Here is a 58,075-nt window from a genome sequence, read left to right on the forward strand (position 1 = left end):
TCTGCTCTAGATCACCTGTGTTCATAGGACACTTATTTTTGATGGAAAATAACTGCAGCAATTACAGAAAAATAAGTCATGAATAAAAAAAATCAATCCCAATTTCAGTTTCACTCACGAAAATATTTTTAAAGTGCGTTATACCCATCTTTTAAAAACGTCACACGACAGAGAAAAATACATTTATTCCACCGCGCTGTAGCTGCAGCTCGAGTGAAGGCTGTCACTTGAAATGACGTGTGTCGTGTCAAAGTATAGTGTGACGTGAAATGAATTACAACTGTACAGGAGATTCAGATCATCTGATGCATTATATCATCAGCGGCCAGTCATTCACGCGCAAGGAGAAGAGGAGTGCTCTTTTTGATGGGAATGGTTTCCCTTGTGCTCAACCGTATGACTCTGATTTGTCTCAGCATAGCCAATAAGCATCCACACTGTGCACATGTTATTCATTAGGATAATTGTAATTGAATGAGGAGGGACCGTGCACAACCCGAGGACATGCACGTGTACAATTAAGAGTGCATGTGACTTGTGTAAAGGTGGTGCTGATGAAGCCAGTTAGAGTGTTTATGTAACACTGACACTTTGGTGAGAGCTTAACTCAGCGGCGTCAAGGTGCGAGTACATGTCGCGCGAGCTTGTGTGTCTAACCTCGGCCTGTTTTAGGAGGTTACACCACAACTTATTAGAGAGACAGCGAGATCCTTCTTGTGGCACTGGCACCTCTGCGTCACTCAGCGTCAGTCTGTGGCACGCAGCGTCACACAGCGTCCCTCTCTGTCTCTCAGCGTCCCTCTCTGTCACTCAGCGTCCCTCTCTGTCACTCAGCGTCCCTCTCTGTCAGTTCAGCGGAAAGATTCAGCTGTGGCACGCGAGCATAGTTCGGCAATTGTCAAGAAGCTGCGGAGCTGAGGGGGCGGAGCCACATTTCCTGAGACATTTCCTGAGAACACCCGTTGTTGTTACGACAGATCAGCTTCCATAAATCATTTTTATGATTTTAGTTGAGTCACAGGAGCCCCCTGTTCTCTGTATGCATCCTTAGAGTAAGTACGTTGTACTTTTTTGTTTCTCATTCATTTTATTTCAGTATGATTTAGCTGGTTTTGCAACAAAATGGAACATAATACACTTTCTAAATTATTACTTTTATAGTCACTTACAACAATCGGCTACAATAATGAAAATAAATCATCCGTTTTAGAATCATTTAAAAGTATATATTAAAATTAAGACATAAAATGTCCAATCCAAAAATACAGGTTTGAAAATATCTTCACTCTTCCTCTGCTTATATGTATATGTATGTCAGTAGGACATATGTTAACTGTTAACAGTTTACAGCATACTTAAATAAATATAAATAAATACAAAACACACGCACACTTTGTACACACACTGCAGCAATTCTTTTGCAGGAATATGAGCATATTTTCCCCCTCTGGCAAAATACAACACGTCTCATGCCTTATTTTATTTTACCAGTTGGTGGCGGTAATGCGCCAATGTTTATCTGCTTTTTATATGTTGTGCTATATATTGTGATGACTTCCATAACAGTTCAACTACGTTTATTTAACACAAGTAGGAAATGGCATTTAACACATGTAGCGTCCAAATCTTTAGCTGTAAGTAAACCTTTAGTTGACGCGTGTTTCTTGTCTTTTGCACATATCTCACACCGACGCCGCTCGTAGATGAAAAGCAATACGTGTTTTATTGATCCATTTCCTTCGTACAAGTCAGTCAATCAACTTCCTTTCTCCTAAAAGTATGCTGATTACTTCGACCTACTATACGTATCCACAGGTTATCCACGTAGATCGTTCCCTTTAACACGTTTTATAACACGATCCCAAACACGTATTGCTTTTCATCTACGAGCGGCGTGATTCAGTTCCGAGAAAGAAAAGAAAATTACGTTCAATATAGGATCACAAAATATTAAAAACGTGGCAGGAAATTGCTGATATTATGAATGTATAACACGTTAATCTCATCACTGCACTCTATTATTAAACAGCCTCCAGTAGACCTTGCTTCAGTTACCATAGTAACACAATCAGTGATACATTTTCAAAATAGTAAGACTTCTGACAGTCTGCCTCCACCTACAGCTCCAGAGATCAATCTTAGCAGTCACAAGACAGTTAACATGACAGCAACGAAGAAAGGAGAACACATTCATCTTGTTTTTGCTCTTGTCTTGTGAGATTCGGAATTGTTTGAATATTCTAGAGTCAAACTTTCTATATCTCAATGCCAATACAACTGAATAAATTGAATTTGGACCACAGTATTTGACCAACATTATATCTTCTCATCTTGGCCTTTAACTTCTTCTGTTTCACCAGTCAATTCAGGATTTAAGTGTGACAATTAAATCAATGACTCAGGTAAATTAGGCTTAGTGTTTGAAAAGAATGAACCAAACATCTCTCTATATTTTTCAATTGTCATTATTTATTGCTTCATGAAGTACACATGCTCACTTTTCTATTACATACAAATAACAAGTAAATACATGATGTATACAACTTGGTTGCAAATTAACCATCAACATCAAATATCTGTCACCCTGAGTCACGCTCGGTCACCCTGCGTCCCGCTCGGTCACCCTGCGTCCCGCTCGGTCACCCTGCGTCCCGCTCGGTCACCCTGCGTCCCGCTCGGTCACCCTGCGTCCCGCTCGGTCACCCTGCGTCCCGCTCGGTCACCCAGCGTCCCGCTCCGTCACCTTGCTTCAAGCTCCGTCACACTGCTTCACGCTCTGTTACTCTGCGTAACCCTCTGTCTTCCTGTGCAGATTGAAATACTTTTTTTACACTACCCTGATGACTCCGTCCTGGCAGCAGGACTGGGTCCTCCGCTCCTCACTCATAGTATTATTACAACGGGGTACGTAGCGCTGTCGCTCATGAGCACAACAACACAGGCACGGGAAAGCTTCTTCTTCTCCTCCCTTTTGGTGTACTGGCGGTTGGCAAACGAATTGGCGCATTACCGCCACCAACTGGTAAAATAAAATAAGGCATGAGACGTGTTGTATTTTGCCAGAGGGGGAAAATATGCTCATATTCCTGCAAAAGAATTGCTGCAGTGTGTGTACAAAGTGTGCGTGTGTTTTGTATTTATTTATATTTATTTAAGTATGCTGTAAACTGTTAACAGTTAACATATGTCCTACTGACATACATATACATATAAGCAGAGGAAGAGTGAAGATATTTTCAAACCTGTATTTTTGGATTGGACATTTTATGTCTTAATTTTAATATATACTTTTAAATGATTCTAAAACGGATGATTTATTTTCATTATTGTAGCCGATTGTTGTAAGTGACTATAAAAGTAATAATTTAGAAAGTGTATTATGTTCCATTTTGTTGCAAAACCAGCTAAATCATACTGAAATAAAATGAATGAGAAACAAAAAAGTACAACGTACTTACTCTAAGGATGCATACAGAGAACAGGGGGCTCCTGTGACTCAACTAAAATCATAAAAATGATTTATGGAAGCTGATCTGTCGTAACAACAACGGGTGTTCTCAGGAAATGTCTCAGGAAATGTGGCTCCGCCCCCTCAGCTCCGCAGCTTCTTGACAATTGCCGAACTATGCTCGCGTGCCACAGCTGAATCTTTCCGCTGAACTGACAGAGAGGGACGCTGAGTGACAGAGAGGGACGCTGAGTGACAGAGAGGGACGCTGAGAGACAGAGAGGGACGCTGTGTGACGCTGCGTGCCACAGACTGACGCGTGCCACAAGAAGGATCTCGGCCCTGCTGACTTATTATCGTACACTCAATTTTGCACAGCCCCCGTTTTACTCAGCAACAGATCTGAAACCAGTGTTTTCCGTGAGGCCGGCACAAGACGCAAGACTAAACGTCTCTGTGGGTCCTGGTGTGAGGAGCTACATTTAAAGAGATCTCTTTGCGGAGCTCGTCTCTAGTCCTGTTCATTTTAATTCTGCAATCCTCTTTGTGACAATGACGTTGTGCCACCGATATAAAGCAGGATTAACCCATACATAGAGAGGGGAGCAAGATGTACAGAGTTTCATGGAGCACTCAGCAGGACAGCGGCACTCACTCCATTCAACTTGGGAGAGGAACGCTCGGGGCAATGGCTGCTTTATCCCACATGCATGCACAGTACAGGGCTCGTCTGTACTCTCCATTCCCCTCTGCCCCTGTGACAGAAACTCTCCTCTAAGATTTCGAGGACATCAGCACAACAGCCTCTGCACAACAACGGCCTGGTGCTGGCATCATTTCCACGGTGACACCCTCTCAGTGGGAGAATCTCCTAGGTGACGCCCTCTATTGACACGCCTTCGAGGTGGCTGGGTGCCTTTTTGTAGGCAGGTGCGTCCTGTGCAGGGGCAGACGGGGGAGCCTGGCACAGGTCTTTTTCTTTTTTTTGGTTCGTGTTTTCTCTCTGTGGGAACATCTATGCAGCTCCGTATCTGGTCTGGAAGGCAGAGTAAAAAAGGGGAGACGCTGGAATCCAGATAAGAATAATGTAGAAACAACTTGGTTGAGTTTCCATTTGTTTTGCAAATTGTCATTTCATCCAAACTTGGGTTATGAAGTGCATATGATATCCGGGTTTCGAGAGGTCTTCTGTTTTGACACAAATGTAACCTTCAACTGTTTGGATATTTTTTCACTGACTGATCTGTGTTAAAAGCAAGCAAGCTGCACAGCAGGGCGAAAAGGCCGCTGGATTCAGAGACTGGCCTTGGACGGACGATGGAGGGGTACGGATATGAGCACTTTGGTGCAGACGGAGCGAGGGCGAGCCAGGAGGTGGATTATCGGAGAATTGTAGGAGACACTCAGCCCCAACGTACCGACATATCGCCCGGGGAAGGCGAACATTACGTCAGGCAAACCTCACATGGCCACGGACATGAAACTGCAGCCCAGCGATACAGCGCCACACGCATCCAGGCCGGTCTAGGCCCAGAGAGGTGAGTTGCTGAGGAAATATACCGGAGAATTAGTGGTGTCACGGATCACCCCTCACGGTTCGGTTTTTTTTTTTTACAGTGTAATCATCATAGTGTGTAATGAAGTTCTACTGCTGCTGTTCCTTTTCAAGTAACAAGTCCCCGAATATCAATGCAGAGTGTCAGTGAACAGATATAAAGCAGGAGTGTGTTCACGTGAACGGAGCAGCTTAGAAGCATTTAACGGTGACGTCATGGCGAGCGGAGGAACGTCAGAAGCCGCGGCGTCATTTAAGTCGCAAGTTTGGGAACATTTTGTCTTCCCTGTAACGTATAATGACGGATGAGGGTGGTGGACAAAGCGTTACGGTATGTTCCCGTTATTTAAAGAGAAAGACACACGACAACGGCAAAACCATCGGCATGTCCACACATATGAAGAGACACCATCCCGTCTGTCAGCGACGGGGACACTCCGGTGTAGAAAACAAAGGATTTCTAAATCTGGTTAAAATGCTTGAGCCACGCTACGACGTCCACTTACGCACCCACTTCAGTGTGAAGCTGTTCCAGGTGTCTATGAGAAGGAAAAGAGAGACTGCTTTCACCACGGCGGAGTGATTCTTAGTCCGGTGCTGCAGACACGCCCCCTCTGTGAGAGTCACACACACACACACCTGGGGCAGGTGCTGTAGACACGCCCCCTCTGTGAGAGTCTCACACACACACACACACACACACCTGGTTCAGGTGCTGACAGAAGCATCAGAGTGAAGCTAGACGGGCCCAATAATATTCCAGTCACCACAGAAAGGTCGACCCTCTCCCCAGACAATGGAGATATTCTCATCTTTTTGAAAATAATGTCACAGTAATGTAACATTATTGTGTGTTTGAATGACCTGACAGGAAGTAAACAGACCCAAGTTGTTGCTGAGCAGTTCAGTTCAGTGTAAACGGTGGAAGCTAGCCCACTGGCTGTTTCTTTCTTTCAGTATTGATCAAAGGACGAGGATATCAACATCACTCATGTTGCACTTAAACTTAACAGAATTCTTGAATGTATTATTTTTATTTATTTATTTCATTTTGTTTCAAATTGGACATCTTCAATATTTTTGTTTTCATGTAAGACTATCGCCCAAAGTTCTTTGCTTTAAGTGCTCTTGAGGTTCTTTAATTAATAAATGGAAAGCAAAGTTATATTTGTCTCCTCCCCTTTTTCTTTGTTGATCCGAAAAATTATCCGAACCGTGACTCCTGAACCGTGATCCGAACCGAACCGTGAGGTTTGTGATGCGTGACACCCCTAGGGAGAATGAGCCGCCTTTAGGTAAAACACATTCATTCTATTATTGACACAGAAGTAGCTGTTTTGAACTGCAAATATTCCTGCTGCTGAATTCAATTGCTACCAGGGAGAGTGAGAGTTCTGCAAAAACATGTTTTTAACGCCGTAACAACAAAGAAAAGCGGCTTATCTTAAAATATCAGGCGCTATTGTGAACGTGTGTCCTTTGCGCACACGGACAATTCTGTGACGCAACAGCAAGGCAGGAGTGAGCAGCATGCCGCAGGGAGGATAAACAAGGCTGAATCAACTGCTCAGAATAGCGACAGTGCATAAAGGAACCGTTGACCCATATCTGCAATGACCCACATTGACAGACCAATGTAGCAGCCCTCCTTTAAGATTAATATAGAACAAGAGAGGACTGTCTGGCATATTGGGTTGCAGGGAAGACCACATGCTTCTCAATTGGATTCAATGTCTGAAATGCAATCAGTGAAACACCTCTGCAGGAAATGATCAATATACCGGAAGTGCCACCCAAGAATAGTGCTGATGTTCCTTAATATAGCCTGTGATTCAAAACGTCCTCCTTGGCAGCAAATATGACAAAACCTTTACCGGACGTGAACCTCTGTACTGTCAGCATTTCTGCAGCTGGCAGCTCGATGACATGAGCAGCGTACCGACAGACTGTCAAGTCATGTGAACGTGTGTGCGGTTTTACATTCACTTTCTTTGCCATAAAGTAAGTGACTGTGTCCAACTCCAATCTCCTGTAAACATAATGAGGAGAGCAGGGTCAATGTATCAACCTTTCACTCATTAGATTTCACATAAATGTATGAAATGAGCTTTAAAAAAACGTGTTGTCATTCCCCTCAGTGACCCCATGTATTCATGACAGCCCAAAATAGAACGGCTTTCTCTTATAGGGGCTGAGCTTTCTTTTGTTTCCTCAACAAACAGCACACCATTGAAAGCGGCTTCAAAACTTGGCAGTTAACTGTTATATCTACTTTTGTACTGTGTGTAAATATATATACACACACACACACGTTATTCGGGGGAAAAAAGACAGTGAATTTGATCCACATCAAGAATTTGTGTTCCTCTAAAAGGAACACATCCCGCAATTGTCGTCATGTGAACATTTTCGTGCACCTAATCCAGTTTAGATGAGTTACATGTGACCAGGACTCAGACAGTGCTGCTTTCATATTAGTGTTAACAAGTCATGCTCAAACACTGTTGACAATTATACCAAGAGGAATACAAGAAATATGACTCTTGACTTGGTGAAAGAAAAAGTAAAACTGCAAAATCACAATGGTAAAATATGTAAATTAGCAATACAAAAATGTGAAAGTACTCTATTGCAATTAAAAAGCCCTGCATTCAAAAATGCAACTTAAGTATAAGAATGCATCATCATGTTACATGTTAGCAGCATATTAATATCGCCACATGGTCTGGATTTGTTGTATACACACACGTTGGAAAGTTTAATACATGACAACAATTCAACAACAAAAAAAGCATCATGGAAGCAATCAAGTAAAGTACTTTAAAACTGCACTTAAAATATGCATAGTGCCATCTTTAACCTAAGCAGCTGAAAACAACCAACGCTAAAATGACAAAGTAGAGCCTATCTTCACTCTAAACAGCGCGCCTAGAATGGCCCTTTGGAATGAACCGACAGCTCTGATAAACCAGTGTGCCAGCATGTTAGCAGCGACACGTCCACGTGAACAACTCCAGTTAACCCGTTTTTTAGTTCACCCCTCGCCACTGACTCCACAGCAGCAGAACTATGCAGAGGGTTAAACACGCCTCTGTAAGGAGGAGAGGGGATGTGACGCTGCTGCCAGCACATAGCCCCGACACGCACTGTCTGCTGCAGCGACAGGCAATCACTTCTGACTCGCTTCACTGCTAACCTGCACTTTTTACATCTTGGAGCACCGATCCACCGTGCTTTTTTTTCCCTCATCGATTTTGTTTTTCGCGGTAGAAGGAAATACCGTGTCTATTGTCGTTTTTTAAAGCCTGATTGCTGTAGCTTCACAGCTGGAAAGTTGCTTCTGTTTTGGTTCAACGTGGGCATCAGCTCCAAAAAAAGGTTAGCTAGCCGAACGTAACTCGGTGTAGGGGACATATTGTGAGAGTGTACGCTAGTTTCAGACGCTACATAGTCCAAACCACTTTATTTCATATTGAGCGTAAGGGCGGAGAAGCGTGCTTTAAGGTCTCGTGAGCGTTTTACACATGTCAAGCCAAAAATAACCAGCCTGCTAACGTTCATGCTAACTGCTAACGGCTGCTCCCACATGTCTGCAAGTACAACCTAGTCTGCACTCGGCTCGTGTCTGGTCTGCCAAAAGTTCGGTTGCATGCACATACGTGGATTATTAACACCTCTGCACCAGTTGGGATAGTTTGTTTTTGGAGCACAAATGGGGTTTAAGTTCATCTACTTGTTTTTAAATGAGGAACTGTGCGTACGGTGATCTGCACCCAGTGGCGGGTTGAATAAGCTACCGTTAAACTGGGTAACGTGACATGTATTTGTGTCAAATATCGATGATTTACACGAGGCCTTACTTACCTTTTCATAGTTAATTTGTCATTTAAATACCAGCTGGTTGAAGTAACCACCGGTGTATCCAGCATTATTACACCAGTTGTGTTCACGAGCCAACGTTATTCGGTGCGAGGGCTATGTACACAAATAACGTAGCGTTAAGTAACATGCGTGTTTATTTCGTTGAACCTTACTGGTACTAATGCTAGTTAATTGACATTAACTGAAAGTCGCTCACCTGTGCTGAGCATTTATGAAAATGTGATATAACGCCATATTAGAATTAACTCAACCTACACCTGAACGCAACACCAAACTCGCATCAAAACTCTGCCAAATTAGTTTTGCCTCTGTTATTTAATTGGCATTATATGTGGGTAGAGAAAGATCTCGGTTCCTCTAGTAAATACAAAGAGCCCCTCTTCAATTCGGCATGCATTGTGTCGGTTTACACAGTGATCTGTTTCACCTGTATGGACGTTTGAGGTGGGAGGCTAGCATGAGGACTAGCATGGATAATAATATTGTGACGTGGAGGATGAAGAGCAAGGATGTTGCGATATTTTTTAAACAGTGACGTATTTGTGATACATGGTGGGATCTAATGTTATATAACATTATGTAGCCGGAGCAGTCATAAAAGACAATCAATTAAACGTGTATGACATTGTTTATTACCGGATTATTATAGGCTTATTTTTGCAAGCGGATGAAGCTGTCGCATTTTGAGCCGCTGCGCAGGCGCACTGACCAGCAGCTGGCTGGGGAGGGGGGGGATGTTGATGTTGCTATGGTTATGTCTTCCCTGTGAGAAGGTCACTAAACCTCTGCCTGCAAAGTGGATGTCTAGTGTTCCTGCAGAGCATCCTAGATGCACATCTTGATCTGAGTCGGCACAGTTGATTGAAGTTGCTCGTCCTTGTCATTTGGCAGCATGGCGGATTACTTAATCAGCGGTGGCACAGGATACGTCCCCGAAGATGGACTCTCGGCTCAGCAGCTTTTCTCAGTTGGCGATGGCCTCACGTACAAGTAAGTTTCCCTGCATCACAAACTTTAATTGAGATATTTCGGAAAAAAAAATCTCTTTATTTAAATTCATTCAAAGTAAGGTCTCCTTATTTTAAAGCCTCACCTGCGCGCAATGGTGGGTGACGTGTACGCAGCAGTGCTTTGTAATGGCCAACGCATTTTGAACCAGCAGATCTGACCAACAGTGCGTTGTCTCCGATGGTCATACGGCTGAAGAGCTATGCTCTAAAGGAGATGGGTTGACTTACAAGTGAGTAAAACAGTCATCTTCAAACTGTTTTGAAACTGTGCTGTTCTCCTTTGTCTCTCCAAAAAGTGAATTCATAAAGGGGAAGCAAATGACAGTCCTTCCAAAGCAACTTTACTTTGACTGAAAAATGAAGGAAAAAACTCCATGGCAAAATCTCAATCTGGTGTCGTGAAAGTGCATGAATGCAGAAGATAAAAGGAGGGCTTTTGTTGGAATGCTCAGTATGATCTTGGTCATGGGGGATCAAATTTGCTTCCAGTGGACACAACTGCATGAATAACTTCCAACTAAGCACTCAAAGGGCATGATCTGTCCTGTGAATGCACCATGCATGTCAGAGCAGCTCATGCCCTTTCTTGAAAATGAAATCACAACACTTTCTCTCTTTGATAAAAGCACTCATTTCTCTCATCTTTCTTAACCTCACTCAGCTCTGGGATGCATTCTGGTGATTCTTTGTATTTGAACTCATGTATTTTGTCTGAAATTTTCCCTCAATAATCCTTGAAATCACCCTTTTTCTCATTTTCTTAATTCTAAATAACAAGAAGCAAAGCATCGTGTGACTCAGTTGTAGTGCCTTGGACTTTCTCCGAAATCAATCTCTGCTTTACCTCTTGAACAGGCACTAACAACCACTACAATCAATGCTTAAGATGCCCACTCGGCGTTCCCTGAAAGACCATTAGTCAATATATAATTCTCCGTATGGCCTAATCGTCTGCACAACAAAACTCCAGTTATCTACACTGATCATGCTGCTCCTGCTTTAGGGAAGCTAATTGAATAGAAAACCTAACCGCGTGTGATTGAAGAACCTCTCCACGCTGTAATGAAGTGCATCACGACCAAAGGAAGGTTTGCACACATGATGGCCTGAATTGACATCATGTGGATTGCAGGAGGAACTGGGGTCGGATGGGGTTGCTTCAACTTCTATTGCTCGATTTCTTTGAAGTATGTTTCAAAACACTTTTCCTGTAATCTTTGACAGATATATCTTAAATGGCCTCAATTCCTTGATCGACACGTAGACTGTTATCACAGGTTCTGACTTTAAGACGACAATTACACAGGATGTTTTTTTTTTTATTTTAGAGGAAAAGGAAGTAAGCCACTCAGAGAAAGTGAGACACAGGAAGACAGAAACAGCATTTTCACCTTTTAAACTATTGTTCTTTTAATCAAAGCTACTTCTGAACTCCATTTGTCTGTCAGCACTATTGGAATGGCCTAGAAAGTGTTAGAGACGGCCGACTTTAAGAGTTCCTATCTGTTAGCTTTCCATTATGGGGCGAGGTGATGAACTGTAGTTTATACACGCAGACACTGTAAACTACATGTACTAAAGATACAAAAGTGAAAGTACCTCTTACGCGACAGGCTGGTGGTTAAATACTGGGTCACTGCCAGTCCCATTCACACGAGGCCACTTCAACATAACCCTATACTTTGAACTGTGCACTGTATTCTACACAACTACATGCTGTGGGCCAACGCCTTACCTGGAAAAACAAATCTTCCACAGTTGAACACCTCAGACGTTGGACTGGCATAAGAGCACATAGTTCTCATCGTCGTTTCGCTTCTTACAGAGCTGTAGCATATAAATCACCGCAGCTAACTGCAGTGTCATAATAGTCTTTCGTCAGCGTCTTCGAGTGTGACTCAGACATACAGATGTTACACATTGAGATTCACCCTGTTACATTTACAAAAACACCGGGCGCCATGCTCTCAGCTGCTTTTGGATGTTGTTTTTGGTGGGGTGTTGTTGTTGTTGTTGTTGTTGTTGTTTTTTTTCTAATGCCCAGCCAACAACGGGCATCTGCACAGACAGTGGAAGATCAATTATGGCCTCTGGTTGTGCTTAGAAACGCTCCCCGCTTAGCGTCATGCATTTGTCTACATTTAACATTCAAACGAGAACCACAATCAGGCATCGCCAAGCCAGTGTTGTCTTTTACAATTCAAATCCAACGCAATGAGCGCCGGACTCCGAGTCGGTAGGTGCGGCCTGTGAGCCGCAGCTGAGGTTTGTGGGCTGCTGCTGCTAAATACTAGCAGATGTGTGCTGGACTTCCTGCCTGTCCCCACGCTGATGTGTGTGTGTGTGGGTGAGAAGAAACCAACCAACAAACAGGACTCCTCCCTCATTAGTGTACCATGTGCGACTATTTCAGACCTTCCTTTTCTCCCACCCACGCGGAGATCTGTTGCGTCTGCTCGTACTGCGCCTCCCCGTCTACCTGTTTCTCATACCCGCGCTCTGTATTCCCCCGTCAAGCTTCCTCCAGCGTCCACATGGCACACAAAGCCTCCCTTGTTCCTCCATCTTTCCGTCCGTCCCCTGCCCGGTTTTCACACCCAGCTGCAAAGAGCTACTTAGAAATATTCTGGGAACATGAGAGTATCCAACAATAGGTTGCAGGCTTTAAACTGTAGCGTTGTTCTAGTTGACATTGGTACACAGAAGGAAATGAGTAGAAAGAGATCAGGCTGATTAAATGTATAACAAATATTGAATTTTAATGTTCTTTTAAAGCTAAATCAGTTATTATTTTACCTGTCTTACAGTTTTCTTTTCTTAAGCAGCCTACTCGTAATGTAGGAATAAGAAAACATCTTCAATTCTCTGTTTGTCCTGGAGATATTGGGCAGAATATATCACAAATATTCATGTTGTTTTAAACGTGAACTCTTCTCTTCTTCTTTTCAAAGGATGCTTTCAGCCGGCCATGCAAAGTCGCGCCGGTCCCTTACTCTACATTTTGTTTATGTCTTTCAGTGACTTCCTGATATTACCCGGCTTCATCGACTTCACCTCAGACGAAGTGGTGAGTACACCTCCGTGTGACGGACGTAATGTGAGAATACAAAAGGCCGCTGGTGAAGGTCGCTGGTAAAGGTCGCTGGTTGTTTCTGAAGATTGTTGCGAGTGTCTGTCTCATCTGAGGAGAGACTCTCCCGGGTGTTTTGAAAGACGAGTCAAATCACTTCTTCGGTTTCTTCCGCGCCCCCTCCATGATAATTAATGTGGCAGCGTCGGCAGACAGACCATCCTTGGCCCGAGCCGCGTCCTGAACAATCGGCCTTATTGCAGTGGACTCTCTTCTCCATTTGACTATAAACAAGCCTCTCCACCCCCAGACCTCAACCTCATTTCCTAATGGCAGCTCTTACAAAAGCAGTCTTGTTTTTGTCTATTTATAAACCCGTCTGCATCATTTCTTCTCCCCCTGCTGCTATTTCTGCCCGATGTGGTCACCCACTGGCTGCTGTGTTTACGTTCGTCTGGTCGGCTGCTCATCCACGTCTCTCGGCAGATGACGGGAGAGTTAATCTCTGGGCTTCAGATGAAATCCCTCTCTTCTGCGTCATCCATCCTGCAGACTTTAATTTAATCTCCCCCCCCCCCCCCCCTCTTCAGTTACAGAGAGCTCTCGCTGCTGTGCGAGATGCTTGTCTGCCTCGCCATGTTGTCATGGGCTGGTTGTCTCTACAGTCGTTGCCTTGCCCTAGTTTTTCCACAGGATAGTGAGTCTATTCGAGCTCCAATACCTCGAATGCTTCCACAGTTGTCCTCTGTCGCAACTTTGAATCGCCTCGTTCGTATTCACACAGCGACTCAGAAATCTGTAAAATACCTCAGAGCTTTTGCGCACCGTGTCAGGTGACATGAGGCCGCATGTGCGTGGAGGTGTTGTGGGAAATTCTTCGGCTTTGCGATGTTCTTGACCCGCTGTCCTAACGTTAGCAGGTCAGTGCGCAGCTGTGCTCTCTCTAAATGGAGACGTGGTGTTTGGTGATTTTATTTTTTTTTGTCCTGACTTGGCCGTGAACCCCTTGAGAAAAGCCTCCGTAGTTTATGTCTGGCTCCGATAAGGAGGGAAAGCTTGGACACCACAGAACTCGATTTGCTGGTTTCCCATGTGCAAAGAATGTCATTATTTTCACACGCACACAGTTGGAGATAACAATGGATGGCGGTTGTGGGAATCAGTAAGATGTTAAATTCTGAGATACGGTGGTATGGCTCATTTTATTTTTTCCCAAACACTGTCCGCTGTCTGTCCCTGAGAGGAAGGACTCTTTTTGATGGACCATGCATCTGATTATTATATTGAATCTGCCAAGTTTAGTCTGCCCCCTGGTGGTCCATGTGCACACCTACAGAAACAAACTTTTCTGCACAACCTCTCTTTGTGCCTTTAGGACCTGACGTCGGCTCTGACCAGGAAGATCACACTGAAGACCCCTCTCATCTCCTCCCCCATGGACACGGTCACAGAGTCTGCGATGGCTATTGCTATGGCGGTAAGACACCGCTGTGCCAAAACTGCTATTAACAAAGAGCGCAGATTTTTCGTTTATTGCCTAATTTTAAATCTGAAATTCAAATTGTTTTTATTCGGTAGCTTATGGGAGGCATCGGCATCATTCACCACAACTGCACACCAGAATTCCAAGCCAATGAGGTCCGCAAGGTTAAGGTAAATAATAATGATGATGAATTCTTCTTCTTCTTCATATGTACAGATAACTATACTCCACATGTTCTTCACTAAAGTACAAACCTTAACCAACGTAACTTGACTCTCGCATGAACCTTGACCTCTCGTTATTTTGTGCTGTCCCTATATAGGTTATGGTAATCATCTTCCGTGTGTGTTTTGTTTAGTTTTTTTTTTGTATTTGCTGATTAACATCTACTTGTTGTTGTGTGTCTTGGTGTGATGTTTTGCGCTGCTTTGCACAAATAAAGAGGAGAGAAATAAATAACACTGGTAATAATTGGGTTTTGGTTTCTCTTTGTCTCCAGAGGTTTGAGCAGGGTTTTATCACGGACCCAGTTGTGATGAGTCCGCGCCACACAGTCGGGGACGTGTTCGAGGCCAAAGTAAGACACGGCTTCTCTGGTATTCCTGTCACAGAGACGGGCAAAATGGGCAGCAAGCTGGTGGGCATCGTCACCTCCCGAGACATTGACTTCCTGTCTGAGAAAGACCGCGGCAAACCTCTGGAAGAGGTGCGTGTGTTTTTATGTTCTTTTGAAGGGAACTGGTTCCGTTAAAGTGTTTGCGTTGGCGTCACTCATTCGATTTGCTTCTTGCTTGTCGTCTCCAAGGCCATGACAAAGAGGGAGGAGCTGGTAGTGGCTCCAGCCGGTGTTACCCTGAAAGAAGCCAATGACATTCTGCAGCGCAGTAAAAAAGGTGAATAGAAGGTCATGTGTGACGGCAGCTTTTTTCCCAGTCAGATTTTGGTCACGCTCGTGCAATTTAATAACGTCGACTTTAACTTTCTCCGCCACCAGGCAAGCTTCCCATTGTAAATAATAACGACGAGCTGGTGGCCATTATTGCCAGGACGGATCTGAAGAAGAACCGGGACTACCCGCTGGCCTCCAAAGACTCACGCAAACAGCTGCTGTGTGGCGCCGCCATCGGCACCAGGGACGACGACAAATACAGACTGGACCTGTTGGTGCAGGCCGGCGTGGATGTCGTTGTGCTGGTGGGTGATTCGATAGTTAAGGCGGCTCGGACCAACGTTAGGTCCTTGTAGATTACTAGGGTGGAAATTCCATGACTCGGCATACTATAACTTAGTGGGAACTTCCTGTTAGGTGTTATGTTGTTAGGTGTTATGTTAAGTAGGAAGAACAGAGTTTTGCCTGCATGTGAAATATGCCTGTATGATACGCACACTGCGTGCATTCCTTATCCTCGGGTCCATGTCAGTCTACTTAACTCATGAATGTTTTCCTACATCCCCAGGACTCTTCCCAAGGCAACTCGGTGTATCAAATCAACATGATCAATTATATTAAGCAGAAGTATCAAGAATTGCAAGTGGTGGGAGGAAACGGTGAGTTGTTTGTTGTTGCCCTTTTTTTTGTTTTTTGCCCGCCTCCTTTTATAATGCCAACAAAATCTAATAGTTTGCACACATTTCTTCTTCTTCTTCTTCTTCTTTCACCGACAGTGGTCACAGCAGCTCAGGCCAAGAACCTGATCGACGCTGGTATCGATGCTCTAAGAGTCGGCATGGGCTGCGGCTCCATCTGCATCACACAGGAAGGTACGCACCGCACCCTTCTTTGCTCAATGCCTCATCTCATGAACACCGTTACAACACGAGTACCGGAAATTTAATTCATCTCAATTTTCGTGAACGCGAAGGCGAGATGAGAATTGAGTCCTGAGCTGTGTAGCTCATCAGTACCAGCTGCACCCTTAAGAAAAGGCCATCCGTTGATGATGGTAAAAATAAATACCCAGAGACCCTCCTTGTTGTCATGGTGATCTGCCAAGGCCTCATCCTGGGTAACCATGGGGACCGGCCTCTCGTGCTCAGACTGGGTCACGTTCGGAGGAGACGCGTTGAACCTAAAATAACTCTGTTAGTCCTCACTTAAGTAGATGCTGCTCTAGCAGGTCTGATCTGGCTTTGTTTGTTTTTTAACTGATCTGTTTCCATGGCGGCCATGTTGGATGTGTTTTCCATCTCCTAGTCATGGCGTGTGGAAGGCCCCAGGGGACCTCGGTGTACAAGGTAGCCGAGTACGCCAGGCGCTTCGGCGTGCCAGTCATCGCCGACGGCGGCATTCAGACCGTGGGCCACGTGGTGAAGGCTCTGTCTCTCGGAGCATCGACCGGTGAGGCTTCAAAGATCACGACACGGAGAAGAAGGCCTTGTCTGATAGTCTTCCCAGCAGCGATGCTGTTAGATCGGGTAATAAAAGACCGCTGATAATTCTCTCCCACTCCAGTGATGATGGGCTCGTTGCTTGCGGCAACCACCGAGGCTCCGGGGGAGTACTTCTTCTCAGACGGTGTGCGGCTGAAAAAGTACCGCGGCATGGGCTCCCTGGACGCCATGGAGAAGAGCACCAGCAGCCAGAAACGCTATTTTAGGTACGTGAGAGACTCGAGGCGGTGAAAAGCCAAATTCCAAGAGATTTTAAATACTGTGATTCCACTGGAGGAATATTGATTCATGTCTTTCCACAGTGAGGGCGACAACGTGAAGGTAGCCCAGGGTGTATCGGGCTCGGTCCAGGACAAGGGCTCCATCCACAAGTTTGTACCTTACCTGATCGCTGGTATCCAGCATGGCTGCCAGGACATCGGGGCAAAGAGTCTTTCTGTCCTTCGGTGAGTAAAGCGCGTGAGCCACTGGTTGTAAAAGCAGCTGTTCACTTTTTAATGTGCATTATGTTTTATCAGCTTTCTATCTTCCGCAGTTCCATGATGTACTCTGGAGAGCTGAAGTTTGAAAAGAGGACCATGTCGGCGCAGGTGGAGGGAGGTGTTCATGGACTCCACTCGTAAGTACAACAAAAAGAGAGAGAACACTTTATTCTGGGACAAAGTCTTTACTTTGTGTCCTCTGTAGGGATCATGCACAAAGAAACAACAACAAACCCTCCTTTTGAAAAAGAAGTTGGGACTGAATTGTTGTGGGAGAAACAAAATGTCTGTTGGTGCAGTGAGAGGAGCTCATGCCTTCTGTCAGTTCCAGAAGCAGGAATGGAAACTCTCTGACTCTCTGAAATAGTGGATTTCATCATTACGTTGCTAAGAAACAGTGTGGCTCCAATATTACTGTTCTTCCTGATGCGTTGGCAAATGCTCCAATGGGAAATAAACCTGCTCTATCGTTGAGAGAAAGAAGGGACAATGCAGCAAATCAGAAAGGACAAATGCTAGTTTCTCTTCTGCTAAATGCATGCAGAAAACCAGTAACCAGTGCATGTAAGCTACTAACATCAAGTGAATCTCAGTTAACGTACTTGTTGCAGCAATACTTTCGATTTACGTTCAAGCAGGCGCTGATTTCTCTCCCGATTTTTGTCTGCCTCCACAGTTACGAGAAGCGGCTTTACTGAGGCGGCGGGGGGGGGGGTAATGAAGTGTAGCTCATCGGTGCACGTCTAACAGTGACCAAAATGATAAAATTGCCACTTCTGCCAAAATCCGCACCACCCACCACACCCTCTCTGCCCTCTCCTCCGTCGTATCCGCCGTTCCTCCCTCTCTCTGATCCCAGACGGCTGCTCTTTGGGAGGAACGAGGCACCGTAGCCAAGTGAGAATCCTCAAAACCGACGGCGCATTCAGGGTTTTTTTTCGGAGTGACACACCTGTATCTCGAGTACGCAGCCGGCCCCAATTTAGTGTGCGTGTGTGTGTGTGTGCGCGTGTGTGTGTGCGCGTGTGTGTGTGCGCGTGTGTGTGTGTGCGTGCGTGTGTGTGTGTGTGTGTATGTGTATGTGTGTGTGGTGAATCAAGGGTAGCGTGTGCCTGGCTGAGTGATCGAGTTAAAGACGTGTCTTGGGACAACAAAGGTGAAGGCGCACTGTGTTTACTTGTTGATGTTGGAGGGTGTAAAACGGCCATGGTGCAGATCACATCAGCATCTTATCTGGCTTTTTTTTGGGGGGGGGGATCCATGTTTACCAGCACGTCTGAAGCCTCTCACATCCCAGCTCTTAAACACACCAGTACGTACAGAAAAACCAGACAAAACACTTGTCTCTCTATGTGACGTGTATTGGTGTTTCATGGCAATCTTCATATTGTTTTTGTTTCATTTTTAAGTCATTCAAGGTATAAGCTACTTAATGGACAGTAGCTGTTTATATTTCAGTGCATATTGGTTACTCCCCCCCCCCGTCTTGTGGATGCCGAGGTACGAGATATTGGCCGTGCCGATTTATCCCGTTGACTTTGTATCCGTCAGTGTCTCCCTACAATCAATAGACCGAACCCAGACCCACTTAACCTTTGTGGCCGTTCATTTTCCCTTCAACGACATCTTGACAAGTAATCAGTGTCCCGTTTCAGTGCGTAGTGTTCATATCTTGAGCATGGAAGGGACCAGATCAGGTATGTTGGAAGAAAAAAACACAACTAAAATGTATTGCATCAATCAAGAACAGTTTGAAATGAGGACTCTTTCTCCGCCTGTAATTTGAATACTTTTAGATAAATCAAACTTTATATTAAACCTGTATAGTCTTGGGGGGGCTTTGAATTGCGCATGAAGTGTTTTGATATGCATGTTAGTTTTTTCACGAAGCCAAACACGGCTGTATTTATATTCTGCGTTATTGTAATTGCATACATACTGCCAAGTGTCTTTGCGCTTCCTCTTGACCCTTTTTTCTTTTGTAATTTCGAAAACCAAAATTGGCGCAAGAAGTTCTCTTGTTACCGAGTCACTTCATTCCTGGCTCTCTGTTATCGGTTTTGTTTTCTTTAAGGTAATGCGTTTCTTTTTGCCAGAGGTATGCCTTGAAATGATGGATGAGTGCTACACTCCCTCTCGACCCTTTTTCTTCCTTTTTAAAAAGGCATCGCTTGTATTTAACATCCAGCATATGTAGGAGTCGACTTTTCTATTATTTTCATACTGGATGTCCTTTTGGCCAGATGTAATTTCTTTTATTTCTTTTTTTTTTTTTTTTTTTAATAAAATTTCCCAGATTGTAAGAGATGAGTTGATTCCTATAACATGCTATTGTATTTACCCTGCACAGGGTTCAGATGACTTTAAAAAAAAAATTGGACGAAATTGCAAAATAAATGTACATGAAAATATATGGAGAACTATATACCTATATCCAGTTTGAAATGACTGCTGCTTGTTTTCAGTTTCCCCATCTAAAGAGACAATTCAGGTTTTTATTTTAAATGTCTTATTTGTAAAGTACTGGGTTCTGTTCGTCCATCTAAAAAGCACAAATATGGTCATAAAGTGAGATGTTAGGTTTACGTTTGTTTTTATTTTCTTGTGCTGCAGTTTTGTATGTTTTCAGCTTCGGGATATTGTGAAGCCGCTACAGTTGCCAGAACAATAAGCGAAGGGCTTTTTAGATGGACAGAAAAGACTCTGTATTCATGAAAACCAACTGGGATGTTTTTGAGGAATATCACTTCAGCACATGTTTACAGTAAAAACACTCAACAGAGGTGTGTTGCTTTTGCTTTAAATATGGTGAAACAAGAATAAATAAATCAAAACATGTATGGACTTATGTCTTATTGAATATGAGCTGCAAAGTCACTTTGTAACCTTAAGTAAAATAAGCCACTTTTTTTTAAAATAAAAAACACTTTATTAAATGTGTTTTAGCATGTTTGAACATAAATAAATTAGGAAGCAAGTCGTATAGAAGATGCTGCCAGTGTATGTAGAAGCACAGTCCAGTGGTAATAATTGCAGGATAAGGTAACGTGTGTTCTCCAGTAGAGGGCACTGCTGCATCAGAACTGCAAGTAAGATGTGTGGCATAGTGGTATATGGACAGTTCACAGTTTGACAAACTGAATAGCAATCCCACTTATCCAACATGAGATTCGATGATGTTATGCTGAGATTGAAAACCTAAGACGTCAGTAGTATTTAATAAGTGCTTAATTTTAGTCACAGTACAGAACTATTATTTGGAATGTTTGAATGCAATAAAAACATTTGTACAAATAAGTTCTTGTTATCACCACTCAGTAAAATGTCACTATTCTTTTGACTGTATCAAACTTCACCAGCCTTTAATCAAACATGTAAAAGTTAGAAATGACCTTTTGGCTTTTGGCATTCTTGGCACTTAGACCCTCGTAGACATTCACTAATTACCACATAAGAAAGCTTATCACACCTCCCAAAACTGTATCTTGGCAGCTATAGATTTTATGGTGCAAGCAAAAGCTACCATGCACTACCAAATAGGCTGTAAAAAACCTTGACAGTCCCCCTTCTGACATCCTTAACAAGTCTTCTATGCAACTGTTTGACTAGACTGTCCTTTTTATAAATCAATAGTCTCGCTGCAGATGCTCAAAGCATCGATTTGTCTGCAAACACCGATGAACTCCTCCTGCGCGGAGCGGTCTGCCTCAGACGACATGCCCAGGTCCAGGCTCTCTTGTGAGGCCGCACCCAGTGTATGATAGTGCCTCTGTGGGTCAGCATGGCCATGGCGGCCAGAGGACGCCATATGGCCCATGCCCCCTTGCTGGAGAAGCTGCTGAGCGCGTCTCTCTGGGCTCGGACAGAGGACCAGTGAGGAGCCTCCGAAGGATTCTCGGAAGAGGGAACAGGAGGAAGAGCTGCCCCTCCAACGTTCAGGAGATGAGCAGCTGGAGGATGAGGACAGGGAGGGAGATGGTGGAGCACCTACAATTGTGTCTCCGTGAGATTGGGCGCATGAGGGCTGGGGTTGCGAGGCCATCTCCACGCAGGAAGAGGTTCGATAAAGTCCAGGGTCGGCTGAGAGAGGATCACAGAGGCCGTTGCATTGAAGTGCACAGTGGTTGTTTATGGATAGATCACTGCAGCGGATGGGCCTGGCAGGGCTAAAGAGGCTCATGGGAAATAGGGCCTCACCGAAGAGTGCCTCGTCTATACTGCGACGCAGGTTGATGGGCGAAGGTGGCCGCAGGTCTGTGGTGGAGTCGCTGGTAAACGAGGATCCACCTGAGGGTTCTCCGCATCCTCCATCCTCAGGTTTTCTTGAACCCTGTAAGTCCAAATCCAAGTCCAGGTCTCGGTATGCCAAGGCCCGGTTGCTGTGGTAGAGGAGGTCCAGGCCGTTCAGACTGCTACCGAGCCTCTCATCCACCAGAGTGTAAAGAGGAAGGCTTTCTATCTCTCCAAGCCCAACGGTATCAACGATTGCAAGCTTCTCTTGCTGGCTCAGGGTCCATTGGTAGCTCCCAGGCAGGATGGGCGACTTGGACGCCAACAGTTCAGTCCAGCAGCTTCCTGCTGACGAGAGGTGGTCAGAACAGTAGACTGGTTGTGCTACCACCAAGGCTAAGGTGAGACAAACCCCAAGCTCACATAGTCTGCAGCTAAACTGGAAAGCCCACCAGGGCCAAGGGTGGAAGACCTCCTCTCCACCTGCAACACCCATAGCATTGAGCATTGCATATAACTGCAGTCCTGCACATGCTAAACAAAACAGTGCTGAAATACAAACGGTTACGGCTGCACGGTCCCAATCCCGGCTCTCGGCAAAGGGGCAGCGGTTGTACCGTTCAGCAGGTGTTGGAGACGTGTTATTCAGGTGGTAGATGTGCTTAGAATCTGCCCGAACGTAGATGTAGAACACAAAATAGGCTACAGACAGAAATGTGGCCAGTGCAACAAAGGTCCCACGGGAGAGAAGTGAAAGAAAGAGGCAAGGGGGAGGATTTTGCTGGTAGAACTTCAGTAATGTCACCGGTCCGAATGCAGCGCCAAAGTGCACGACAACTAGGCAGGCCAGGAAACAGGGTCTCTGGAAAGCTGAGTAGGAGAGCTGCATCCTCGAGCGCATGGAGAGTAGAAGGAAAACCAGACCGAATGCTGCAGTCAAGCAGGGAAACGGTGCCTCGTAGAGTATCAGTGAGGCCTCTGCAGAGGGTAAGCGGTCCTGGTGGCCGTAGGCATCGTACAGGAGGGAGAAAGATCTGGTGCCACCAGCAGCTAGCAGGAACAGACTGACCAGGGCAAAGTAGCCACAGCCGGATGGGCATCGTAGAGGCAAGCAGAGGAGATTGAGAGCCGAGGCTAGCGTTAGCATCGCGAAGATGCAACCGGCGCCGTACACATGAGCCTCCCAGGCCAGGCCCCAAGCTGCCATGGCACTGTTCCAGTCGGTGTACAGCGGCACCAGCATGGGTGGAGCTGGGATCAGGAAGGGGTTGGCGGATTGGTTCGTGGCAGTGGTGTTTTGCGTGGGCTTGACGTCCGAGGAGGTTGTTGAGTCCCAGGTGTCGGAGACGTAGCAGATCCCGGAGCGCTCTTTATTGCAGTCTGGAAGCAAGGTGGCGTCACTGTCCACCTGGTTGAACATATAGTCTTCAGTGTCCAGAGGGATAAGGGGAGTTTCTAGGGGAAAGAAAATAGAAAATCTAATTGTCATTGAATAGCTGGTATGATAAGCAATATAATGACATTTGAATGAGTAATTGAAATGAGCTGTAATCATCTACTTTTAATTCCCTTAAAAGCATACTAATCGTCCACTCATGAGAATGCACAGACGCATTTAATCAAAGGTTCGAACTGTCTGAGCCATAGAAGGCATTGGCTCAGGTCCAGCATGCTGAAAGGGTGCTTTCTGCCTAATGTGCGAATCCTGTTTGGAAGCTTGTATGAAGGCAACTTCATACTGAGCTGGACCAAAATCTGTGTGTGTGTGTGTGTGTGTGTGTGTGTGTGTGTGTTAAAGAACAACCCACTCAGAACTACAGAGCTGGTTTCTCTTGCATTACGGAAGCCATCTGGAGTACAGTTAAGTTTAGCTTTGGAAATTAAGGGTTAACCATGTGTTGTTTGCGTGATCAAAAGAGACGCCTGCAAAGCTTATCTGCGCCGTACATGTTTATGTAGTTCAATTACTGGAGGATGACTCGCTTCACACAGCATAATGTCTCACAGATGGGCTAAAAGACAAGCATTTTTCAGCCTCCTTGTCTCCGAGCTTCACATCATAGACCTTGTTTTTTCATCAAACGCCACCATAAAACATCCCCATCGCACACGCTATCTTTCCACCACAGACAAGAACATATTTAGACCTTCCGTCGAAGGGTGGCAGCTAAAAAACCCCTCGCCCCTTAAAAAGAAAAAGGTTGTCAAATGCCGCAGAAGAGGAGCAGCTTCTAACAGCATCTCCATCATTTGAAGTGTCATTTCTGTGTACGATTAGAAACTGTTGGTGTATACAGCCCAAAAGTAGTGTCACTCTTGTGCACAACAGTGAAAAGGAAGGGGGTTTAAATACGTCCAGCGAAGCCTGGTGAATACATTATATCTGGTGGTGATGTCATGTGCCAGTTGAAGAACTTAAATGTGCTGACGTCAGCACCGCAAAACCCCGACATCTTTTGCGTATAGATTGACGATGTCTAATTCCTTTCCTATACATAACTAAAAGCAGGATCTGTGTGGTTTAGCATTTTTGTTTTAAGTCTTTCTCATCAGTTTTTTTTTTATGGGTTGTATTCTGGTGTTTCCCATCCCACCCTGTCCCCCAATTCGCTCCTTTTGTTTATGATTTTCCTTCCAACACCCGCCTTCTAAAGGGGGAAACTCCCATAGGTGGGTTTGTTATTTTTAAACTGGGGCAGTCTTATTCTTCTGTTCTTCTCGACTGCCCTGATTTTTACAAGTCTCTTCCCATGCTTTATGTTTTCTGCTGCCCCCCCCCTCCCCCCTTCAAATAGATCCAATGTATGGCAGCTGCAGCTTCCATTATGTTTAACATGTGACAGTCTGCAGCAGAGGAGAACGGAATGGCACTCACTCTGTGTCTGTGTGTTCATATTGGAGTGTCCAGCGGTGCCTTTGCATGCGTTTACACTGTTGCTGTTTTCAAGTACCCCTGCTGAACCAACGCCTTGCTCTTTTCCTGCCTCTGATCCCGAAGAAGATTTTCACAAGTGCTTTAGCACTGCCCTGCTGTCTTGCCTGTTCTTGACTAGGTCTTTATCATTTTTCCCCTCATTCGTCTCCTGACCCCGGAGCTGTATCGGCTGTCCCAGCTTGTGATGAAAACGTCAAGCTCGAGGAAATATGACTGCCCTGCCAGATGCGGGCTGCATCTTTTACTGTAGCACGACACAGCAGATTTATTTCAGACATCCTGAGCTGTCTTTTGAAGCTTAGTCGCGTCCTCAACAGGAGGAAAAAAAACAAAGATGGAAGAGTTTCTGAGAGGCTTTGTTTTCGCATAAATGGACTGTTTTTTAAATTAAACTCTGGTGGATCTTGAATAGCAAAAACCTGAAATGCTGTTGAGATGGCTCCCTTGTGCATCATTCTCATAATGATCCTTCAGCGCCACACTAGACTGTTTTGAGCAAATATGGCAGGGAAGAGAATAAGGCAGATATGTGTGCACACCAGTCAGTACATTCAGATGTGCCACACATTCACAGGCTGCTGCTCTGCCAGGACCTTGCAGACAGTACAGCCATTAAGTCCGCTTAGCAACTGGACTAAACATGCTGTTCCATATTGACATTTAATATGCCAGGAAGGAAGGACTGACTATAAACAGTGGTTCATTTAATATCACAAGTGCCCGGAGGTGATTTGTTGAAACATTAGCGGCTTCAAATGAGGTCACTAAATATGTCAGTGCTCCAAAAAAAACGAACCTGCACTGTCTCACTGCACTGACGATGTCACCCTATCAAAGCAGACCGTAGCGGTGCGGGAAATGAGGCTGGAGTGTAAAATAAACACACAGCTGCAGGCCTTCTGCATGTGAGGGCCACTGATAAAGTAGGTGGGGTTCAGGACGGCGTTGTTGTGCCAATGACTCGTCCGTCCATTTGTTTACTTTCCAGGGCGATGACCATGATGTGGATGCCTGGCGGGCCAAGCGGAAAACGTGACGGGTATTGAATTAGTGCCGTGTTTTTGTCGATAAATTCACATCTGAGCTGCCCGGCAGGCCTGCACAGAGTTTGGTATGTGATGGCTGCAGCACAGGGATGGATCAGAGCGTTACGTTCCAATGCATGCTGCTCGGTCATCTGACACATTCCTGTGGGAACGAGTCTACCCTGCAAAGGGACAGTACGCACAGCAACAGCAGACAGACACAGCCTGAAAGCAAAGTGCCGGTGGACATAAACTGAGAATAAGAAAAAAGCTAAAATATCATCTTTAAAGACCTGGAATAAGAGTTCCACTGACCGTACACTACCTGCCCGGCAACAAACGGCAGACAGACACAGTTAGCGACTAGCTGGGGAACATAGTGGAGCATTTAACAGCTAAAGAGACAGATATTTCCCTCAGGAGTTGGTTGACCAAAAGCTAAGCTAAAAGACAGTCAATATTGGACACAGCAGTGCTTTCAGCAAGATGCTAACCCTCGCATGGCAATACAATGTTCACCATCTTAAGTTCCATTCGATCGACATGGCAGTATTCATCTTTTAACCTTTCTTTCATAAAGCCCGCAGCTAATAAGTGATGATCGCTGTGAATATCTGAAATCAAAAGAATTTAAGATCCTAGAGCTGCCTTCAGATGATTCACTTCATAATTAATACAGACCGATAGCACACAGTCTAAAAGATAAATGAACACGCATTTTCTGAAACTCAGCAAACCCACATGAGATGACTTGCTTCAGAAATCATTAATTCTGAGGAGTGGTTTCATTTCGGTCTCAGTGGGAACACCATTAGTGCACTGGGGCTTTATTCATGTCTTCATTTCTTTGGGTTTTAATCGTAAATCTTAAAAGGTCACACCAGCCAAGGTACTAAAGGTGAATGATTCGTCTGATGTTAAATGAGCAACAGCCCCACCACGCACTCATCTTTAATTGGCTGCGTGTTGATTCTGCATCGTGAAACTGAGAGCTCCGTGTAGTTGTCATCTGATTGCCGTCATTTTTAATTTGGCTCACTTCAAGAAAAAAAGCAATTTAGCTGGAGCTCATGGAGAAGTTATATCATGCATACTGAGCAGCAGCCAGTTGTGTGTGATGGGAAGTGTTTGGAGGGTTTATCTGCTTCCAAAAACACTTGATGTGGGTCCATTAAAGCAAATGGGAGCGTTTGTGCGACAGCCGTAAATTCTTTTATGTGCAGCCAACATTATCAACAACAGATTTTGTTTTGCTTTAGGCAGCAAATGACTGGCATGACAGACCGCTGACATTATTGTTTCACTCAGTCACTTGTGACACACCAAGATAGAAAGAGATCCGTAAGCGCTCCACCATCAGCCAGTGGCACATTTGACAGATCTATTTTTGAAAATCACTTGACAGCGTCTGCTATTCTAGGCGAGGTAATGTGGGTTAAATCTGCTCCTGTGAACTGTGCTAAAAGTGAATCTTTTAATTAACATATTTTACCAGAGGTCAAGTGCATGATGATGGACTAATACATCATATAATAGAATAATATGTAGTATTTTGTACATTGATATTTAACAGTGGGATTAATATAACCTATTCGATTTTTCTTAAAGGTGCACAACATTGTTTCATTCATAAACAGAGGCACTGTATTTTATTCTGACTCAATCCCGCATACAGCGCTCTGTTGCCGTCAACACTCACTCGTACACCTCCTGTTTGATTGATTGCTAAATATTACAGTGCCCATAAGTGTTCGTATATCACTATAATATAATATACTGTGTGTGTGAGCAGTTTTTTTAAAGATTTACATCATCAGTAAGAGCCAATGAGTTTGGGGCTGAGAGCTACAGACAGGATACATACCGTAGGTTTGTGTGTTCATAAGTTTGTTACGTGGAAGTATTGAGAGATGGTAAAATTCTTGGTTTTACTTTCATGGGATTTGTTGCATAGCAACAGGTGGATGGAAACACATTTAATAACACAAATATAGAATATGACCAGCCTTGATTTCCGTCTGTTGTTGTATTATCTACACAGTATCTGCACCTGTATGTGTGATCTCTAAGGAATAAATCACACATCTGTCATAATAATTTCACACCCTGCCTTAATGACTGGATTTCAAAAACGGAATTAAGACAAATACTGACATGAGCAGCAACTCTTCATTTAAAAGTACTCTGCTGTCATTGGCCAGCACTTAATCAACACTTGTTTTCATTTTTTTTAAAGGCAGCTATTGTCACAGGATCAATGACAATGTAGCTGAGAGACATATTTGTTTATCGCGTGGCATTGTACCCTCTCTCTTCTGCTCCAGAATCACAGCTCGAATGAGCAGTTTCCTCCTCCCGTTGGAAGCAATTGGTGGCTTCAGGCAAAGGATGCAGGCTAATTGTTTCTCCCGTCCTTCTGACAGATTGACTGCTACTGAAAAAGCTACAGGACGGCTTGTGAAACAAACAGCCTGCAGTCCCTTTAGCCTCCTAACAAACAGCATGGCAGTGCAAACACAAGCTGAAACATTGATGCAATTTCGCAGGTTTTTGTTTGTTTGCTCACCCGTGCTCTGTGGCGGGGACGTCGTTAGCAGCTTAGTGGATGCCGTGGAAACGTCTGCCAACCCGGTGTCACTGTCCCCGTCTGCTGAAGGAACCACACCTTCCTCATCCTCCTCATCCTCCTTATCCTCTGGGGGGGGGGGGGGGGGAAGAGATTAGCAAGTTTGGAGCGTGCCAAGATCAAGTTGAACCCTCTGTGTTCTCTGCACACAGCGTCTCTGAGGCTTCACGTTGCAGAACATGGAAGGACTATGTTCCTTCACCCAGTTAAGTCAGATGGATTGGCCATCGCCCACTTAGTTGTAGCCAGTCATCCATTGTGCAGTAGTCTGGCTCTCTGTAGTCTAATTACATTGACATCCTGGTGTGTGTGCGTGTGTGTGTGTGTGTGTGTGTGTGTGTGTGTGTGTGTGTGTGTGTGTGTGTGTGTGTGTGTGTGTGTGTGTGTGTGTGTGTGTGTGTGTGTACGTCCCGGTCCATCACAAATGCAGACCTCAGACCTGTTTCATGACGAGCGCCAAGAGAGAGAGAGAAAGAAAGAAAGCAAAAGACAGAGTGGGAGAGAGACGACTGACTGCAAGACAGAGCCACATCACTCTCTGTTCCCTCAGGTTCACTCACAAAGTATGTGTTCACAGTCGGCCCTCTGCACAGCATTTGTGTGTGTTTACAGTTATAAATGAATGATGGACCGGATGAGCCTTGGGACAATATTCTGCGAGTGAATCTGCTGGGAAAAGCTTATGAGCTGACTCTGTGATGAAGCCAGGGATAGCAGGTGCAGTGCTCATTTATAACTTCAGAATTAACATGAATAAAAGACGCAGAGGTATGAGGCTAGTGGGAGGAATAATGAGTTAGAAAAAAAACCCAGCTAGGAGGCCATGCAAGCTCACGCACACGGTGTAATCTAGGTCATGCTCACAGCACCCAAGTTGATCGTAACTTTTAACGGTCTCCAAAGCGAAATCTGCGTTATTGCGCTGTTGACCCCAACACAGCTGCACACACGACAACATAAATCAGTGTTGTTGTAGTTTAATTAAGCAACACATGTCAAAATATATAACAATGCACATTTGTCACCAGATGTTTAGCTTTTACAGTGCAGCTGTTTGTTGATCAAATGAATTGAAAGGAGACACTGTACACGACAGCCGCATCACTGCAGCGTCTCAGATCTGCAGCACAGATACTGTGATGTTCCTGCAGATTTCAATTACAACATCTACACTGAGATCTTGCTAAAAAAACATCTGAGACAAGCACAGTAAACATGTCCACTCACTCATGGTGCTTGGCGATTTACAGAGACTCTGCTGATACAGCAAAATAAAAGCAAAACAGGGATCAGGGAGATCTGACTTATTGAACAGCTCAACGCTACATGCTGAATTGCCATTTTACTGTTTACCTAATTAGTACCGACACATTCTTTCTTTTAGCCTCCATGACCTTACAGCAAGATGTTCTATCCATTGTTTTTACAGTTGAAGAAGAATCTTTCCTTCTTCACTTCAGGCTATGAATAGACATGAATAGACACAGTAGCATCCACAATGGGCAACACGTTTGAAGCCATGATGGCGTGGTAGTAATTCACAGAGTGCAGTGTTTCAGAGGCTCCCCGTTATCTTCAGCTTCCAGAAATATACATGTAGAAAAAAGATGCTGTTGCACTCCGTTACAGCCTGCGTTATCTATGCAGGCCCCGAGTGAGTTTGGAAAAGAATACACGGGCTGGTAACAAACACAATGAGCCGAGAGTGATAAGACAGAAAAAGGAGTGGGTTGGATAGCCTCTCAAATGTACTTGCACAAAATTGCATCACCTTGTTAATAACTTGGCTCATTAAGAGAGTTACTACGGGATCTGTGGCATTTTCAAACTCCATTACACTTCAAAATCAGTCTGAATAAAGGCGAGAAATGATCCAGATTGTTCTATATTTGCATGTTTGCATGACTCCGGTTAATTCAGCCTCAGAGCTGCGGGTGAAATCCTAAAAACAAACAGCCTTTATCCATCAATTATTTTATTTTTTTTAACTCATGGACTCTGGCCAAATGAGTCAGAAGATGAACATAACATTAAAGTCACCACAGTTTTCGATTTGCGTGTAAGCCCCTTTCCCATGTACATTCTACACGGAGCCATTAGATATTCCTGCCACATGCTGTGCCGTGTAAATCCATTTCCTTAATCAATTAATCTGTCAATGCCCGTGCTTTAGCAGTTCGGTGTGTAGCGCCTGGATCACAGGGACAATATATCCTTGCAGGTAATGGAGTGTGTTAAGGGTCTAGTCTGGCCACCGCCTATTAGTACAGCATACAGTAATGGGAACAGTGGGAGGAGGGGAGAGAAGGAGCAGGATAAAGGAAGGCTATCTGAGAGGCTTTCGAAAACCTACATGTTCAACCCCCACATCTCATCAGCTTCAACCCCCAGCTCTTTCCCTCCACTCTTTCCGCTCTCTCTTGTCGTCATTGCCCTTGCTACGAGACGTTCGGAGTGTCCCTTAGTGGAGAATTTGACACAGATGCAGAGCGTTGCTGTTTTTTTAATTCTTTTTTTTTTACACCTGACAGCCTCCTCAAGGGCAACGCCACATTCAGCAGACGCTGTCTCGATCAATGAAAACCCACTCGGTTGCGGATGTTCCACACCTCCAGTTGGGGAAGTGATTCACCCTGTGCAGCTTAAAAGTGCATTACAGCACACAGATAGAATGTTCATATTGGGATAATGTATGGTAATGCAGGGGGTGCCGTGCTTTCATTGTCATTTAAGTCTCCTCTTGTGTCCTCACTGCGAGACTCCAGCGCAATGCCACACCAAGCAGACTACAAGGGTGCATGAAAGCACCATCTTTTTGCTTTTTGAAGAGTTCTCTGATTCACGTCAGGATATTTTCACCCTTCAAAGCAGCCATAGCTGACAAGTCTGTCCATGGAAAGAAAGTGACGGGGATTTGTTTGTAGAGGCAAAAAATATTGCAAAAGGAGGGAGGGAGGGAGGAGACGAAAAGGCAAGAAGCATGTTCAGCGTCCATGAACAGCGACTGGCGAGCGGATGGTCCCAGTGGAGAGGAGGTGGTTTCGCTGAGTGTGCGTTTGGAATACTGATACACGGTCACAGCAGCCCCTCCCCACCCGGACCAAACCCCCTTTCTTTTCTGTATGCCGCCACACGGTGCACAACTGAAAACAAGTGCAGACACAACACCCGGGCGCTGTAGACATAACATCACCAGTTTCAATACAAGCAGCATAAGCAGTGTGGGAATAGCTGCAATTTCTTTGTTTTCCACGGAAAACCTCTTTAATGTACTTTTTTTGATGTTGTGCAGAATACACTGCTGGGATCCATTGGTGGGATGGCAGCATTGTCTTACATAGTGTATGTGGACTTAATGTCCATATTGCAGACTGTGTGTATGAATTCACCCAAACAATCACGCTTTTATCAGATGGAAGCTGAACCTCCCCGGCAGAGAATAATCGACTCATCATTTTCTTGCCCGGCCTTTGAACCGACATGATGAATGCGTCTGTACCTGCAGGAGGACCTTCCTGTGAAGACTCATTAAGCATACAGACACCAGACTGCCACCAGTGTTTGGGGGGATGGGCTCTGAAGAAGGACGTGTTGCCTCAATGTCGTGTCAAAGTCTTCTGAAACCAGCGGTTTTAGCTCATCATCTTTCATTCCATTCGCTGAGGTTAGGGTTATGAACTGTCGGAGTGGAACTCATTAAAGATTGTTAAATTGTTGTTTTTTTGGATTCGTACAAATTACTCACTGGTGGCGATTGTGAAATGCTAAATGAACTTATTCAACAACAACAACAACGCTTCTCTCAAAAATGATTTTTAACGATCCACAACAGATTGCACAACAGACTTTGATGCTTTAATCTTTATTCCGTCTTCTCTGTGTGATGGGACTGTTTTATTGAATCGTTCAAAGTCTGTGGGAAGCGAGCATTGGAAATCTAATAAAGATGTTTCATTGTGTTGTACATGCTTTTGATTTCTGTATTGTGCAACAACTCACATTTCTGAAAGCTGTCATGTTGCCGAAATGTATTTGTCGACGTTAGCAGCCTGAGACATTAAAACCAGCACAGTGTAATAGACGATACCACATTATATCAAACAATCCTAACTACACCTTCATGGTACTCTCTCTGAGCAAGGTGCACAGAAACTCCATCACACAACACATCATTGTAATCATGTCAGTGTTGATCCCAGACTTGTACTTAAAGACTGTTGACAGGTTTTCAACAAAACAGACCTTTGACTACTCACCATGTCAGAAATGTCTTCAATCGAGCCGGTCTGCAGCCTTTTGCCAGCCAGCTATTGAACACTTAAGACCTGCCTGCCCATCATGGATCACATCTATAGTCGATCCAGCCACTATTGATTGGTTTAACTTTGCTTACCTCCTGCTATTGGAAAGTTAACCCATTGGCTCTTAGTTGTGCTTGATGTGGATTCCGGCACTAGTTTGTGATCGATCCCCGTGGCACTGGTTACCCCCGGCTGTTCCTCCAGGGGCCCTGACCTGGCCTCAGAGAATCCCAGATCGGCCTCGCTCTGCGTGGGGTAAAGTTCTGTCATTGTTGCCTCTCCAGCATGGAGCGCAATACCAACAGTCGAGTCTTGTGGTTTTCTGACAAACGTGGCTTCTGAGGACGTAGAGGGGGTAACAGGCCCCAGAGGGTGTCTGCTGGTTAGAGTGGTCTCCACCGGTCCTGGGGTTGTTGTTGTGGTTTGGATTGCTGCCCATGTGAAGGCAGTGGGAACTGTGGTTTCTGGTGCTATCGTCAGAAAGATCTTTTCTGTAAAATCGTCAGCCTCCTTATCAGCGTGTTCCTCTGGGAGCTGCTGGGTTGTGGCTGGTGCGATGCCCCTCGGTGGGTGGGTATGTGTTGCATTTTGTTCTGGAGTGCTTGTGCTGGTGGGACTGTTGGTGACCAGAGTGTTTCTGATAGAACTGCTTGTGGGAGAGTAGGAGTCTAAAACAAGAGCTTCATTGTCGCTCTGCGCTATGCTGCTGTCTGGAGAATCTGATGTCCCTGTGGGAAGTGATTCTGTACCTATCTTTGTCACGCTGGTTAGGAGCCCCTGACTCGAAGTGGTGGATGGTTCAGAGGCCTCCGAAAGGCTTTCTTCCCCTGAACCGAAGTGGTCTTGCAGGCCATTGATTTGCTCCGTCTGCCCTTTGGCGGTTGCGGTCAACTCAGTAGCCTCGTCGTTCACGTCCGAGCTTCCATAAAAGGGGATGCGGAAGGGTATTTTGAGAAAGGAAGGGTACCAGTAAGAGCTTTCAGGTGGGTTTTCTCTTGATGGCGTCGGTCCCCAGAGGGCCTCTTCGTCAGCCACAGCCTGCCTGTGAAGCAGCAGAAAGCACCAGAAGCAGAAATCCAAGGTCTGGAGGAGGCGAAGCATGCTGTCGACAGTGGCGCATGGGTTCGCTCACATGTTGTTCTCCATTCTCCTGCTCCCTGAGGCGGGTTTGGCTCTCTCTCCGGCAAAATGGCCTAAAAGACAAGAAGACACAGGTCACCGTGTGACACACTTTCCATCCGCTCTCCACCAGCTAAATTTGAGTTCATGAAAACTTGATGGAATTACCATCTGTTCTTATTTTTTTTTTTGTCATCAAACATTCTTGAGTGTGACCTGCTTTCCAGCTTCTTCTTTTTTTTCTAGAGCGTGAAGTAAAGCAAGTATGGAAACGATGCCACCTATTACAAGCGGCTGCTGAAGTTAGCAGACTAAAAAAAAGATGTCACCCACCACATATCACAACAGGAGCTTAAGTATTATGGACACCCCACGATTAGTGGTGTCCCGTTAGATGCGGTGGTCAGTATTTATGTCATGCTGTGTCGCAGTGGTTGGGGCGGCTACACAGACTGACCAATTAGAGAACTTAAACTTAAAGGACTTCCATCCATATGTATTCTTTTCAGAGAAGAGTGGTCAAGAAATAATGTGCGTGTGTGTGTGTGTGTGTGTGTGTAGGGTTGGGGGAGGATAGTAAATTAGGATCTGGGTTGCCAACTTAAGAATAGAGGGACCTCTTTTTCTTTTGTGGAGCACCGAGTGGTTCAAAGTCACTAGCCTGTTGCCTCAGTGAAAAGGCTGGAGCACCAAAGGAATTTCCCCTGTGAGAACAACAACCTGTACGCTTTAGCTGTACCCCACCCCCCCACCCCCACCACCCCACCAACCCCCCAGTTCGGCCTCGCTCTCTTTCAATCTCAGATTTATTTGTTCTTTAAAGCAGAGGGAGAAAGTTCTGTTTGTGTGGGAGAGAAAAAAAAACCAATATTCACACAAATATCAGAGTAAACTTCTCTCCTGCTTTCATTCTCTCTCTCTCTCTCTCTCTCTCTCTTGTTTGTGCTATTTTCTTTCATACACACACACAAGATCAATCAGCCACTACCATGACAGTCTCCGGCAGGGACTTTGCCTGCCGTCTCCCCCTCCATTCCCACCTGGAGGGATGAAACGGGCCTATATACACAGTCAGATGATGCCTGGATAGGCTGACTGACTACCGGGGGGGGGGCATAAAGCTTCCCACACACTCCCTAGTTTTGGCATTTTGACTCAGCAGCCTGAAAATCAGTTTCCAATGAGGTGCGGTTGCTTTTAGATGCCTGAGAGCTCGAGCTTGCGCCAACCAACCCACACACAGTCACTTTTCATACGTGCAGAGATGTGATTGTCGATGGATTCGGTTCTCTGTATCTTAGTTGTGTGCTTGTTCGCCCACATTTACTGTTCTGTAGGTACACGCACACACACGCATGCACACTTTCTTGGCTTCTTCAAGACATTTTGACAGCTATTTCTAAATGATTACACAAAAGGCCAATAAACAATTAAATGCTGCCTTTAGTTGATCTTATTATGAACGTGCACAACCAATCCATTAAGAATGGGGAATATATATATAATTGAATGTGTCTAAGATTCTCACAATTAACTTCTGTGTATCTGTAGCTCAGTATCAGTGTGGTAAAAGGAAACTCGTGTAGAGCTCAAAACGCTTCACTTCACAGTGTGTCAGAATGATGATTTCTTTTAATATTTTGAAACAACATCACACGTGCAGCTTTGGCTCGATTTGAGTGTGCGCCATCCCGTTCTCTAGTAGAAGGCTTGGCTGACCCATTAATAAAATATAAATATATATAACAGCAGCTTTAACATGTAAACACATTTTTGATAGTGATGTAGAGATAGTGTTTAGCTTCTGTCAAGAACTGCATTCATCAATTATGTCATACATGTTTTTGTAAACAATCTAGCAGTCAAACTAACAGATGATCTACAGCGCTAGCACAGTAATGAATCAAAAACCACAACACATCTTGTGCTTTACTCAGTTCCAGATTGGGGCTTTAACTTTCTTGTCACCACATCAAATACATGGCTGTTAGTGAAGGCATTGTCTGCTTTGACAGGCAACGGAGCAAGTGGAAAGGAACTATAAAAAGTGTCTGTGGGGAATTTACAAGTCCCCTCTGTTATTTCCTTGGCGTTTTGTCGAGCTGCTCCTGACAAAGACGGGGGCCTGCTGCTGTAGTGTGCTCAATGGAGCGACAGAGACGGAAGATAAGGGCAGAGAGCAAAAGACAAGGGCAATAGAGGAGAGAGAGAGAGAGAGAGGGAGAGAGAGAGAGACAAAGACACCATATTGACATTCAGTTGTGGCATTCGCAGTCCAGGAGAGTAAACTCTGCTGCAGTCTCCCTAATGCTCATTTCAGTTTGTTGCCAGCATCTTTTATTAACTCTGTAAACAGACTCCTGTCTTTCAATTTAGTCTCTGTGTGTGTGTGTGTGTGTGTTCACTAGAAGCCCCCACGCTCTCACTTCTCCCAGGGCCATCAGCCATCTTGTTCTCAATCAGCCTTCACCTTGCTGTAACATATTTCTCCGTGGAAAATGCCGCGTGCCAAATTAATCCGAAGACAGCATTACAAGCCCCGCCGTGATCACTGTGATCATATTAAGGCCACTAGAGCTAACGAGAGAGAGGGGAAGATGAAGAGGAGAAGGAAAGAAAAAAGACACGCGGTGACTGAATTAGAGGTGTGCGTCGCTCCTGATTGATTGAAATTGAGAGGCTCTACGACCCCGAAGGGGGGTCACAAATGGAGAAGAATTGACTGTGGCCCATGTCATTACAATTTAACAAACTTGTTATAACAACGGGAAGGCTTGTCGGATCAATGACACACTCCAGAATAATGGAGTAATTTACCTCCCTGCAAATGGCTACCGGTGTGGGTGATAGTTTTCTGAATCTGCTGTGTGGGCGTGCATATTTACAAGCGCTAGTTCTCACTCTAGTATTATTTCCACGGTTGTGTGTAGGTGCGCTTGTATTTACACGTGCATCCTCCCACGTGCTGTTGGGTCCGATTGCAGCTTTCTAACAGCACAGGGCTCTGTCGCCCATCTGAGGATGAACATATGGCTTTTTCCTGTTGTCCTCTTCTGACTTTCACGCTACACGCAGGGATGTCAACACCGCACAGATTCAATCTGACTGGCCGATTTAAGCCAGCGGGGATTTATTCTGCATAAAGCAGCACATTTGAAGGGCTTTATAAGGTGTTAGAGAGCTTAACGTAGCGCCCAAGCACCTGACTATCCACCTATCCCTCTATGTTGTCGACATTATGTTCACGGCAAATTCTTGACGGTTTGGGAGAGAGGGCTTTATAGAGCCACTAAGATAAAAGAAATACAATTTTAGATGGTTAATGTCCTCATTTCACCCACACACAAAAAAAACCCGATTTACTGTTTACAACCTTTTGGTTGACTTCCAAGTTCCAGGATTCATTTTACAGTTGGCTCATTTTAGCACAACACTACAATGTTTCTATGAATAAATACTGATTAGATAGTGCCATATCAATGTTGTAACTTCATATGAATCACTCAGGTTATTGGTCATGTTTTCACGATATGTCTGCATATTGTGTGCAGGTACTTCCTGCTCAGTTCCTGCTGTTGCTCATTGTTGGGCAGACTCATTTTAAAGGAATAGTTCATAGTTGACCAATACACATATTCATCTATCTCTTGCTGAGAGACAGATGAGAAGATCCATATCACTCTCATATCTGTTTGGTAAATGTACAGCTACAACCAGCAGCCGGTTAGCTTAGCATAAAGACGGGGAAACCGGTGGTAACAGCTAGCTTTGTGCATCTACTGCTCCTTGTGTTCCATCAGCCGCTGTCAAAGTTAACTGTGTGATTCCTCGTTTGACGTCATTTTTTCCATCGCTGACTTGTGACAGCTCTACAGATAGAAACGGTGCAACCATGCTACAGTCAATAGTCCCTAGACAGTATTGACCATAGTGAGAGCTGCTCTCATGTCCAACAACAGACAAACCCCTGGTCAAATGAGCAGCATCACAGGCAGGACTCCAACAGGTTACCTACTGTATGTCCCGCAGGCTTTACAACTAAACTACATCCTCCTGAGTCACACGATTTAACAAGATGAATGCCTTTGCTAATCTAATCCGTGGGGTTTCCTCTGGTGATCTTTGACATGAAATCTTACAAATCCAGTTTCCACATGCAGAAATCTTCTTAGAACATTAGCAGTACCATGCATAACTTCTTGACATTCATTTCTCTGTGAAAACTTGTGGATGCACTCAAATTTGTTCCCTTTCCTTTGCTCAGTTTGGCTCTCCACACGTTGTCCATGCCTCTTACTCTCCACCTCTTTAAACCCCCACTTTAACCTCTCAAGAAACATATTAAACACATTAAACGCTTGTGTTAGCCATTGAGCCGATGAATGCGGAGAACCTGCCGCTTACAAAGGATGCTCTCAAACACGGGCGTTCCACCGGCTGCCTTCGCCATGGTGACAGCTGAAGCCAAAGACGTCTCGCTAATCCCTGGGATTTGAGCACCTTTAGGACTCCGCCGTTCCACTAGTAGGAGTGTGCTGCTCTCACATGCAAATGACCATTCACACACACACACACACACAATCAATGCCTACAAGAGCCTTTGCTGGTTTGCAAACGTCAAAAACACACTTGCATGTATATTCTGTACAATATCATGCTAAAATGGAGAGAGTAAACATGGATATGATTGCATAATCCAAGTCGGATATTCATGGGAATTACAGATCAGGTTTATCCAAATGACACACTGACAGACACACACACTCCTAAAATAAATACACCTACCAGCATAAACATTTCCTGTTTGATTTATCACTGGATGACTCCCTCGGGTCTCCTTTATCATTTAGCATCAATGCACCCAGATCAACCACAAGCCCTCTTACATGTGATAAAAGGAAATGTAGTATGTCTGTGTGTGTCAGTGTGTTTACCTATAGCTGCAGCTACAGTGTGTTTCTCAGCGTGTAACAGCATGCCTATTGGAGTCAGACACTCACATTTCCTATTCCTAGATGCAGAGCAGCTGATTAGCACACACATGCAGAGAGAGAGAGAGAGGGACAGCTATATGTGGACAGACAGATGAAAACATGACTTACCCACAGATGTATGGAATAAGGTGGAGAATCCACAGCTAGCAATGTGTTCGTGTTGCAGGAGAGACCGTCCTTCTGAGCCGGTGTATGTTCGTCTGTATGGAATTGAGTTCCAGTGTCCCTCCCACTCTCCCTCACTCTCCCTCTCTCTCTCCCTCTCTCTCTCTTTCTCTATTTCTCTATTTATCTCTATCTCTCTCGCTCACTGCATCAGCGGTCCGCTGTGTGGCTCACATCACAATGCCTGTGGTCACACCTCAGCGAGCAAATTGTTCATTAGCAGAGATCACCCAGTGCCGCGGACACTGGGAAACAGTGTTGTGCAAACACACATGCTGAGTATTACATGCGCAGGATTTACACACTTGCATGTGCACACGCACAGAAACTGTAAGCTGGTCAAATCTAAATGCAGCTGTTTTCAAGCACTATATTTACACCTAATGTGAATAGAATGCCGATGTTGACTTTTTGACTCTGCAAGCAAATCACATTCCGCTCCACAGAAAAAAAGCTTGAGTCCAACTTTAAAGGTTAATTCAAATGTATTACAACTCAGATCTCGTTTTGGTAGTTTTATGATAAAAGTCAACCCCGTCACCAGACAAGAACATTAATATCGCCAACACCTGTGATTGGAAAATGAGATAAAAGAAAGAATTGTGGTTGTGGTAAAGACCTTTGGTTATGGTACAGGAGGTGAACTCTGGTCTCCTGCATGAAAGTAGATATACACACATCCACTAATCCATCTCCAGACCCTTTCTGCCATGCTACATATCTGGCACAATAACTTCCTGTGTTGGCACTGAATGACACTGGACTTTATTGTGAGGTACAGAATCGTCCAGTATGAGCTTAATTTCTTGGGATACTACGCTGCCAAAACTCCAAAAATAAGACCCACGCTGTCCTTTAAAACATCTGTTTTATTGATTTCCATCCCAGCCTTTCCGAAGCACAGAACAACCCACGTCATATCCAACCTCCTGCAAGGGTTACATGAGGTTGAAGGGACTCACCTTTGACCACAGACAGGGCATCGCCGACTTACCTCCGTTAACATCAAAGGTGTCTAATCGATGGAGGGGGGGGGGGGGGGGGGGTTATTGTTGTGCACAAACATTTCCCAGATCTTTGCCTCTATGATTCGTAGGAATTTTCTAAATATAGAAACAATCAGTGAACTCTCAGCCCAAGGAAACATCGTTTCCTGAGTGGCGGCTGAGGGGTCCTGCCTGTGATGAAGCCCCCTCCCCAACATCGCCGTAATAACATATTACAACTTCACTCTCCTTGCTATTTGTACCACCTTTACTTTTACCCCAGTGAGATAAAAGTGTAGCTTTCTTGCCACACAGCTGCTTCTTCTACTTTGATGTCTTGTCTTATGTATGTACAGAATGATTGGAATTAGTTTGGACGTATTGTATGAAGATGTACACCTGAAATACAGACGACATTATTCTGACATTCAAAAGCAGTCAAGCTGTATGCTAATACTGTAAAGTCTAAGGGATTGACACAGAGTGGATATCTTATACCAAACTGAATTGTAAAAAGGAACAAACGATGAATAATTTACGATTTTGTGGTGAAAGCAGCATCTTTTTTGAAGACAGTAGATATTATATAGTGCAAGGTTTGATTGAAGCCTGGTTCCATGCCACGAAGAAATCAAATCATTTATGTCATAACTGAAGACACATGTGCTCGTTTCCAGCCTGCTGGCTTCACTTAACGCCCGTTCTGATCTCAGGACAGATTGAAAAATGTCAGTCTTACAAAGTGATGCATTTGGGGACAGGGCAAGCTGATCTTTAAACTGTTCCTGGGGACAGCTCCAACAACAGAGCATGTGTGTTCTAATTAAGGATCTTAAGTGTCCCGGATCCGTTTTTGTTTATTCATATTGTCAAAGTGGGTTTTTTGTAATTCCTTTAATTTTGGACTTAGATCTTGACTAGTAGATATTAATATATCTAATGTCTTAAATACATAACATACGGAAGTTATCACGATCTGTATATATGCAATATTACACAAGAGCGTTAAGATCTATTCACCGTTTGAGTCATTGTGTCATTGAATATTTTTGAGTCTCGGGCTGTTGGTCGGCCAAAAGAAGACATCTGAAGACAAAACTTTGGCCTCTGGGAAAATCGTGATCAGAATTTCTCACCGTTCTCTGACATTTTATTAATTACTCGAGGAAATCGTCAAGAAAATAATTGTTAGTTGCAGCTCTGATGAAAGCTGCAACTGCTTTTTCCCCTGCTGTGAGGTTATCTTCTACTCCAGCTCATCAAAGCAGCCCCTTCATCCCGCTGTAACACTGAGAACACTTCCTCTTCTAATTTAAGATAACCCCGTGTGGACCGCATCATGCACTTGTACACATATTCCTGTGTTATCAGTGGGACTAATGGCAGCGGACTTCAGTGTGTTAGAGGGACTTTTCGTGCTTTCTCAGGTCCGGCTGGCGTCTTCAGGACACTGTGAAGCAGATCTCCGTCCCCCAGAGGACACTAAGAATTCAGTGTGTGTGTGTGGCTTCACACTGATGTCCTCTCCCTGTACAGTCCGCTGGCTCCAGCCCACGGAAAGTGCCAGACAATGGCAGATTGTGGAGGTCAACGAATGTTTCTTTGTATTGAAAAAACAACAATGGACTCTATCAATAGTTTATTGGCTCTGCCATCTATACGAACCCTGCCCAAGGGCCCTTTCGCTGTCTTTTTATAGTCACAGCGTGGTCAAGACCTGAAATCTCCCCAAAACTTCAGCTCAAAAGGTTTTTAAGCATTTGCTTTCATTATAGAAAACGTGTGATTTGTGTGTGTGTCTGTATGCTGAGTGTAGCCGCAGGCTTTTCTGCCACTAGATGTTAACATTTATGAATATTTGTTCATGATGTTTTGCACAATGATAATTCACTGAAGTAAAAACAGACAGAGGCGTGTTATTAATCGAGGCCTTTATGTGAAACGGCAGCAGTCACGGTGTAAATACAACCTTTACAAAAAATCTATGAAGACAATCTGACTGGGAGAGGAATCCAATACACTTATTCCAATACTCTTCTAACGAGCAACACAACGTCCATGTGTGTGTTACAAGTCTCGCTCCTTTTGGCATGTGTACTTCAAGCTTGACGAAGTGTGTGTGTGTGTGTGTGTGTGTGTGTGTGTGTGTGTGTGTGTGTGTGTGTGTGTGTGTGTGTGTGTGTGTGTGTGTGTGGGTAAATTCTGGTGTGTTTTTGTGAATGTGTTCGCAGACAGCTTTCCCTGCAGATTTGATCCGGATGATTAGGGCTGTTAGATGAGGGTCAGAGATAACCTTGGTGGACAAATCATCTGTATTTCCTTGAGAGATGCAGGGAATTGGCCTCTGGGATAAATAATGTGCCATCATCACTTTGCTTTCCCTTCTCACGATTCTAAAGTAACTGCGATTCTAAAGTAACTGCCTTTTATGAAGCATGAACAGGGGACTCTGAGAACTCAATTCAAAGATGCATTTCGGCCTAAAGCACTTCGTCAGCTGGTGGTGGCAGTCTGTATTTATCCACGACTAACTGTTATGTACTGACAGTGCAGGCATTTGCCCAATTTTACCTGAGGCCTGCCAACCAATCAGGAACTAGTATTTTCTCCGTGCCCATGGTGCAACACCTAAATGAACAATATAGCAGACAGTTGAAAACACAGTGGGGCTTTGGTGCGTGTGGGTCCAGTGAGACGTGGGCTTGCCATCAGTAATCAATGATTGTATGTTTAATACATCAGCTACATGCACCTGCTGGGGATTTAACGTGGTTTCCATACCAATGAGGAAGATTGATGGGATAAAAAAAAAAGAAAAGCGCCTTCTTCCGACGACAGGCGTCAACAGCCTCTGAGCATGTTATGAATGCAAATCGCAGCCCTCTCATGGAGGAGGGTGAAAGATGGAAGGGGGAGATTGATGCAAAACGTGGCAGAGAGGTAAAGCAACGGTTGCCGAACATGCCAGGTGTTGTGTCAGCCTCGACGCTGCTTCCTTGTTTTAGGGGGAAATGTATATTTAGAATGTTTACAGCTGCTGCGGTCAATACTTTTATATCAAGAATGGATAACCATGTGTTATTAGTCAAAAAAAAAAAGCTCTATCCCACTGTACAGTAGCTGCTCAGCATCAAACGGCAGGCAAAATTAGCAACTAGAGAGCTAAAGGAGAAGGCGGAGACCAAAGTAGAGCTAAAAGGAGAGTGGGCTTATATCCACCAATTGGCACATGGCTCTAAATGAATGCATGGTCTACATTCACAATGTACAGTTCCTAGCAAATCAGGGATTGTAACCAAAAGTCAGATGGACTCATAATCAGCTTAAGTTTAGAGTTCTCATTTGCAGGATGATTCCACTGAACATGTTGGAGATGAGCCCTTTAAAAGCCCCTTTACCAGGAACATCAGATGTTAACGCCGTTGATGCAGAGCACATGGAAAATGTTGCTGTATAAAAGCACAACTCCAAGCGGCTTTGCTCTTGGTTCATAAGATTTGCTTCGCCTTCCAAGCATGAGTAATCATAATACTGCAAATTTCTGTGTGTTTCCTGTAATTGGTTAATGTTAAATTATGCCTCCTAACACTGTAGTTGAAGAAAAGCGCCAATATCTGCACCAATACGGGTTTTGCTTTAATTTGGGTTGTTGTGTGTGTTTTAACACAGACATGCTTGGTGTAATTTCATCCTCTGCATGGAGAGTGAGAAAGGCATATGATGCCAGGAGGAAATCTGACAGAGATAAGCGAGTGGAGCGAAAAGGAAAGACCGGAGCAGGAAGCTGCGACGGATTTTCCACACTCTTGATGTGGGTGGACCCCTCCTGCCCACAGAACAAAGAGGGCACGTTCTCCTCTCCTCCCCTTTCGGTTTCTTGTCTGCCTCCCCTCCCTCCCAACTTTCTCTCTTTGCTTGGACAATAGGGGTCACGGTGAAACAATGCAAAAAGGAAAGGCTGGGGATTTGCGCGGCAGCAACGCAGGGGTGGTCTGAGGTGTAGAGAGGGGAAGATGGGTGAGAGGGCCTTGGAGCTTTACGGGGGGGTGGGCAGAAGAGAGTGATGGAGGCTTTCTTTTCCTGGGAGAGAGAGTTTTGATGAGGGGAACGTATAGAGAACATATATGGGGTCACATGACTTTGCTGTTCCCCTCAGCTCTATGGAGTGTTTTAGCATCTTTTAGCTCACGGCTTAGACAACGTTAGCGACGAGCTGGTGAGCGGAGCAGTTAGCAATAGGTCGGCATTGTTTATTTTTGACATTATTTTGTGGTTGAAGCCATGGAAACCTGGATAAGGTGTTTCCATGCAACAGCATCCTGTTTTTTTTATTGGAGGCTAATACAGCTTTCTGAAACAAGGATATTATATTTACATGTGATGTACACATTGCAAGGATACCAAAGATCCCGCCAAAAATGGTTCATGTAAATATCAATGAACCCGAAAATGAATTTCAATGCTAAGAATAAAACTGAAGGTCAAAAGAAGTAGCCTACTGGAAATATAAGGTCATGTGTGTGTCGGTGGGGGAAGGTGTGACTGTGGAAAGTAGAGAAAGAGAGAGAGAGAGAAAGTAGGGAAAGAGAGAGAGAGAGAGAGAGAGAGAGAGAGAGAGAGAGAAAGTGAGTGAATGCGATGACCTACAACTGCCTCTGCTGCCTGTATGTGAAAGAATGGAAAGACCCGATCACAGCTGCGACAGCCATTTTACCGTCACCGACACACAACAACATCCACAGCAAGAAACGCTGAGACGAACTGACGGTGATGCCGGGAAAAGTCGTTCTTGTTGTTTTAAAGCCACAATGAAAAGAAAGGTAACATACATCGAGGCTTAATGCAAATAACATACATTTGTAAATGTGTGCCGTGCAGCCAAGCTTCATTTGAACCCTTTAAAAAAAGAATTCAAGTAGAAACACATAAGGAGTGTGTATGAGAAGATACATCTCGACTAATTACAGTTGATGGAATGATGCAGCCATAAAACCAAGTGGGTTTGAATATCTCCCTCAGTAAACACTGTATACAGAGGTCTATAGATTCAATGAACAAGATGATACTTGTGTCATGCTGTTAGACAGAGCACAATGAGATGTGTATTTATATATTACATCAGGGAGAACATAGAAAAAAAAACCCCTCTTGAAGCAGGTTGATGCCCTGTGATTCTGTGCCTTTTTTGCTGGTTTGGTGGAAGACGTTTCATGTTCCCACTGAGCCGTCTAAATGTAGACAACGTGACACGTCAGGGTGTTTCCAGCAGCTAAAGTGGAACTTCCTGGTTGAAATGATCGAATTCTAAAACAACTGTGGACATCAGCATCTCACATGATCAAATGGCAAGTTTGAACTGAATAACTGAGATGGAGGAAGATAATTATGTCATTTACTTTATTTATATGTCACTTATATGCAGTTATGTGCTTTACAATTAGACAAATTAAAGTTAAAACTAAGTCAGTCAACAATATAACATGAATTAATCAATAGAAAGCTATTTGGTCTAATACGTTTACTCAAACACTGTATTTAAGTACAATTTAAATTGTGTTATATCTACTTTTACTTGTGTAATCGGAATACTTCTTCCACCAGTGGATGATCCCATTTCAATCACAGTTTCCAGGATTGAAATAGGGTTGAACCATTCGATTTGATGTATTCGTATAAACTGAGGTTGTCAAATTACAAAATGACAAATGAATCAATAAGTTTATGATCCACATGCATCCACATCCTGCAGTAGTTCAGTTCTCTTCTTGCTGTGTTAGTCTGGCTCCATCTTGTGACACTGAAATGTCTTGCAGTTATTTGATCAGTAGGTCATAATACATATTCGTGTAATTAAGCACAGCTGGAATGAACACTGCCAACAACATATGTTTTGTTCATTAATTAATTTTATTATATTTATACATTTTCGTTATTATTGTTATTATTAGCGTATAAGCGGCTCAAATGAACTCACATTTCGTTGTTTGCCAACCGCCAACACAAAACAAATGCATCGGAAGGAAGAACACGAAGAAGAAGTTGCTTCGTAGGCGGTGTTGTGCCGAATAATGTTTCCCTGTCGATACGTGCCCCCCCCCCCGACTAAACAGAATTAAACCCGAACCAACCTCAACCGCCGAGGGGGGCGCTGTCACTTGAACTCGGAAGAAAACGCCAGACACAGCACCGGCACCACCGCTGCGGATGATTTGACCGACCTTCCCAAGTCTTTTCTTTTTCTTTTTTTTTTTCTGTCAGGTCACCAGGAGGACCAGGGCTGACCCCGCACAATCCGGCTTCCTAGAATGGGGAATCTGGCGCTCTTCACCGGGTAACATACTAACATGTTGCTGTGATGTTGCGGCTTGTGTGTGTGTGAACCCGTTATGCGGGACTTGCATCCGCATTTAATGAAATAAATGTCGGCTGATACTTTGCTACGTCCTCCTGAGACTCGGTAATGCGATCCTGTGGATGCCCTTTTTGCACCAGTTGCACTTTGTTGCGTCGGTGAAAGGGACGCGTAATATTATCGCTTCACAGCCCGGCTTCGTTTCTGTGAACTCAATGCCCCCCCCCCCCCCCCCTCTCTCCCCCTTTTTCATCCGCACAAGATGGAAACCCAGGACTGTATCCTCCCTTAATATTTCAGACGCGTATCACACAGATCATGGCTGACATGGCAATCTAAATCCATTTAATTGTTTGTATGTAGAGGAAATGTTAACTGGTAAAGTACAAAATAAATATAGAGTGGGCCTAATACTAGTCTATAAATAGATTATGAATGAATGAATGAATGAAATTTATTTATAGAGCGCTTTTCACAGACGTACCATCACAAAGTGATGATATATTATGATGAATAATAGCCTAAAAGACAAGAAGAAGATCGAATTTCATTAATTCCGAAAGACGTTATTGTGCCAGAGATTGATTGAAGTATTAAGTGTGTAAGTAATACTGACACCAGTGCAACAATAGAATAGCAATACGATTAAGATAAGAAGTTTTTTTTAAAAACTGGCATGTTTTTTTTGTACATGTAAAAATAACTGTACCACCTAGCCTTTCATTTTTCCGGGTCTCAGGGGGAACATATATTTCTCTGTCTTCTCTGTCGGAATGTGATTTATTAAATCTGACTGAGGTTTGTTCATCTTTCCAGTCTCTGCAGGAGTGACGCAACCGTGTCTGAACAAGTCAACAAAGCAAGGTTCATAACCAATAGGATCAGCGAGGGGATAACTTATTATTACACTCCCTTCTTGGTGGCAGAGGAACAGACAGAATTTGCTGCCGAAGACTCTCAGAATTCCACTGCACTTTGCCCAAACTCCTCCCCGTCTCCCTCAGCTCTGCCCGTCAGCGACTCCTCCTCTGCAGATCCTTCCTCCTCTCCGTTGCTCTCAGATTCACCTCCACGCACACCCGCATCCTCCCAAAACCAATCAGACTCCTCATCCACTTCGCGTCCTCTTCTTCTCTTCTTCTCCTGGCTCGGTGCCCGGCCAGCGGCGGTGGGCAAATACAGGGACCTCTACCTGGACCGTGGCATGGATGTCCTCCTGGTCCAGAGCAAAGTAATGCACTTCCTGTGGCCTCGATGGGGGCTCGACTACGGGATGGAGGTGTTGAAGGTCCTGGAGCAGCCTCGGTTCTCGGAGAGGGCGGTGCTGGTCCACGCCTCCTCCATCGGTGGCTTCACTTTCACGCAGACACTCATCAACGTTGCTCAAGGACGGAAACAACATGCAGGCCTGGACCAGAGGGTGATCGGGCACATCTATGACAGCTTGGTGGTCGGCACTCTGGAGCACATGGCGATAGGTGTGTTAGTGTGATTCCCCTCAGGTTACCTTTCTCTTGGATATGTGTGTCACGTCTTTAAATAATACACGAGCCAGCTGACCCACTGTTCCAGCCGGGAGTCCAGGGACTATTTGTGGCAGCTTGTTTCCAACCTACCTACCTTTATATAAGGCTGTATGTAAAGATGTTCTTGTTAATTATGGGTTCAACTTTTATTTTTTAAGAATAATTTAAGTTTCCCAAAACAGTAAAAAAATTCCACAGTTTTCCAGACCCCAAGGCAATGCTTGAAGAAAACAATAAAAAGTCCAAAACCCAAAGATATTTAATTTATTATGATATAAAGAAGCTAAAGGCAGCCAATGCTCAAGCTTGAGAAGCTAGAACTGGCGCATTTTGGCTTCTTTGCTCAATAAAATGATTATAATTATTATTCAATGAGCAACATTGCTGTTAGGTAATTTACTAAAACTGCAACTAACAGTTTTTATTGTTAATTAATCTGCTGATTATTTACCAGATTTCATCTTTTGGTCTACAAAACAGTGAAAAGTACCCATTACAGTTCCACAGTTACCACGGTAATCTCCTCAAATATTTAGCTTTATCCTTCCAACGGTCTGAAGCCCACCGACGTTTAAGAAGTTTACTAATGTAAGATCAGGAAAAGCAACATATTCTCTCATTTAAGAAACTGGAACGAGGTAATGTTTGACTTTTTCTTACATGAGAAATGTCTTAACTGATACATTAAAATATTTGGATACAGGATGTCATCATCTCTGACGTGCATCACAAATAAACACCCATACACCTTATTAGAAATTGTAGGAAAAACATGTGATTGTACTAGTTATGAAATATTAACCCTCTTTGATTATTTACTGTCTCTTATTATTCAGGCCTTGGCAAGACTCTGGTTCCACGGTTAGAGAGCGTTGTCAAAAACGCCGCGATGCTTTACTTCCGGCTCTTCAAAAAACACACGGCAGACATCTACGACAGCAGCATCCAGGCTTTCTACGACAACCCGATTACCGCACCGGCCCTCTTCTACTTCAGCGAAAACGACGCCATGTGCGACACGGCTGACATGGAAAAGTTGATTGACCACTGGAGGATGAGGGGCGTGACTGTGGAGAGCAGGAAGTGGAAGGTGTCGAAACATGCAGCCCACATGCGATGCCACCCAGAAGACTACCTCTCTACGCTGGAGAAATACTTACAATCCCTGGCCATCTCCTCCTCCAGGGCAAATGTTAGGGACCTAAATGCTTAGTTTGACAGATTTGGACACTAAGACGCTTCATGATTCCAAACATAATTCACTGGGATCTTTTTATCTTGCAGCTGTAGCATAATTAATGGGGTAATTTACCAAAGACATTTTGTCTCTCCTTCTAAGCATCCTAATTAGTTTGACTTTGTTGTTTTGATTTCAGCTAAAGTTACATTTAAAGTGATATGCACTGTTTAATTGATTTATGTCAATTAATGTGATGCTTTCATTGCACAGGACGTGTTATTTATTGAATTGTTGTTGCACCTTAGTACCAGATCTGGTAGTTGCACTTACTATGTGTGGTTGTTGCACTGGGACAGAAGATGACGCATGTGTACGGATTGTAAATCGCTCTGAAGCAAATTTGTGTGTTTTTGTATTCTGGGCTGTACTAAATAAACGTAATTAAATCGCATTGTTCCAGTTTTTTTTGTTTGCTCTATTTATTTCAGCAGAAAAGCAACAAAATACATGTATGTAATCCGTACATTTCGGATACACGTGGTGCATGATGGGGTCTGCTCGCTTGTGAGGGTGAACTATGGTCTGTATAAAGAGAACCGGTCAGGCTACAAGCGCTTTTGAGCAGGCATGATGTCGGGCAGCTAAAGGTAGAAATGGCCCATTAGACGGAGAAGCTCGGGTTTCCTACATCATGGGCAGTGAGCGGAGGGCTCAGAGGAGCAAGCCAGGAAACATAAGGTGTGTCTCTGTTCATTAAACTGGTCAAACAGGTGGTGCAAACCACAGCCGATACTGCAGCCAGTATGTAAAAGAAAGGTGAGGGACTGGGGTGCAGTAAAGTGCAGAATCGTAAACTTTAAATGGTGCCGGGGAGCTGCTTTATGACGCACTCTGACGCAGTTTTGTTGCTGTTTCGCAGCATTTGATACAGGAGGAATATGGCGACATCTGCTGGCCATATTCTGGTATTGCACTTGCATGGCTGGATTAAATCTGAGGAAACAGTCAGTTTCTGTTGAGTCGAGCTGTCTGCTACGAGCGATTACTACTGTTAACCGGTGATGATATACAGTAGACAGAAGTGTACTGTGTGTTGCTTCTGCTCCGATGAGCGAGTTGAAGAAGCTTGCTCGCCATGTTTGGTGGATTGAGCCACGTGCTGCAAAAAGTATTCCGATTTTGACTGAGGAGAAGCACTACTGCAGTGTGAAAACACGGTTACAAGTAAAAGCCCTTCATTGATCTCAGTAAAGTACAAACGTATTCAAATTATACTAAAAGTAGCAAAAGTAAGAGTACTCATTTTGCAGAATATTCTCATTTCAGAATCATATTAATTACAAAACGTGTAAATAATCAAAATGTATTACTTTTTGGTCATGGATTACTCAAATAGCCTGTATGTACAGTACGGTGTGTGGTTGTATAGCTACCTTTGTTCTTAATGGTAAGTGCCCTTATGGAATGTACGGCAGTCACTGACCCTCTTTTGCGCAGATGCTGCTTTCTGAATTCATCCCTTAATTATTCATCTCTCTGTTTTAACGTAAACCAACGCTTGATTGAATATGACCACCACTTACTGGTCTGATGTGTGAGGAATGAGGTGTTCAGTATACTTCACAGCTGTGTGTGTGTGTGCGTGTGTGTGCGCGCGCGTGTCACAAAGCCGCTCTGCATGATGATGTTGGTATTCGTGAGATTTTATGTGTGAGTTCAACTGTTACTGGCACATTCTTGTGATTTGCACAGATGAGCTCTGGAGTAACCGACTGAGAATTATCTCTCAGCTGTGTTTAAAAAAAAAAAAAAAATCATTTTAAGTTAAGCGCACTGAAGTGCATGAAACTCAGAATTAATAAAGAAAACATATTCAAGCATTTTTAAATTTCAAAATGAACATAATGAAAATGTGGAATGAAAGAGTTCACTGTATCAAATTATTAACAATAACAACAATAGAATCATTTTCTTTCAGTGTAACAATGTTAACATCTGGGTCAGCAGCTCTCCAACACGTTCCCCTTCTCTCTCATTCTGAAACCCATTTTGGAGGACGAGGACATGAACATGTGCCATCTTTTTCACAATGGGCCCTAGTTTATTGTCAGTAGTCACAACATCAATACTATTATTCAGATCACTGGCAGCCCACTGCTCCCTATATACAGGGATGGGTCAAATGCAGAGATACATTTTGTGTATGTGTAAAAATATATATGACAATAAAAATGGTTTCTTTTCTTCTTCTTTATTGTTGCAGACACAGTTATTGTGTTACACTATATATATATATATATGTTCTGCAGATAATATAAATGTTTCCTCTGCAGACATGTCAGTGGATGAATTATATTTATCAGTCACTATATCTGTATTTTGTTTTTGCCGACCCAGTGGCACAAGTTTCCAAAAACTTTGATGAACTTGAATAGTTTTGTTGAAGGAGCGAGAATCATAACATGTAGCTTGCCAAAACAAACAGTTTAGCCCATCCTGCCGGGCCCGCTGCACACAAAGACATCGCTCCCTGATGTCAGAGGAACAACGTGACGCACATGGAAATTCTGAAGTAGATGATGCACAGATAGGACATAGGGAGGAGCAAATTATTAGAATGCTGGCTTTCTTCAATTCCAGCAAGCTGACATGGCACAGGGCTGACTCAGTTTGACCCCCCCCCCCCCCTCCCTTTGTTCGACCCCCTTGATCACACTAAATCCCCCCCCCCCTTTTGGTGAAAACATTCAATCGTTCAGTGCACCAATGTCACAGGGAACAAAGAGTAGGCGATGACTGGTCTGCACAGGAAACAGCTGTTGTTTAATACACATAATTAAGGAATGAGGATGATCGTACAGTAGACATAAAGCTCCCTTCAGTTATAGACGAGGTATTTTCCTTGGAATCTTGCAGAATTAACAACAAATTAATAAAATCAGTCATTCAAATCAGGTATTTTGCAGTCACGGTATCTGGTGTGGTCGATGTCTGGACTTTAACCCTTTCACGTTGTGTTTTCAGTTCATGAGCGTTAATTGTAACCTTTTGGCCGAAATGTCTTTTACAGCCACCGGTTGTGTTCCCTCTCGTGTCACTTCTGGTTGCAAAAAACCCCCGATGGCGTGACGGCCAAAAGGCCAAACTCAAGGCTTCAAAACTAGTCCGCAAAAAAGTCTATGGTTTCTCTTTTTATATGTTCACTGTTTACCTAAATGTGGATCGTGTACAGCAAGAGAACTGATGACTACTACAAAACTACTAGATGTGCCAGATTCCTTTTATTTTTTTTTGCGTCATCTCCAGTGGCCTAATTGAAAACTCAATATTGTTGCCAGTCCCACCAGCAGCACGAATGACTGGAACAAGATTTATCTTCTGCTGAGTCCACTCAAAGAACTTCAAATATCTTTCATGAGTGGGCTTTTGGCAATTAAATTCAATCACATCATTGAGTTGAAACCAAATACTTGGCAGTGCTTCACAAACACACAGAGCAGATCATTGACAAACCAAAAGCTAAGAATAGCCTCAGACGGCGTATTTTGTTACACCAAATGAGGCGTTGAATCATTCATTTTTAACACTTTTTACCGTAACTTTGTTGTGAATACGTCATGAGGAGGAGAGACTACCAGTACGAATATCCAAATTGAGCTGAATAAACCTGCTGCACCCGGTCTGTGTCAAGCTGGGTCTTGTGAAAACATTACTGGAACTCTTTTGAAGTTGATTCTGTACTTTTTTTTTGTTTGTCTATGTGATGGAGCTGCACATTGTGCATTTGATTGCAGTTCCCAAAACATCCTCTGGAGAGCTATAGTCACCAAGAGATTCAGCTGAGGAGCAGTTCGCCGGTTTGTACTGAGAGTGTCTCAACACTGCACGACATTCTTCCTCTTATTATTCATTTCCTTGAATTTATTCTCCTCCACTCTCTTAACAATTATCCTCTTTACTCTTTTAATTATAAATTCAGGCTTTGTCTCATTGCAACTGGTACGATAGTTTGATATCGATTTCATCCTTTTCATTGGAAATATTCTTAAACTCATCTGGCATGTTTAATATAATTGTGAATGGAGAAGGGCCATTTCATTCCATCCCCCAAATTTACTTTCCTCTTTCCAAATTGTATTCTGTATTAAATGACATGCTGTCGAAGTAGATATTGTACAATAATACGACACCCCAAAATCCTCCCTTTCCACTGTATTTCGCCTGTGGTCACCAATTTGATTGGCTCCATTACAAGAGGGAGATGAGCAAAAAGTGCCTCCACTAACCCGCGTCCCTATCTGATGACATGGATGCGGCACTGTCCTATAGATTGTGGGCCACGGCTGTGCTTTCACTGGGAATCTCTGGCTCCAATCGGAAGGTCAGTAAGAGATTTGTTAGGTCAATTAATGGATGCAGAGGCGCGGTCTACCGGAAAACATGTCGCTCTGTGTGACACCACACCACCCACGAGGCAGGAAGAGTCGGCCAGTTTTACTTTTAGACATCAATAATCAGTGCATTGTTCTTTTGCTGTATAGCTGTAGTGTATTTGTACGACTTATTGTTCTTAAAGCACACTGAAAGATTCTTGTGAAGCATTTTTTTTAAAGAAATAAGAAATTCCAATAACTAATAATTTTTTATCGCTGACAAATCATGATTGAAATCTTTGTTTTTAGTGTAATTAAGTCATTTGCAACATTAAGTACATTAAAAAATACACACTGTAGACAAAAAAAAAAGCAATTGCAAAGGAATGTTCATATTAGTTATGATATGTTGGACAGACAACAAGACAATATTTAATGTACTTTATTCAACAAGTCACAGCACTCAAGAGGAAATGTCCTGCTCACAATATCGAGCACGTGATATGATGTAATGGGGTCTGCTACATATCTGCGTAATCTCACTCAACACGTGCTCCTAATTTCGTTTGCCCACTGTACTGGGAGGAACGTCGCATGCACACGCGTGTCAATGTACAGTACACACTCGTGCATGTGAGCGGCCCCTGAGCGATGAGGTCATACGGTTAGTGTAAGTGAAGTATCCTCGTCGGACGTACAAAAGGCACATTGGGAAGGCTCACGGGTTTGGATAAGTAATCACGTTTACGTAACACATCGTGCGTCAGAGGCTCCGAGCTACATCTTCATTTCTTCCCTCGGCTCATTTGTTCCCTGTGTGCATCCTTTTTCTGTTGCTTCTTCAAGGTAATTCTATAAGTGTCTGGCCTGTGTATACATTCAATTGATAGTTTTGTGTTTTTTAATGAAACAAATGCTCCGGTAACATACGTCACGTAATGTATAATATATATATATATATATATATATCATCTGTAAATATAGTAAGCATCAGAGAACATCTTTATGTCCAGTTATTTTGACAACACACTTTGACAATTCACAGATGCGAAACACGTGCAACACAAATGCATGAGGAGAGACGATAAGGTGAGGAAAAAAACATTCAAGATTTACATTCATTGGTAATGCAAAACATAGTGTTTTGGCAAAAAAAAGTATTGAAATTATATAACTTGATGAAATGAAAATTTGACATATGCATGTGGAAATTATAAGAAGTATCTCATTGACATTTTAATGATTGAACCGTTTTCCAAAATCCAAATCTGGATTGTCTCAGATCTGCACGAACTCATCTGCGTTTCTTTGTCTGCACCATGCTCCAGTGTTGTTATACTTATTAGTATGGATTTATATGTAACATTGGAAATTATTTGTGGCTTTTATCTGGATTTCTCTGTAAAAAATAGAGTATGTTTTGCATATATCCGTGTGTCTGTTTCTGCAGCCTAATGATGGGCACAGTGGAGAGTGTAGACTGTCTTGCATGTTAGAATTATATAAGTATATTTTGTAGGATTTTATCGGATTTTTCCTGAAGGTAAATCTTGACAGTAGGGTTAACTTTAGGAAGTGAAGCTTACTCTTTGTTCTGAGGTCAGGGTGAGTAAAGCTGCCATCCTTTTCTTGCTGAAATAAAACCCTTTGCAATCAGATATTTCTCAGGTTTGGTAAGACATTAAGACATCTGCTCTGCCTCATCCCGTATCACAAATGCTTCCTGTTTAAAAATGACATCCTTCTATTTCACAACTGATCAAAAAGCCACTTTGGCCAATCCTTGATAATCTGAGATTGTGAATAACATTACAGCACCTCCGAGTGCTGTGTGTGTATGCCACAAACGAGTGGTGGCCTCACTCTGAAACACCCACAGGGATGAGAGATACTCACTGCTCCATCGGGAAGAAAGACGGGCCACGCCTGGTTCAGATGCTAGAATCCAGTGCAGATACTTTTTGGGGTAAGGGCTTCCTGGCTACTGCCTAAGGAACAGCAAGCCCAGACCGCAAAAAGACCCACAAAGGACACACATTTGACTTCATCATGTCGTGGCGATCTCCTCAAGCATCTATAGAAAGAAACAGAGCCATTAGCACATCTGACGCATGCAAGAAATGCAAAGAGCATGTAGTGTTTAACATGGGTGGAAAACTCAATACACTTGGTAGAGTGTAAGCTCAGAAATCCATCATCCACAGAAACAAACCCACTAAAGTTTACCTGCAAAAACCCAAAGCAAGATTTACTTTTTTTTTTTGTTTCAGGCTTATTTCCGAGGCCCCGAGACGCCCCCGACCAGAGAACGACGAGATGCGACGTCAATACTGCAACATAAGAAAAACACACTGACTGAAAGACAATAATAATAAAAGATGTCATTGCAAGAATTACAGTATCATTGTATTTGTTAATTAGCCTCCAGCTGAGTTGGGACACTGATTGAATTCACATATCGTCTGCATCAGATGTTAAACTGGGGCTTCAGGCTGGATTATTATGATACTGTTGATTTTGACTGTTGGTCTTGATGGGAGCTTCCCGCCTGCCGTGTCTAAACAGGATTTCCAGCACACGTATGGTGTGATTGTATGATACTGAAATGAAATGAAAGGGTTCCGAAGGGTCTTACGGTCAATCAGGTGTTTGATTAGCGAGAGGTTTTGGTCATGACGTCACCGCAAAAACCATTTAGATCGTCACGAGACCCTCGTTAATCCAACATCCGTTCACTACCTCAGCAGCAACATGGTGTACAACCAAACCGCTGTTATAAGGCTGCGATATTCTAATGGTTGAAAACGAAAAGACAAACTGCACATGAAGTCTGTTTTGTAGATTTAGAAATTAATTGAAACATTCAGGTAAAAGATTTAACTTCAAAACATTCACACTTCATTTACACTTCAAAGTTCAGGAGCCAAATTGCTTGGATCGTTTTTGGCACTCCTGTTTGGAAGTATCCCTTGATCCTCATTTCAATTTAATTTTCATAAATGCATTCAATTTTGCAACCAGAAAACAGAAGTGCTTGCTTAGTTCTAAAGCAGGAAAAGGCCTTAAGAATCACCTCTAATGAAGGAAGCGCACACACACACACACACACTCTTCCCCCTTATTCACTAAAATAACTAAAATACGCTGCCATTCCCTTCTCAATGTAATGACGAATCCGTCAGGGTCAATAATTAAAAAGCTCATTCCTGCAAGATTTGAGACTAGAATTCCTGAAGTCGTATCTTCCAGTCTCTCCTCCACGACTTGAAGACGCAAACATTCAAAAAGTGTTTAAGGCTCAAATCAGAAGCTCGTCCTTTCACCTGATGAGACTTGACGTCAGTGTTGGCCAGAAGTTGTCCTTCTTGACACTGCCCTCTGACATCCTCACATTCAAGCTCTTCAGCTGTTACTGGCCGTGGCAGGAGATGATCTCCACGAACATCAATATCCTTTTGAAATAGTTTTTTTCTCAGAAGGAAAGTGAATTGAAGCTTGAATATTGCCTTTTCCTGATATTGAAGACCACATTACAGTTATGGTAAATATTTTTATGAAATGATTCCACTGTTGTGGTGGATTGCAAACAAATACCACTACCGTCTTGACCACCGGAAACACACTTCTTAAAATATTATTTCCTCCACCTCTAGTTGTGATGAAATACTGCATTTAATAAAACAATAAAATACAAAAAACTACCAAAGATATTGTCACAATTTTGATATTCTGATTATTGGAGAAACAAACAACATGCTACAAGAACTGGACTGAAACTGAAACAGTTTTTTACAATTCCAGCTGTTCATTTGAATCACCTTTGGACAAATAAGTCAGAAACAATTGTTTCCACCTTGTAACTCAAGCATAGCGTTCCATTCAGGAAACCACAGTAGCAGCACTACATCTCTGACATTCAGTTCAGATATTTCAAAACTCAACTTCATCAGCTTCTACCATGTCAGAGCCATATGCTAAAACCACTAATCCACATAGAAGCTATTGAAGGTTGCTTCAGGAAATTAAACCACAAAACTACAATTCCACAACAACGACACCCCACCCGGGGATGAAATAGCTGCTACAATTGGAATGAAATCGTGACGGATTGAATGAGCTGATTTCTCATATATGTCTGAATCTGTTGAGAAATATAAAAATATAAAAAAACATGCTGATTACTTGTTAGTGTCATTCAAATTGCCCTGCAGGAAAACAACGAAGTATGAAGCATTCAATCCTCACAACTCATGCCCACCATCACCAGCCAGCCACCATGTAGTGCACCACACTGTAGACAGTGACTGTGTGAGTTCATTGATATACTCTCTCCAAACACCATTCCAAGCCACACCCTCATCAGAATAAAGGAATTACCTGCAAATCCAGTCTCATTTCAACATTTATTTCAAACACGGTAATAAAATGCTCTTTTACTACATTTTCTGACAGTACAGAGTCATTGCTATCACAATTTGTACCTTTATTAAGGGTCTGTTGAGTCTCTTTGGTGTGCATAATGTTTACATTGTCACCATAACTTTATCTTTTTTACAGCTCCTCACAGAAGCCTCTCAATCTAGAAAGGAGCGTGCGAATTGGGGTGGTTGTATTCCAGAGAATATCATTACACATGCAAGAGTTTTGATCAAATACTAAACTGCGAGTGTAAATCCATTCAATGTGCAGGACTACATCATGGAATTTCATGCTCCAGTAAAGAACAAGTTCATAAAAAAGGTTTTTTTTAATTTTTTTTTAAATGGGCTTCTGTGGTGTTTGTTGAGGAGGCGTGCCCAGCACATGACCACATGTGGATGATGGAGCCTATGCGTGTATGTATGGGCGTTACGACCATCTGCACACGTAGGCATCTGCCACACTTACATGCGTCATCTGTGAGGGGGGAAAAGTGTCACATCCCCCTACTGCTCTTTTTCTT

General features: G+C 43.7%; 3 protein-coding genes across 4 annotated transcripts; 2 read left to right on the forward strand and 1 right to left on the reverse strand.

Moving 5' to 3' along the window:
* The first annotated feature begins 8,151 nt into the window (after nt 1-8,151).
* impdh1b (IMP (inosine 5'-monophosphate) dehydrogenase 1b) lies at nt 8,152-20,159 on the forward strand. 2 transcript variants are annotated; one of them, XM_079294565.1, is made up of 16 exons: nt 8,152-8,381; nt 9,777-9,875; nt 10,048-10,125; nt 12,914-12,962; nt 14,341-14,442; nt 14,544-14,618; nt 14,948-15,154; nt 15,254-15,341; nt 15,443-15,642; nt 15,906-15,996; nt 16,114-16,209; nt 16,643-16,786; nt 16,901-17,045; nt 17,142-17,285; nt 17,375-17,458; nt 17,998-20,159. In XM_079294565.1, exons 2-16 carry the CDS (start codon nt 9,778-9,780, stop codon nt 18,017-18,019), a joined length of 1,623 nt encoding a protein of 540 aa, XP_079150691.1. In that variant the 5' UTR covers nt 8,152-8,381; nt 9,777; the 3' UTR covers nt 18,020-20,159. The 2 variants fall into 2 exon arrangements, with proteins under 2 accessions (XP_079150691.1, XP_079150692.1); XM_079294566.1 differs by lacking the exon at nt 10,048-10,125.
* Nucleotides 20,160-20,317: 158 nt separating this feature from the next.
* Nucleotides 20,318-38,746, reverse strand: prrt4b (proline rich transmembrane protein 4b). The gene is made up of 4 exons (XM_079294688.1): nt 38,660-38,746; nt 32,531-33,631; nt 28,078-28,206; nt 20,318-23,006 (listed from the first exon to the last, which is right to left on the reverse strand). The coding sequence occupies exons 2-4, from the start codon at nt 33,537-33,539 to the stop codon at nt 20,941-20,943; spliced, it is 3,204 nt and encodes a 1,067-aa protein (XP_079150814.1). The 5' UTR covers nt 33,540-33,631; nt 38,660-38,746; the 3' UTR covers nt 20,318-20,940.
* A 7,163-nt stretch (nt 38,747-45,909) lies between these two features.
* LOC306795876 (uncharacterized protein) lies at nt 45,910-49,192 on the forward strand. The gene is made up of 3 exons (XM_079294567.1): nt 45,910-46,033; nt 46,871-47,532; nt 48,417-49,192. The coding sequence occupies exons 1-3, from the start codon at nt 46,008-46,010 to the stop codon at nt 48,791-48,793; spliced, it is 1,065 nt and encodes a 354-aa protein (XP_079150693.1). The 5' UTR covers nt 45,910-46,007; the 3' UTR covers nt 48,794-49,192.
* The last annotated feature ends 8,883 nt before the right edge of the window (nt 49,193-58,075 follow it).

The sequence above is a fragment of the Melanostigma gelatinosum genome (genome assembly GCF_949748355.1).
Source record: "Melanostigma gelatinosum genome assembly, chromosome: 22".
Taxonomy (NCBI): Eukaryota; Metazoa; Chordata; class Actinopteri; order Perciformes; family Zoarcidae; genus Melanostigma; species Melanostigma gelatinosum.

Bases quoted from the DNA above. Each gene is read 5' to 3' on its own strand.
- prrt4b (XM_079294688.1), bottom strand. From the start codon at position 33,539: ATGCTTCGCCTCCTCCAGACCTTGGATTTCTGCTTCTGGTGCTTTCTG. The intron at 28,207-32,530 runs GTAAGCAAAGTT...CCCCCCCCCCAG, and splicing joins TAACTTTCCAATAGCAGGAG to AGGATAAGGAGGATGAGGAG. The intron at 23,007-28,077 runs GTGAGCAAACAA...TCTTTCCCCTAG, and splicing joins GTCCCCGCCACAGAGCACGG to AAACTCCCCTTATCCCTCTG.
- impdh1b (XM_079294565.1), top strand. From the start codon at position 9,778: ATGGCGGATTACTTAATCAGCGGTGGCACAGGATACGTCCCCGAAGAT. The intron at 14,619-14,947 runs GTAAATAATAAT...CTTTGTCTCCAG, and splicing joins ATGAGGTCCGCAAGGTTAAG to AGGTTTGAGCAGGGTTTTAT. The intron at 15,643-15,905 runs GTGGGTGATTCG...CTACATCCCCAG, and splicing joins GCGTGGATGTCGTTGTGCTG to GACTCTTCCCAAGGCAACTC.
- LOC306795876 (XM_079294567.1), top strand. From the start codon at position 46,008: ATGGGGAATCTGGCGCTCTTCACCGG. The intron at 46,034-46,870 runs GTAACATACTAA...TCATCTTTCCAG, and splicing joins AATCTGGCGCTCTTCACCGG to TCTCTGCAGGAGTGACGCAA. The intron at 47,533-48,416 runs GTGTGTTAGTGT...CTTATTATTCAG, and splicing joins TCTGGAGCACATGGCGATAG to GCCTTGGCAAGACTCTGGTT.